The 72,089-nt window shown below is 38.9% G+C and overlaps 1 long non-coding RNA gene across 1 annotated transcript; it reads right to left on the reverse strand.

The window, feature by feature from the left end:
• Nucleotides 1–23,568: 23,568 nt before the first annotated feature.
• LOC122030376 lies at nucleotides 23,569–36,274 on the reverse strand. The gene is made up of 5 exons (XR_006125406.1): nucleotides 35,639–36,274; nucleotides 35,426–35,559; nucleotides 35,232–35,350; nucleotides 34,826–34,889; nucleotides 23,569–23,630 (listed from the first exon to the last, which is right to left on the reverse strand). It is a non-coding gene; the product is annotated as an uncharacterized LOC122030376 (long non-coding RNA).
• Nucleotides 36,275–72,089: the final 35,815 nt, after the last annotated feature.

Below are 72,089 nucleotides of genomic sequence, written 5' to 3' on the forward strand. Positions count from 1 at the left end.
GTATCTAGACTTGAATTCATTAGAATATTCATAGCCTATACAACACATAAAGGATTTAAGTTATATCAAATGGATATTAAATCTATATTTTTAAATAGGTTAATTAAGGAAGAATTCTATGTAGGTCAACCACCTGAGTTTGAAAACTTAAAAAATCCAAATCATGTATTGAGATTTAAAAAGGCATTATATGAATTAAAACAAACACCTAGGACATCATTTGAAATACTCTCTCTAGTTTTCTAAATTCAAAGGATTTTAAAGAAGGTCAAATTGACCCAATACTTTTCATAAAAACCCTTGGAATAGATTTTTTTTATAGCCCAAATCTATGTAGATGAAATAGTATTTGGTTCAACCAATTCTAAATTTTTAAAAGAATTTATAACTCGAATGGAAAAGAAGTTTGAAATGAGCCTAGTAGGTGAATTAAATTTCTTATTAGGACTACAAATAAAATTAAATGTAAATTTTTGGGCAGACTTAGGAACACTTCTTGATCAAATAAAGTGGGTTGCTGGATTGACATCATATAAGGTTAATTCATTTTTGATAGATCTTCGGACAAAAATTTAAGAAACTGATTGCTAACGTTTCAATGATCTCAACAAAATTTAGGAATTGAATTTGGAGATAAATCTAATTAGTGATTTGATTACGCCTAGCAGTATGAATGTGGGGATTTGGTAAGGAATGATCAAATTGTCGGATGATTCTTTAGTTAAGAAGGATAGATTTTGAGTTAGCACATGCAAATTAGTTTAAACAAAATTAAGTAGTATGTCGAAATATAAAAGATTCAGGCATATGTAATTTAGTTCAGTCACTAATATGAAGTGATTAAGCATAATTCAAAAAGGGGGACAAGGTAATTAAGTCGAAACGGACGCATAAGCATAGACTCTGACATATCAGTCTTGTAGCTAGTGATCTGTTATAGCATTCATCAACATGTTGGCCTTGAGACAGGTTGGCGGAGGCGCTGAGGGGCAAGCATATTCATCTTTTGTCACCATGGAATAACGTTCATCAGAGCATCAAGATCTAAGAAATTGGTTGGAGAGACCTTTGGAGGGTAACCGACTGATTGGAATTGCTCCACTATACCTTTGAAGGTATATTCTTTAAATTTGGCTGAACGAGCTTTCAATAGATCGAAGAACTCGACAAACTCTTTTTTTTCTTGGTTTCCCTACTACCTTCTTCACCAGACTTGTAGTTATCTAGTTATACCTTGACACATTTTATCTTGGAGATCAATCGTTCATTTTTCCTCTGCCCTATTACCAGTTCCATCTCTAGATTTGAACGTCTCGCCTCTGAGAACTCTAAGTTAGCTCTTAAAGTGCCTATCATAGCTTGGACTTTAGCTAATTGTTGGCTACGCTTAGTCAGCCAATGATTGGTACTCTTTGTATGTTCTGTTGTTTTCTTCAGTTGCTCGACCAAATCAGTAGAAGTGCCGCGAGTCTTGGACATTTTGTCCTTAGCTACTACTAGTTCGTGTATTAAGCAATCTATAAGGTTTAATTTTTCCTGCATCACTTGAATATGTAAGATGAATTGGAATATTCACTTCCGAAGTGAATGTTGAAGAGCTATTTGCTGGCGGGTCACGTATGATTAGTCTTATGAGGTATGGTAAATTCATGGTAAAGATGATTCATTTATCTTAATGGAATAAACCATCATGGATTCGATGAGTTCTGCTGATGAGAGAGTATCTGCGAATGCCTCCTCAACTACTTGAAGTTGAGATCGTTCCTTAATATGAGGAGGGAGAGAATCAATTTGGGGAGAGACTTGAGGATTCATAGGTTTGTCAGTTGGTAGAAGGGGAACTAGGTGATCCAAGAATGGTATCGATGCAGAAGGCTGGTCTGATTCAATTAAAGGAACATGTTGGACAATGGATGGTAGAGTGGGTGATGCTAGAAGAGTTGGTGATGAATCGGGAGGAGCTAGGTTGTTGCAATGGCCTTACCCCTTTTGCGATGTCAGAGAGGTTAGTCTAACTCTTTTGAAGAAATAGTGAGTGTTGCTGGTTGGGTCATGATAGGAGGAGGGTTTGTAGATTTTGATGGCCATAGTAATAAACCCAGCTAGTTCTAGGGTGATCGGTCCAGTCCCATAAAATTTTCATTAGCCATCAGGGTAAATCAGGAAGCGCTCGTAGTGGGCGGGCAAGAAACCTAGCATCCTTTAGTTGCGTGCTCCTTTTGAAGGAAAATTTTTTACAAATTCATCATAACTGAGGATCAAACTATGAATACCTAGGTGACGATCTAGGAGGTGGTATGATGGAGCCATGGAAGCATTAAAGGACATGTACTATGGTAGATTTTGGATGCCTCTTCAGGGAAGATAGCCACATTGTTGCCTTTGCCAACAATTGCATAAATCTCTGAATTAGATATCACAGAACAAAACGAATTCATACTCAATAAGACACTTGCCCAAATCACAATCAAACTGTGTTTCTTTAGGGCTTAACCTGCAATGGAAGAGCAAATCTTCATCGATCAGTTTGGGGATCTCATAGTGATGATCTTCCAAGAAGTCGATGATAGGATGATAACTTGAATTTTCTTTGAAATGACCTAACTCAGGAAGAGGAGGAAAATCAGTCTACCAGCTTATGGGATAATTAAAAGGGAGGGAGGTTAGATGAAAAAGTAATGGGTTTTTCAAAACTTGTTCAATGTTGGATTTTTTTTTTTCAAAAAAATGTGTTGATAGCCAAACACTAAAGTAAAATACTCTGATTTCACTCTTCTTCAGATAAAAGAAATAGTGAAAGATAGTCAGATTAAGGGGAAGTTGGTGATAGGTAAAAATCATAAATATGCCACAAAGAAGATGATGGGAATTTGGGGTTAATTTGTGATGAGGAATACAGAAATACAAAGATATTTCTTCAAAGAATATAGGAATCAGAAATCGAAGACCTCTAGCTAGTTGGCCATGGTAAAAGGTGGCATATCCCTCTTGGGTTGGTGGCGCTAGGAAGGGTTCAGAATTCGTATATGGTAATTGTGGGGAATGTAAAAGGAAGCGTGAAGAGTAGAGTTTTTGATTTCACCATACTCAGCGAGAGTGGTCTAAAACTAGAAATTGGAATTCATCTTTAGGGTAGTTCCCATCTATTGCAAGAGGAGTTGTTTGTAGAGAATGCAAAATGAAGGCAATAGCAAGTATTGGTGAGAAACTTAGTAGTTTACAAAACATAAGAGGGCATGAGCGACATTGAACACGCAAGGAAGGAAGTGTGAAGATCATGAAAAAATAATTGTGAGATTGTGGGGACGATGATTGTATTTTGTTGATGGTAGAAGAGCGGTTTTATTTGTGGTTACATAATTTATATCTTAGAGTGGGGGAACCATTTGAACTAGGTTAAATAGGGGCAAACTTGGTAGATTCCATACGAAATTGTTTGCAGGATTTGAATGTTGTTGAGATTCATACCAAATAAGCAGTAGCTGAAGCGATTATCACTTTTCCTAGGAGAATTTAGAGGAGTTATAATTGTTGGTGCAATCGACTTTAAGGGTTTTGATATTTGTTTGACAATATGTTTAATGGAGTCTAGTCAGATAAAGGTTGATCGGACGACTAGTAAGGGTGAGTAGTCTACTGAGTGACTGACAAGTTAGTGACTGACAAGTTAGTGATTGCCAAGGTCAAGTAGATTAAGATGGCTAGATAATTGGTAAGGGTGAGTAGTCTACTGAGTGACTAGAAAGTTTAAGCAAGTCAAGAGTGACTAGGTGCTTGGCAAGAGGAAAACGCTAAGGGGAGATAACGCTAAGTAAAGAGAAGTCTAGAGGAGTGAATTCTAAGCAAGGAAAACCCCTATGAGGAGTAACCTTAGGTAATGAGAAGTTTTGAAGGAGTAAACCCTCAGCAAGGGGAAATCCTATGGGGAGGTAACCTTAAGTAATGAGAAGTCTTGGAGGAATCAACCCTAAACAAGGGAAAACCCTAGGGGAATGTAGTCCTAAATAAGCTGATTTTGGTAAACGTAAGTATAGTTTTACCAACACTATTATGCATTACTATTATTGCTATTTAATTGTGGAAAAAGTCTTAGTTGATCATATACTAAGCAGAGGAAATCCAAATAGGTCTGGAGGACTAGATCTTTGGCGGATAAGTTAAGGTAAACTTTTGGAGTGGAGTGGTGAGGTCGTGCCCCAGTCAGGACAAATCTTAGAAAATGATCTGATTGAAAAAACTAATGGAGGTTTCTAAATCGAGATCAAGAGAGTCCTAACTGTCTATATTACTCATGTATACTATTATATGTTATTTAACTCTGTTTTGTAGGACTACTATTATTATTTTGGTTGTGCTAAATCTATTTTGTAGAAAATAGACAATCAGGTTAACCGAGGGCTTCGGTCAATTGAACCATGTGGATTGGTCTATCGATCTAGGTAGATAAGCATGACAAGATTTGTATCACTGTAAAGATGAAAATCATGATTTCGTCGACTGATCAATGCGATTAGTCGACCAAAACCATTTGAGAAAGAAGTTTTGGGTTTGATCGGATCACTTAGGAAAGGAAATTCTCGAGATTTAGTTGATAGATCAAGTTTTTAGTTGAAGCAAACAAGGAAGGGTGTGAAGATCAGTCGATGGATAGAAGTTTTAGTTGATGGAAAGGATCAGTCAACTGAATAAAACCTATAAAAACCCTCGAGGTCTAAAGCTGAGGAACACTTCTCTTTATGCTCCATCTTGTCTCTACTGCTACTGTTCTTGCAAGATCTTCTCCTATGACATTGTGAGGCACACTGACAACCTACACTTCATCTACATTTTCTACCTTGTCAGTATACTTTAGTCTTGCTTGCTTTCATTTAAGTTGATAGTAGTTTGTTACTATCCACTTTCATATTTGTACAAGTTTTCTTCTGGTCTGAAAGTTTTCAGAGAGAAGGATTATAGTTGATTGCCCATCAAAGAGATCAAAGATCATAAGCTTTAGAGTAGTAGTCACTAGACTACGAACCAATTAAAAATATAATTTGTGTTTACTTATCTCTATTTTCACTTCAATTGTGATTTACACGAAACGAAAAGAAAAGTTTTAAACGAACGAGATTCACACCCCTCTCTACTCTTTCGATCCTATAATAATTAGATGGTGACTGATGGTGGATCGTCGTTGGATGTGAATTCCAACCCGTTACGATTCATATATCTCCAATATGACTTCTTTAACTCACTATTCTCATCCTAAGCACACACATTTGATAAGATCTCAGCAATACTTTAATTACTAATTTTTCGATCAGTCGGCGTACACCCTCCTTCGACTGTATACTTGTTAAGGGGATAAGTAGGAATTTCCTATTGGCATGATCTTGACTTGGTCAATATAGATTCCATGTAATATTCTTTTGACTTGGTCAAAGGGAGCTCCACATTAGATAAGGCAGGCCCTATTTGGATTTAGCGAGAGCTCGATAATGGTCATCTAGAGCTCAATATTGATCTTTAGTTGACTCAACCACAATTATCATGAGCTCAACTGTAATTATCATGAGTTCGACAATAATATCATGAGATTGGTAGCATTTAATCATGAGATTGGTAGCATTTACTAGGAGCTCGGTAGTGTTCAACGAGTACTTGATAGCACTTTTCAGGAGATTATTATCGCTTTTTGAAGTACTTAGTAATATTTTAACTACTATGTGTCTAGTCAATTGGTCTATACTCTCATTCGACTAGACTTGAGGGGATACCTGTGAATGAAGAGTTTCCGGCGTGGTGTAATCTTGACCCGGTCAGATGTATATGTCTCATATGGTCTTAATCAAGGAATGCTCCAGGTAGGAGAAGGTGGGTCAAGCCTAGCAGGAACTCGACATGTATTCAGTGATAGCTCGATAGTATTTAATCGAGAGCTTGACAGCATGTACCAAAAGCGCAATAATGTTTAGGAAGAGCTAGGTAGCATTTTAACCAAGAGCTCGGTAGTGTTCCTGAATGCTTTGGTTAGGATCAACAGGGGTGAGTCAGAGTTACTCAAATATGGGTAGTCTGGTTCACTAATGGATGGTATGCTAATTTTGGAATAAGCATTAAAGGCTAGTTGCATGAACAGATAACAATCGTTAGCAGACAACAATTATAGATGTGAGATATCCTGAATTGCCATCTGTGAAAATCATAAAGAATGGAATTTATATAGTCGCCACCAAAAATGGTATTGTCGCTTGCCATAAAGATGCCACGTGAATGCAAAAAGTATCTATTAAAAGAACTTCTATAAGTAAAGTAATCCTGCTAATGAGACTCTGAGAGGAGGTATACCCTCTTCAAAAAATACTATATTTCTTCTTTCTTATTTCAGCTTAATTTTCTCCATTCTCCGTGATTTTCTTGACTTGAACGTCGAAGGAGATGAGTCGAATTTCACTTGGCCCACTTTGTAACCTTTTGTGAAAGACTTTTTCCTTATAGTTGCTGGTGATGAACGTTTGTTTACTTTTAGTTCAAGGAGGAACACTTCAATAGGAGGCTGACCCTAGAGGAGACGCAGGTCAACATTCGACAGTATGTGGCATGATACGGTGCATAGTCGTGGGGTCAGTAAGATGATGTGGTTAGAAGTCAGGATCACAGGAAGTCAGAAGTCAAGTCTACGTGAAGGTCAAAAGTCAAGCTGACGTGGAGGTCAAAACTCTGGCCTACGTGGAGGTTAGAAGTCTAGTCTTCGTGGAAGTCAGAAGTCAAGCTTGCGTGACTGTGGTCATAGTCCCAGCTGATAGGGCAGTCAAAGGATAGGACTCCAAGTTGCACCGGATCCAGCCTTGGTAGCAGTCAAGAACGGGGCTCACAGGTCAGGTACAGCGGAGGGCTGGATCCACAGGCCAACTATGGCTAAGGAGAAGGCCCACAGGCCAGGTAAGAGCGCAGAAGGAAAGACCTCGGGCGAAACGAAGCAGGTCGGGATATAGACCTTGTGTACAGGTTGGAAAGTATAAGCCAGGGATAACAAGACAGAAGTAGGTCGGGATACAGACCTGGCGTACAGGTCGGGAAGTATAAGCCAGGGATAATAAGACAGAAGCAGGTCGGGATACAGACCTGGCATACAGGTCAGAACGTACAGGCCATGAATAACAGTGGACTGAAGCAGGTCAGGATACAGACCAGTCGTGAAGGTCGAAACGTACAAGCCATGGATAATAGCGGATAGAAGCAGGTCGGGATACAGACCTGACATAAAGGTCGGAACGTACAGACCATGGATAATAGTAAATAGAAGTAGGTCGGGATACATACCTGGTGTACAGGTCAGAACGTACAGGCCATGGATAATAGCGGATAGAAGCAGGTTGGGATACAGACCTGACGTATAGGTCGGAACGTACATGCCATGGATAATAGAAGATAGAAGCAGGTCAGGATACAGATCTGGCATACAGGTCGGAACGTACAGGCCATGGATAACAGTAAACAGATGCGGGTCAGGATACAGACCGGTCGTGTAGGTCGGAACGTATAGGCCATGGATAATAGCGGATAGAAGCAGGTCGGGATACAGACCTGGCATATAAGTCAGAACGTATAGGCCATGGATAACAGTAAACAGATGCAGGTCGGGATACAGACGGGTCGTGCAGGTCGGAACATACAGGCCATGGATAACAGCGGACGAAAGCAGGTCAGGATACAGACCGGTCGTGCAGGTCAGAACGTACAAGCCATGGATAGCAGCGGATCGAAGCAGGTCGGAATGCAGACCTGGCGTCCAGGCAATACAGGACAAACAAGCCAGGGAATCGTAACTGTTTGTCAAAGAATAATCAGTGTGTCAGGGAATATGCTAACAGTTGGGGCTCATTACTCCTTTGGTTATGTCGTCAGCCTATGAGGAGGTGCCGCGTGTCATTCATCGCTAGACAAAGTCTGACAGCCGACATTCCCTAACACCCGCCAGACCCCAGAAACATCCGTTGCAGTATAAAAAGGGTTGCTTTGTCCCTTATACAGGTACACTCACTCATCATTTCTCACTAGTCTTTACTTTTCGTCCTTTCTCTATGTTTTATGGGGAAAACGTACCTGACTTGAGCGTCGGAGGGCCTGACCCGGGGACTTTTCCCTAGTTTCAGGTCTCTAACGACTCGTGGGCTCGTCTGAGTGTGCGCAGAGCCGCAGTGTCATCGTCCTGGTCATCTTCCTTCATCAGCCGCCTGTGCGAACCTTTCCGGGGGGGGGGGGTGCCAGGTAGATCCGACGCCTCAGCGACTTTCCATCCTGGAAGTCTGGATGGATCGTGGAGCGGCATTCAGCAAGTAGTCCTACAGTCTCGGATGCTAAGCAATAGTCCAGATGGTCTGGAGGACTGGTCTGGCAAAAGGTAAACTCTCCTGAGAGCAATAGGTGAGGGCACGGTTCCCAAAGAGGGAACAGTAGGCGTCAGTCCGACCTAGAGTTTTAGTGAAACTCTAAGTCAGGACTAGACAATCTGAAGGCTATCAAAGCTTATCTTTACATGTTATCTGCATTTTATTCTAACTCTATTTTGCATGAAACTAACAATTTTACAGGTTTAGATTTTTGCCTTGTTCGGTCGACTTAACATCTGGATCGGTCGACTGAACCCCTAATCTAGATAAAATTTCAGCTAGTGATGAAGTGTAGATCGTGGGATCGGTTGACCAAACAGGGAGGTTCATTCAATCAAATGGTGGATAAACTTCAGACCGAGTCAATCAGACCAGATAAGCTAGTGAGGATAGTGGGATTGGTTGACCAAATGGTAGGATTGGTCGAAAGAACAAAGGTCTTATCAAAGTCGAGTCAAACATCATCCCGAGATCAGTGGATCTAGATCAGGCTTAACTTGGCTATAAAAGGAGATCTCGACCTAGCACTTCGATACAATTATTTTCAGAACAAATTGAGCTCTTGTGCACACTCCAGAAACGTCTAAACATTGCACCGACGATGATCAAGCCAGAAGATCAATTTCTCCAAGTCATCGGTAACTAATTTCATTTCATGTAATACTTGTAAGCTTCATCTTTATAATCAATACTTGTAAAGATTTTCTTATACTATAGTGGTTGCCCAACGAAAGCGATCAACGATCGCGGGCCTTGAAGTAGGAGTCGTCACAGGCTTCGAACCAAGTAAAATCCTTGGTGTCCTTGTTTTGTGTTCTTTACTTTTCACTACATCTTACTTTGTTATTTATGAAAACTGAACGTGAAAGCCACGAGTGTTATTTGTTGGTCCTTTTGGAGGCCGGCAAGAGGGGAAGGGTGAATTGCCCTACAAAAATAAACACAAAACATTTATCGGATATTCAACTAATTAACAAACACTTGTAATAAAAAAGAAGAGACTAAATTAAAAGATCAGACACAAGAGGGTTTACTTGGTTTGCAATCAGAGGATTGCTAATCCAAGGCAAAGATGGTGCACTATCTGATTCTCCTCTGGGCGGAGTAGCCTCTTACAGCGTTGACAGAACAAAAGAATAGAAAGCACAGAAAGAAATGAATTACAAGTGAGTTGATTTGACTGTGTAGATCAGTGCTATATTTATAGCACTAGTCGAGGCGCCCCGAAGGGGTTCCGGGCGCCCGGGGGGGGGATAAAATTTTATCCCCCAATGATCAGATCATGTTTGACGCGATCCTGGTCAAAATCCAGGTCCGGGCGCCCCGGACTGCTCCGGGTGCCCCGAAGCCCAAAGTCAACAGATGTTGACTTTATCATCTCCGGTTCGGCTCGTCTCGGTTCGGGTCTTGTTCGCTCCGGCTTCGCTAGATTGGGTGATCTCGTCCATCCGGAATAGGGATCACCCGAACCCAAGTTCCGGCATTCTCCTCGAGCAGCCTTCCTTCCCAGTTTTTCATCCCTCGAACGCCGCGCACGTTCTTCTCGTCCACCGATGTACTCTTCCATGGTCACCTCGTCCCTCAGACGCACCGAGCCCGTCGACTCTCTCCCGTGCTGTCCTTCTTGCTAGCCTCGTCTTCCGCTCGACTTCCTATGTTCCTAATCTCCTGCACACTTAGACACAAGGGTTAGACAACGCAAGACCTAACTTAACTTGTTTGATCACATCAAAACACCTTGGGGTTCCAACAATCTCCCCCTTTTTGATGTGAGCAACCCAAGTTAAGTTAGGGTAAACATATGCAATAAAAATAGTCAATTTGCAATTAATTTGCAAATAAGTCAAAAGATTTTTTAAAAAATTGTACCTCCCCCTAGACTTAATATACTTCTCCCCCTTTGATCACATAAAAAAATGAGGTTTCTAAACAAGTCTAAGGTAAGTTAAAAAAATATCTTAAGTGTTAACAAAAAAATTCTAAGTTTAAATATTCATAAGGAAAGAATTTTTAAGGCAAAATTGGAAAAATTTCTACATAAAACAAAATTTTGTACAACAGAATAGATACCTTAATTTTTTTTTTAAAAAAAAACTTAAGGCAATTTTTATAAAAAAAGTTTCTAAGGCAATAAAAAAAATTTCTTAGTCAAAACAAATTTCTAAGGCAATTTCCAAAAAAAATTTCTAAGAAAAAGAATTTTCTAAGGCAAATTTTTTTCATTAGAAACATTTTCTAAGTTAAACAAAATTTTCAAAATAAATCTTTAACAACTTTTAAGTATTATTTAATTCTAACTTTAATACTTTTTCCAGAAAGTTAATTAAACATTTGATTTCAGTATTTTGGCTTCCATGTCGTGGCGAGGCACTAGACCTTCTTGGTTATTGGAGCAACAACCACTTCCTTAGACAAAGTCTCATAAAGAAACTATCTGTTTAACTTTCTTGCTGAAAAATGCTAGGTTTAATTTAAAAATTCAAGTTAAACATGTTTTCGGAACCCAATAGAGGTTCCTTCTTACAGGGTTAATCAAATATTTCCTAGGTATGTAGGTTTTTGATATTTTTCTAATTTGACTTTGATGAAACCTATAATACCAATTTCAACCTTTATAATTTCTAAAAGTAGAAATATTTGAACCATTAGACTTTTTTAATCTTTCGATTTCTTCTTTTAGTTTTTCATTTTCAATTTATCAAAATCCTCTATCAGACATGATTTTTCCAAAATTCTTTTTGTTTATAAAATTTTATTTTCTAATTTGGTATTTTTATTTTCTAATTTATACATGGATTTTGCCATTGCCTTAATACCAAAGTAAAGTTGATCAGGGGGTAAGAGGCATACCTCACTTACCATATCAGACTTGAAGCCTGAATCTTCCCCTGCTTCGCTGTTTTCATCTGAGGTCGCTCCCCCTTCATCGATGCTAGGTTCTGATGTGCTTTGCCCTTCGTAGCTTGCCATCAGTGCTAGCCTGACATATTCTTGAATCTCGGACTCAGATGATGAAGTGTCGTCCCAAGTAGCTTTTAGGTTCCTAAGCTTCTTGGGAATTTTGCCTTTGTCCTTCTTTAGTTCTGGGCAATCCTCTTTTAGTTGTCCTTCCTTTTGACACTGGTAGCAACACATCCTTCTTTTTATTCTGCATTTCTTTGAATTTATTAGATCTAAAAAACTTTTTAAAATTCCTTACCATGTATGCTTTCTGATCGTCTTCTGAATCTGACTCGGGTTCATCCTTCTTGGTTGCGTTTAGTGTGATCATCTAGCTTGATTCCTTTGTTCCTGCACACCTGGTTTCATGCAATTCAAGAGTGGAGAATAGTTCTTCTAAAGTACTTACCTCTAGATCTTTCGAAATATAGTAGGCGTCGACGATTGATGTCCATTCTGAAGTTCTGGGAAACGCGTTGAGTGCGTAGCGTATTGTTTCCCGATTTGTTACCGTTTCTCTGAGGTTCTCGAGACCAGTAATTAGTTATTTTACCTTCGCATGGAGACTGGCTACCTTCTCACCTTTTTCCAGACGACTGTTCATCAGCTTGTTCCAGAGGATGTCTCTTCTAGCGAGCTTCGCTTCGGACGTGCCTTCGTGGAGTTCAAGGAACTTCTCCCAGAGTTCTTTAGCAGATGAATAGCTTCCGATGCGGTTGACCTCTTGAGGCGGCAACACGCTCAGCAGGTGATATTCCACACGACTATTCACTACAGACTCATTCTGCTCATTCTTTGTCCAATGGCTCTCTTCCTTTTCTTCTCCATCTTGATTCATCAGAGATACAAAACCATACTTCATAATAAATCGAATTTCAAAATCAGTTCTTAGGAATACCTCCATACGTCGCTTCCAGTCTGCGAAGTCCCCCTCGAATTTTGGTGGAACGATGCTTGGTCCGACCATCTCGTTGCTTCGATTGGCGGTTAGTCCTCTTGAAGCGTCTCGCTCTAATACCACTTGTTGGTCCCTTTGGAGGCCAACAAAAGGGGAGGGGTGAATTGCCCTACAAAAATAAACACAAAACCTTTCTCGGATATTCAACTAATTAACAGACACTTGTAATAAAAAAGAAGAGACTAAATTAAAAGATCAGACACAAGAGAGTTTACTTGGTTTGCAATCAGAGGATTGCTAATCCAAGGCAAAGATGGCGCATTATCTGATTCTCCTCTGGGTGGAGTAGCCTCTTACAGCGTTGACAGAACAAAAGAATAGAAAGCACAGAAAGAAATGAATTACAAGTGAGTTGATTTAACAATGCAAATCAGTGCTATATTTATAGCACTGGTCGGGGTGCCCCGAAGGGGTTCTGGGCGCCCTGGGGGGGATAAAATTTTATCCCCCAATGATCAGATCACGTTTGACCCGATCCTGGTCAAAATCCAGGTCTGGGCGCCCGGAAGGGTTCCGGGCGCCCCGGAGCCCAAAGTCAACAAATGTTGACTTTTTCATCTCCGGTTCAGCTCTTCTCGGTCCGGGTCTTGTTCGCTCCGGCTCCGCTAGCTTGGGTGATCTCGACCATCCAGAATAGGGCTCACCCAAACCCAAGTTCCGGCCTTCTCCTCGAGCAGCCTTCCTTCCCAGTTTCTCGTCCCTTGAACGCCGCGCATGTTCTTCTCGTCCACCGGTGTACTCTTCTGCGGTCACCTCGTCCCTTAGACGCACCGAGCCCATCGGCTCTCTCCTGTGTCGTCCTTCTCCCTAGCCGCGTCTTCCGCTCGACTTCCTGTGTTCTTAAGCTCCTACACACTTAGACACAAGGGTTAGACAACGCAGGACCTAACTTAACTTGTTTGATCACATCAAAACACCTTGGGGTTCCAACACTATTCACCCCCCTCTACCACGCATCAATCCTACAAATGGTATCAGAGTGGGGCCGCTCTGAATCTGTACAACTACTATTCAAGTATTTTTCATCATTTTTTCATTTATTTATTTTAAAATAAATTCTTGTGCCTTTTTCCTATTTTCAAATTTTTGCTATAAGTCCGGATTGGTCTAATAACCTGTACTGACAAGTTTGTCTGTTAGTCAAAATTTACTCGAAATTAGGTCAACACCATTCTTGCCGATTTATTACCTTATTTTCCTATCACACTCCTAATCCAAGACTAAGTCTTGGAACAAGTTTATCATTTTTGTCTTTGCAAGAGTCATTTTCTAATGCCCCACCAAGAAGGCTACAACACGACATGTCCACCACTATTCTCCAGTAAGTATTTCGGCTACTAGAAGAATCGAATGGAGTATCATCTCAAAACATAAGTCAAAATGTGAATCATCATCCAAACCGGCTTCGTGCTTCCACTCGATGGCAATGGAAAATAAGTTTCATGCAAAAACTAATACTCAAGTCTAATGAGGAAGATCGAGGCGAATGCAAAAGTGACGTGTACAGTCTAATGTGGCTTAACTAAAGAGGAGTTAAATCAGGTATGCCCCTTCAACAGTGTAAAATACCAAAAAATGGCGAATAATGATAAGAGAATTTTCTGGAATTTTTAGAAATTTTTCTGGAATTTTTCGGAGCTCATATGACTCAGGTTACGGGGATAAAAACGGGGCCCGGGAAAGCATGTTTAGGCTACCCCATTTAAGTGAGGAAAAGTTATTCTTCGTTTCCTTTTTATTTTCTTTTTCTTTTATTCTTATTTATTTTCTCCGTTTCTTCCTCCCCGCGCGCCGACGCCCATTTGCCCTAACCTCTCTGCGCCGTCTTCTTCTTCCCAACCGGCGCCGTAAACAACCACCGCACGCCACAATTAAGCCCTCTCAAATCCCCTCCGCCACTTCTTCTTCTCCTCCTCTTCATCGTCCGCACGCCCTCACCCTCTACCGTCAGCGATGAGAGCCAATTCCTCTCATCTAGCCGACGCGACGCCGACCCCGATCCGCCGGTGTCCGAGCCCTAGCGCCGACCTCTCCTTCTCCTCTTCTTAAAGCCCCGACCACCAGGTTCGTCGAGCCACCGCCGGTCCGTGCCCTAGCCATCCCCGACACCACTGCCGCGCTTCCTGCTTTCCTCTGCACCACGGCTGAACAGTCGATCACCGGATCGAGCGACTCCAGCCTCTGCTGATCTCACGCCTGAGCGCTACTGCCCTCACCTCTTGTGATGCCACCCGATCATCGATTTGACTGTCTTGTTCTCAAGCTTCCGTCTCACACACAGTAAGCATCCCTAGTTGTTTCCATCAGTAAGCTACTAGGGTAGGATTACTATGTATTATTTTGGTTGGATTCATGATCATTTTTCCGGTTCTGGACTAGGAGGAAAACATCGGATCAGTGGACCTCTTCTTTATTATTGCTGATTGAGGTTTCGGTTGAGGGAAGATTAGGTTGTAAGATGGGTTGTTGCTTGATTTGTGATCCCCAATTATTGATCTCAACTTGATCTGATCAATGGAAAGGAGTTCAGCAGGGAGATTGTGTTCTACAGGGTGTTTCATGGTTCAACAGTTGAGACATCAGATTTGGGTAAGAAATGTTGGGTAGTAGATGTAGCATCAATCTGATTTCAGTTTGCTGGTTGAGATATTGAAGTTAGTTATTTGTTTGATCATTATAGCTCAGCCCATTTCTGTTATGTGATTAATAGGGAATTAAATTTATTATGAGTTAAGGTAATTAACAGAAGAGTTAATTGATGATTAGTTTGTATTAGATTGATAAATGAGTAAGTTGGATCCAATTTGGATTAGTTAATTTGAGTGGATTGTGTAGGACAATCCAAATGGAGGTTCCTAATGAAATTAGGAATTTAGTTTAGTTTGTTACATTTATGTAATTAGCTAAATCTCGATACCATGTATTACAGGACTTATTCGAGACGAGCGTCTTGACGTCGGATTTGACTGGATTGGACCTGCTATTTGAGGCGGGCACGTTGACTTATCTTTGATAATGTCATGTTGTTATGTTTAGTAGGTTATAGCCTTTAGTAATAATTATGTTTGTCCTTGTTTTGATATATCACTACCGGAAACCTGTTATATGCTTGTTAGCTCACCTATTATGCATTTTATGTTAGTACTCACATGATTATATATTTGTTCATAGAGGTAGTGACATACCCTGTCTTATGATATTCAGGACATGGGTTTTAATTTATACCATAGCGGACTTGTATACCCTAGATTTGTGGATTTGACTTATTGTTACTAGGGTACACATTTTTATATATATGGATTGGTTCAGGATATTGCCATGCTTAGTGCCATGCACCATTCGCATGATTGCATGTTGCACGATAGTCTGCTCCATTGTTGTTGAGCATATCGCAGTTTCATCACTGTCGGTGCTCCGTTGTTCCGCTCATGGGTAGCGTGACGCAGCGTGGTAGCACGTCAGTTTGCTCGGTGGTGCTCCGCTGGGACGCTCATGGATAGTGTACTGCAGTGTGGTAGCACGCCGGGATCCCTCCCCATCATTGTGCACCGGGAGATGAGAGCATTGCGCTCCCCCATTTATGATTTGGGGTAGGACGATAGGTGTACTCCGACATCATCCCGACCACTCGGTCACTCATTAGGAGCAGTGACGTCAGAGTGCCCGATTGTCACAACCCTACCCACTCGGTTTCACCATTGTATGTGAGATGGCTGACTGGCGTTAGGGGTGACCATGTCATTTGGATCATATGCATTGATGCATATATATTGATTGTGTTTGTCGCACTTATATGCTACATTTGGATGGATGCATATGTTTGACATGCATACAGGATTTATGATACTCTCGGTCTGATGACCTGACCATTCTGATAGGAGGCCCTGGTGAGTACAGTTCTCTTCAACCCTTTCCTATTGTGCATTTTCAGTTTTTGTCTAGGAGACTATACTCCATAGTTATTTCTATTTGTTATATCTTACTATATATATCAACTGGTATCTGCTGAGTTGTTGAACTCACCCCCGTGGACACTATCTTTTTCAGGTACCTGGTTGTTTATGGAGTTGCTTGGAGTATCCTACCTGCCGGCCCCCACGTCACATTAGAAGACTAGTCTCCATATTTTTGTTTATTTTTATCTTGGTATATAATATGTGCGTATTTGGTTTTGTGTTCCGGTTTTGTTTCTGGAGTGTTGTTTTGTTGTGTGGTGTAAGCCTAGCCGACTAGCAGTCTTGTATTTTAGTTTGTATGTGTGTCTGTTGTATTTTCGTTGTGTTTGATTCTGGTACAGCCGAGTAGGCTGTTAATTTTACATATAACTGAGTGATGGTATTTTTATTGTATCAGCCGAGTAAGCTGCATATAAACTGCGTGGTTGTGTGTATATTCCAGCCGTCTGTGGCTGATGTATATTGTGTTTGTAGTAATGCTTCAGATTGTCATCCGTATAGGGGAGGTGCTGCCGAAATTTCTCAGACAGGGACTTCCCCGGGGCTTGACAATTAAGTGGTATCAGAGCGAGTATACGATACTTGCTATGTGTTTTGGATTTTCGAGATTTATCTCGTATCAATTTATTTGGTATCAGAGCTCGGTTTACGAGTCTTATTTCCGGTGTTTCAGATTTTGTGTTTTAGTTTTCTCGATGTGACTTTTCGGGTTTTGGGACCTGGCAGCGGCAGGACATCTCCAAGCTGTTGGAGGTATGTTGGTATAATGTTATCCTACCTTGTGTTAGTTTATGTATTGTTGACTGTGATAGTTATGATATGTATTGGCATTCTTTATTGGTATCTGTCTGATGTTGTAACCCATATTACTTGTGATGGGTTAGCCACTGATGATGATCGACCCTATTAGAGATCAAGGATTACCGTTTCTGGTGATTTTTCGTATCATACACTAGTAGTTTTAGCTTCTGTTACTACTAGTTGGTTAGCAGATTGAGGCACATACCAGCCTCTGCTATTATTAGCTGGGTAGTGGATAGTATCTATACCTTCATGTTGACCTAGCCAGTAGTATACCATTTTATCTTAGTTAATTTCATTAGTAAATATTGATTTACTCTTGTTAGATCGGTCAGTAGAAGACTGATTTACGTTTGTCGACTTGGGTAGTTGTAGATCGATATATCTTTGTGATGGCGGAGGATTACCGTACATTTGTTAGATTAAGATAGTCGATCACCGATTCATTGTTTTGGTTGGTCCGATCAACAGGGGATCGACTTACTCTATTTTATAAAAATGATGATCTTTGGGTGATTCATGCTTAGTTGGATATTTTGAGTATATTGGGTACATGACTTGTACTGACGGGGAGAAGACTGAATTAGCGGTATACCATTATCGGTTGGGTCAGTCTATAGAGGATCGATGTATCCTATTCCATGTGGACTTTCATTTTTGACTGTATGTAGCTAGTTGGATAACATAGAATGTAGCATGGGGAATGCCAGGTTGTTTGGATTAAATATGCTGATTCTGCATATCTATATGGTGAGTACATATGATTATTATGTGTTATAGGAGTGTTATGATGGATGGTCTAATTGCATGTAGTGGGTGTATACTTTTCCAGTTATGATTGTTGTGGGTTTCTAGTAGATTATACCCAAGTGGTTTAATTGGTTTATTGGAGGTATTTTGTCGATTAAATCTATGTTGTGAAATGTGCACATGTGTTTGAGTGTTTTATTGGAGGTATCTTATCGATTTAATCTGAGTTGTGATATGTGCAGATGTGTTCGGTGTAATATTCGAGGTATCTTATTCATTATATTTGTTCTGTGTGTACACTCGTGTCGATTATGATCTGTTGGAAGTATTACATTGATTATACTCTTGGCATAGGTGTATATATGTCATGTGAGTGTTGTTTGATGTGTATTGTCGATTATACCTATGTTGATATATGCACACGGATTCGGTATGCATTATTGGAGGTATCACGATGATTTATACCTATGTTGTGAGTATGTTTGGTGTGTACTAATTGGAGGATTATGTCGATCATACATATGTTGTATGTGCACGTGTGCCAGGTGTATGGTTGGTAGCATCATGATGATTCTACCTATGTTGAATGTAGAATGTTGAATGTCTACATTATGTTATTGGTTGTATTACCCTGTCAACTAATTCTCCTATTAGTGGGTGACCGATCCACTAGAATGATGATAGAGTTGACTATGGATTTGATTTTCTTACTAGGTTGTTTTACCCTAGGCTACCCACAGTGATCTGTGGTAGAGAGATCTCGTGCAGTCTCTAGCTAGATAGTCAGGTGCCTTGGACACTTATGTATTGTTAGCGGTGGAGCGTTGCTCCCACACATGTTATGGATTGTTGTGGTGGAGCGTTGCTCCCACATATTACGGATTGCTTGTAGCGGAGCATTGCTCCCATATTTATTGCAAATACATATTACAGATTATTTGTGGTGGAGTGTTGCTCCCACATATGGAGGATTTCTTGTGGTAGAGCGTTGCTCCCACATATGTGGTATTTCGTGTGATGGAGCGTTGCTCTCACACTGGAGGATCTATTACTTGGTGTTTATTGTCGAGGATCTTATGGTTGAGAATGTCTGATTTACAGACATTATAAGTTCTTGGTTTTATCATTTAGGCTAATAGTGCCGTAGATGTTATCATGGACTCGATGATTTGGTATTCCTAAGATGTTGGATCAGTTTCCATTGTCTTTGTTGACAATGTTGTGATCTATTTCAGATCCGAGGTGAGTCACGTACATCATCTTCGCATAGTTCTAGAGATGTTTCCACGAAAATGTCTATATGTGAAGATCAATAGTGCGTATTTTGGTTATCTTCTGTGAGATGTTTGAGACACACGGTCACCAGTAGGAGTATACCGTGGTTCCACAAGAGATAGAGGTTGTTATCGTTGGGAGTAGACAAAGTCTATAGAGGAGGCTCGCAACTTTCTTTGTTTGGCTCGATATTTCCGAAGATACGTTGAGGGTTTCTCTCGGATTGCTATGCCACTTACACGCCTGACCAGGAAAGGCGTGAAGTTCACTTGGACTGAGGATTGCGAGACCAGCTTCCAGGAGCTGAAGCGGAGACTAGTGTCCGCTCCGATTTTGGTTTTACCTTCTGAAGAGGACGGATTCGTGCTCTGTACCGATGCATCTCTACAGGGTTTGGGCGCTGTTTTGATGCAGCACGGCAGAGTAGTCTCCTACTTCTCGGCAGTTGAAGGAGCATGAGGAGAACTACCCAGTACATGACTTGTGGCTGGCCGCCATTATTTTGCCTTGAAGATTTGGCAGCATCATCTGTTCGGTATTACATTTGAGATTCTCACTGACCATAAGAGTCTCAAATATCTGTTCACTTAGAAAGAAACTTAATCTCCGATTGAGGAGATGGATGGAATTCCTGAAAGATTATGATTTGTACTATTAGCTATTACCCGGGGAAAGCTAATGTGGTTGCCGATGCACTCACCAGGAAGTCCAGAGGGACTTTGGCTTGCCACCGAGTTTCAGTTACAGACTTGGTTCAGGGTTTCTTCGAGTTAGACCTTGAGGAGCAGGGACAGACAGAGCAGGGTATTCTTGTTACCATGGTAGCACAGTCGTCGATCAGGACGAGAATCCGAGAGACCCAGGCTGATGATCAACATTTGCAGTTCATTGGCAACCAGATAGCTTCCGGGCAGCAGACCGAGTTCATATGAGACGAGGAGGGTATTATATACTTCCGAGGCAGATTATGCTTACCTCAGTCTCATCCGATCTTGCAGGAGCTACTTCAGGAGGCTCATCACTCTCGATTTACGATCCACCCAGGCGGGACCCGCGTGTATCGAGATTTGAGGTGTTCCTACTGGTAGATTCGCGGAATTCATAGTTAGATGTTTTGTCTGTCAGCAAGTGAAGGTTGAGCATCATAGACCTGCCGGATTACTTTAGTAGATTCCTATTCCTGAGTAGAAGTGGGAACATATCACCATGGACTTTGTGGTGGGTTTGCCTAGGACGCGACGAGGGCATGACGCGATTTGGGTAATTGTTGATCGATTAACCAAATCCGCACACTTCTTAGCGATCCAGAAGACTGATTCCATGGATTGATTGGCAGATCTGTATTGCCAGGAGATCATCAGATTACATGGTGTCCCATTGAGTATTATTTCGGATAGAGACCCTCGGTTCACATCTCGTTTCTGGCAGAGTCTGCAGTAGGCCTTGGGCACTCAGCTCCGATTCAGTACAACTTTCCATCCGCAGACAGATGGACAGTCGAAGCGGACCATTCAGACTCAGAGGACTTGCTGAGGTCATGTGTATTGGATTTTGGAAGCAGTTGTGATGACCACTTGTCATTGGTAGAGTTCGCCTACAACAACAGCTTTCTTTTAGCTATCCTGATGGCACCGTTTGAAGCGTTGTATGGTAGGCCTTGTCGGACACCCACCCTCTGGGATGAGGTTGGGGAGGCCCAGCTGTTGAGACCTCATAGAGCTCAGCATGAGGCAGAGTTAGTCCGTACTATCAGACGGAGGATGTCAGAGGCGCAAAGGACCGCCAGAAGAGTTATGATGATCAGAGTGTTGGTTAGTCCTAGGAAAACGTACCGGTTCCACTTTACGAAATTTTTTGTACAAGTGTCGAACCTTTCCTTAAATAACCTATTGTGTTGTTTAGAAATTAAATTAGGAATCGCATACGGAACTTAACATCATTGATTCCAAATTTAACTTATCTATTCTTAATGGTTTAGATTTGAATCGCAAGCGGAACTTAACACTATTGATTCAAATCCACCTATGTTATTAATTTCATTAAATATTAATTTTCAAAATTGGCTTCCAGGATTGCATGGCGAGGCACATGACCTTCTTGGATATGGGAGCAACCATCACCGCCTAGACAAAGCCTTTTAAGGAAAGCTAATATTTAATTTCCTTAAATAACTCAAGGTTTAACAAAAAAGAACAATCGAATCACAAATTCGAAAAATAAAATGAAAGAAACACAACTTCGAAACAAATCCGAAAACTCTAGAATCATATTCCTCTTGTGTTTGGTATTTCCAAAAATAACTATACAAAGAAAACTAGTATGATGCGGAAAACAATTACTAGTTATACCTTTCTTTGTAAGCAAAAATAACCTCTTGATCTTCTGCCGTATTCCTCTTCTAACCTCGGACGTTGTGTGGGCAACGATCTTCCGAGATGAGAACCACCAAGCACCTTCTTCGTCCTTCTAGGTTTCGGCCACCAAGAGCTCCTGTAAAGATGAAGAGGTTCAGCCACCACCAAGCTCCAAAGGATGCTAGAAATATCGTCTCCTTTTCTCTCCTTCTCCAAGCAAGATACGACCACCACAAGGACTCCAAGGATGAGATGAGGTTCGGCCACAAGATGGAGAAGAGAGAAAGAGGAGGAGCCGGCCACACCCAAGGAGAAAAAGAGAGGAGAAAAATAATAGAGTCGTTCACCATGAAGACACCTCTACCCCCTCTTTTATAATCCTTGGTCTTGACAAATAAGGAAATATAATTAAAAACTTCCTTAATTCTTTTGCCATGAAAATAAAAAATTTATTTAATTAAAAACAATTTTCCATTTCATTATTATATGGCCGGCCACTTATTTCTCCAAAACAAGGAGAATTTTAATTAAAACAAAAATTAAAACTTCCTAATTTGTTTCTGAAAATTTATAAAAAATTTCTTTAATAATTTTTACCTTCATGATGGATTATAAAAAGGAAATTTTATAAATTAAAATCTTTCTTTTAAACATGTAGATGATTTCCAAAAAGGAAAGTTATCTCTAAAAATTAAAATCTCCTTTCAATCTACAAATAAGGAAAGATTTCAAATTTTTTCTTAATCTTTTGTAGAAACTAATAAAAGAGAATATTTAATTTTTAAAACTCTATTTTAAATTATGATCATGGTTAAAAAGGAATGTTTTCTCAAAATTAAAATCTCCTTCCAATTTACAAATAAGGAAAGATTTCAAATCTTTTCTTAATCTTTTGTAGAAAGCTATAAAAGGAAAGATTTAAATTTTAAACTCTCTTTTAAAAACATGATATCCACATAAGAAATAATTTTAATAAAGATCCTTTTTAATATTCTAGTGGCCGACCACCTATATTTGGCTCCACCAATAGCTTTGGCCGGCCCTAGCTTGGGCTCCTAGCTAGCTTGGCCGGCCACCTTTAGGTGGGTAGAAGGTGGATATAGGTGGGTATAAATCTCTATATACAAGAGGCTTCGATAGGAATCGAGAGGAGGAATTGATTTTGGTCTCCCGATGAAATTAAGCTTCTCGTGTTCGCCCCAAACCCACAACTTAATTCCATCAATAATAATTCATTCCACTAAAGAACTATTATCAACTATCGCACCAATCCCAAATTACATTTGGGCTCCTTCTTATTATGAGTATGTTAGTCTCCTATGTTTAAGATGTCGAATGTCCACTAATTAAATGAGTTATTCACTTAATTAATATCTTAGTCCAAGAGTAGACCACTCAACCTTATCGTCATGACCACCTGCAGGGTTTAACATGACAATCCTTATGAGCTCCTCTTGGGGACATTATCAACCTAGATCACTAGGACACAGTTTCCTTCTATAATCAACAACACACACTATAAGTGATATCATTTCCTAACTTATTAGGCTTATTGATTTATCGAACTAAATCTCACCCATTGATAAATTAAAGAAATAAATATCAAATATATGTACTTGTTATTATATTAGGATTAAGAGCACACACTTCCATAATAACTGAGGTCTTTGTTCATTTATAATGTCAGTATAAAAAAAATGACCTCTAATGGTCCTACTCAATACACTCTAAGTGTACTAGTGTAATTATATAGTTAAGATAAACTAATATCTAATTACCTTTCTTACTGCTACTACTACCTAAGAGTGATTGTTACTTCACTACTAACTTTACTTAATCGGTATGATTAAAATCACAAGGAAACCCTACAGAAAAATTTCGGCAGAATCTCCCCTGTACCAGTGACCTTAAACTGGTATACAAACACAATATACACAGCCACAGGCGGCTGGAACATGTAATAGACTCTCACGCAGTTTAATAAATCTAAAATAAAAGAGAACAACACCAGAAATCATCACACAAGATTACAATTCTTCTACTATGTCCTAATCACATCAAAATAACAAATACTATCTCAAATACTCCTAACATAGCAAAAGACAATGGAAACTAAAATAAAACTTCTTTCCTAGTCCCAAGACTTCCATAGTCCTGGCATCACACATCCTTCGAACACCTCCTTGTCGCCTTCCTTTCTATATCTTTTCCTTTCCTGTATCTGCAGTAAGATGAAGTGCAATCTATAAGCAAAATTTGCTTAGTAAGCGCTATCTAACTCACAAAAACACGAATGTGCATGTATACGAAAAGAACTAGAAACCATATGCTCTAAAAAGAAATAAAGCATAAACATAACTGCTCATGTCAAACTAATAGCAAAAAAAAGCTAAGGAATCTACTCATGTAATTTAAATAGCTAATCATGCTGCTCATCTAATAGGTAAACATGAAAAACTACTCATCTACTAGATAAACATGGTAGAATAAAGAACTAAACATACTGATTTTTAGAACTATATGAAACTTATTTTATTTGTTCTAAACTTAATCTTTAATACTTTATGTTTATGTAAAACTCATTTTACTTGTTCAAAAACTTATACTTATAATACTTCAAAATAATAATCAACTTCTTCTTGTCTTGGGCCCAGGCGTAGTACCATCTAATGCGCGCTCCCTAGTAGAGACTGCTGTAATCCTACAGGGTAAAGACCTTGGTCTTACCAGGGCCGAGACCTCGGAAACGGTCACCTGGATTTGTTTAACGACAACCTCGGAAGTCGGGTACTAGCCTTTTCTTAAAAGTAAAATACTTATTATCTTAATTACTTCTTCTTTAAATATCTTGGCATTTTAATAGGCACCTTGTGTGCCAAAATCCCTAAAGTCTTGACTTTGGGATCTACTTAAGGCCTTGGCCTTCTTCTTTCTTTTCTTTATCTTCTTATACTTGTTAATACTTCTAAAAGAATACTTCCTTTAAAGAAACTGAAATGTTTAAGCAAATTCTAATTTGAAATGCTTAAACCAAAAATCTGCCTACTACGCTAATAAAATTCTGCATATTAAACTTAATAAAATTTTGTTCTAAGATTGGAGTTCTGCATGCAATACTTATCAAAATCTGTAAGCAATACTTATGAAAATCTGCTTATTAAAATCTGCATATTATACTTATATAAATCTGCATGCTATACTTATAAAAATCTGCTTATAAATATCAGCATACTATACGTATAAAAATCTGCATGCTATACTTATACACTTAATAAAATCTGTAAAAGAAGTGGATGTTCTAAGCTCCGAATAGAGCTGTTCATGTCTGCAGAAATGTACAAGGAGAAGGGTTGTTCTATGCTCCAAGTGAAGCTGCCCGTATCTGCAGAAATGCACAAAGGAAGGGTTGTTCTATTCTTAACCCATCATCTACCACTTAACCCATCATATAAATGGAAAAACACATCAGGTATATCTACAGAAATCATGTAATCCGTGTCATCCTTTCTGATATTTCCTTACAGAGGAAGTCATGTTACATATTTACTACCAAACCATAGTGGTACATCTACAGTGAATATGCCAACAATATCCTAGTTTGTTTTTAATCGAATTATTAATCCCAATAAATTCATCTAATACTTGTTAATCGGATTAATACTCCAATACTTCTTTTAATTAGACTAACTAACTAGTTAATCAATCAAACTTCAGACGACACTAAGTAATTCAATCTATCTTTAATATTTCGTCGTTCGATCTTTTAACTCAGAGGTATTACTTCAATAAATCTGTTACATATTACACAAATGCTAAACAACCTCAAAACCTTGTTAATTAACTAACTTTAATTACTAAATACCAAGCGGCCTAGAATTAATCTCTACTAATTAAACCTTATCATCTCTCATCAACAAGAAACCATAGATCGTAATGGTACAAAAATATCTAAACTTATTGGAACTTAAACCTCTATAAAAAAAACTTGCTTAAATACTTATACTTCTTATAATAAAATGCCTTGGCATTTATTCAAACACTTGGTGTGCTCTTAATCCTTAAATACTGAAATTTGGGATCCCATCATGACCTTGAACTTGCTTTGCTTAGAACTTCTCATAAACCCCTAAACAGATTAAATGGGCTAGTTTACCATCCCTTCTACCTACAAATTCTAAGGTTTCATAGCACAACCATGCTCCTTAGGCTATGCTGCAAAGAATAAAACAACTTAAACATGTTGTGAAAGCAAAGCTAAACATGCTGTGTAGATCAAGCTGTGAAAGTAAAACAAATACAACTACTAGGGCATGCAGAGGGAATCGAGCTAAGCATACTGTGGAGATCAAAGGATTATCACTACTTGTCCCCAAAACTATAAACTATCTTGAAGAACCAACACAGGATAGAAATCAGAAATCAACTTACCTAATTCTGTCCAGAAATTTGAGCCAATCAAAGAATACCAAAACTCTTCAAATTCAACCCAACAACACCATCATGGTTTCAAAGAGAAAACATAAATCGAATCCATTAAAACCCCTTCTTATCTTCCTAAAAAAAAACTCACGGCATCAAGCCCTTTAGACTAAGCTAACCTAAAAAAAACATCATCAAGAATTAGTTATAACCTTGTAACTGGAATCTTAAACAAACCTATATAAAACTGGTTCAAGCTTATACCTTTATAAAGCATAAGAAATCCTTAAACATGCCATATCAGAACTCTACACTAATTCCTTATGGAAACATGCACTGTTCGGAAATCCAAATGAATTCACAAGAAATCTTACTTCAATCCATAAACCTAACTACCCATGCCATGTCCAACAGGAGAAGGACTCAACACCTACAATTTATTATACCATCTCAAAGCTGCAGAATTTAAAACACATAAGCTATTCTCAAGTATTCTCTAACATCCTTATTCTATGCTTACACAATCCAGCAACATTACTAGATATGAAAAATGAAATCCCAAATCTCACAATTCTGCATCAAACTTCACGGCAGCAACTTTCCATACTAACCAAAACTAGAAAGGCTTAAAACGAAGTGACTGTGCACATTGTGATAGCAACAAACAAAGACTATCTAAATATAAGGTGCAGATTATAAGAGCTGGGGAGGTTAACTACATACTTAGTTCATTCAATTCTCTTCTATTCTCTTTATAAAACTCGCCGCAGCATTTTAAAGACAAACCTTCCCAGAACATGCTTTGAAATCAAAAACGAGAGGCTAACAAGATTCCGAAACACAAAAACTAAATCCCTAGAAGCATAAATTCGGCCCAAACTCAATCCGAAATAAAGGAACATGCTGTGGGTGATAAAAAGTGAAATCAAATTCCGAAACCTCAAAGAAAACACTGAATCGACTCGGAACTACTCTTACCGCAGGTGAGTAGCAACTTACCCTTGCGTTTGGGACTTACAACCGGAAGAGGAAGGCTCTAGGGTTCGGAGAAGCTTCAAATTCCGACGGCTTCTTTGCGTTTCCGAGCTCCTCTCGTCGAGGTGGTCACGCACGGGTGAAGTCCGACCGGAAAACAGTGCTCGTCGGCCGCCTGAGACGTGCCCTAGGTCGTCTTCGTTTTCGTTCTCGCTCGGGCAGAAACGGCGCACGCGAGAGGTGAGGAGAAAGGTTCGGAATAATACCTAAGTTCCTTTTTCTTATACTAGGGTTTTTATTATCAACTATAACTTAAATATATTCCGCTCCTTCCTAAATTAACAAAGCCCGCTGGCACAGTTGGTTGGCTGCGTTTTGCTTAAGTCAAGGGTCGCAGGTTCAAATCCTCCGTTGCGCCCTTTTTTTTTCAATTTATTTTACTGTTCCTAACTACTAGTTAAATATATATCGCTCCATATATGATTATCAAAACATTCGTAGACTAGATGGTTGGGCTGAGTTCGTTAAGACTTGGGTTCGGGTCCATGATCTTGGGTTCAAAACCCGGCTTCAACATATATTATTATTATTATTATTTTTACTTCTTCCTCTTGGTAAAAATACCAAACAAACTCCAAAAATTGTGTAAAAATACTGTAAAAATTCCTAAAAATCTCTAGAATTTTTCTATAGCATTTCAAAATATTTTTGAATTATTTTTGGAGCTCAAAATGAGAAAATTTAGGTCGTTACAATTCCCCACACCTTATAAAATGTTCGTCCTCGAACTTAGAATAATTCTAGATCTCTCTGTCTCATACTGTCCTTACGCTCCTAAATAATTTCCTCATGCTTATGGTTTTAAATAGCTTTCACTAATGGTACTCTTTGTTCCTTAGTCTCTTAACTTCTCGGTCCTCTATCATTCATATCGAATCATATCCGTTAGTGGTCCTTGGAAGGCCTGTTATAAAGTCTCTGGAGACCATAGGTGCACTGGTCACACCAAATGGCATGACTACAACTTCGTAGTGTCCATATCGGAGACTGGAAACTGTTATGGACTCTTCATTCTCCTTTCACTTTCAACTGATGGTTACTAGAACGCAGATCTATTTTAGAGAATACTATTGCCCTCTTTATCTAATCAAATAGATTATCTATTCTGGGAAGAGGGTACTAGTCCTTAATTGCTACTTTGCTCAGTGCTCTAAAATCTACGCACATCCGCATAGATCTGTTTTTCTTCCTACTGAAAAACTCTGGAGCTCCCCGGGGTGAATGACTAAGGCGGATAGAACCCTTGTCAAGTAGCTCATAATATTGTTCTTGTAACTCTTTTAACTCTGCTGAAGACATTCGGTATGGAGCTTTTGAAATTAGACTGGTGTCAGGAAACAACTCAATTTCAAACTTTACTTCTCTGTTGGGAGGTAGTCCAAGTAGCCCTTCTGGAAATACCTTTGGATACTCACAAACCACCCGAACATCTTCCTGCTTGGGTCTTTCTTGTTATCTTTGTTCTTCCAGTTCTGATTACTTGACTGAGGTCCTTATTTCTCCACTGTCTTGTCTTCGATCTCGACTGACTTGTGTTGCATTTGTTGTGTCTTAATGTTGTTCAGATAGTGCTCACTAATACCCTGCTGACCAGCTCTTCATCAATCTGTGGTCGGTGAGTTTCATTACTCACATTAAGTGTTATTTCTGGTCTCAGCCTTCGGAGCATCAATTTGACTCGTTCTTTCTCTGTACTTACTAATTCTAGGCAAAGACGAGCTAGTCTGTTGAATCTTTTGACCGCTTCTTCTACTGGTAGGTCACCTGGTCTAAATTCCATAAACCCCTCATAATGTTTATTGGTGATCCGTTGGCGGAAGAACTCTTCGTAAAACTCTGACTGGAAATCAGCCCAGCTCATCTGGTTGACTGTTCTCTTACTTTTAACTCTCTCCCACTACATACGAGCATCTCCAGATAGGCAGAAAGAGGCACACTTGACCTTCTCGACTTCTGGCCAGTCAAGAAGCTCCATGGTGCTCTCCAGTATCTTAAACCAAGCTTGGGCATTCCAGGGCTCAGTAGTGCTTGAGAAACTTTCTGGCTTCAGCTTCAGCCACTGTATCAGGTATGCTTCTTGTCTCCTAGGTGCTATGGCGACTTCCAGGGCAGCTGATGGGACTTCAGTCACCACTGGGGTCTCCACATTGATGGTTGGGGGGAGTTGGAGGAACTGGCTGTTGATTGGTCATCAAGTTGGCAATCACTTGTTGCTGCTCTACTACTTGTCTCTAGAGTTGGGCAACAATTCCAGAGAGATTGGGCTAAGTTGATCTAAACTCTTCGTTCTCCTGATCTTGGTTCTCAGTATGAACGGTACGGGGATGTCCTCTTCCTGACATCTAGTTATACAGAGAAAAAGACTTGGTATCTTCTCTACCCTTTCTAAACATACTTATTTGTATATGAATAAAGCAAACAGCAAAAACTCTTATCTGACTTAATCACTTATAAATAATTACTCTATACTGCAAATAATAATAAAGGAAAGCAATAAAGAAAGAACTTAAATACTTTCTTACTTGAAGACAGCAAGGATGATACTGATGTGTGATGCTGGAGAATGGGGACTGCTTTGATACCAACTGTAACGACCATCCTTCTTACAACTACTACTACCTAAGAGTGACCGTTACTTAACTACTAACTCTACTTAATTGGTATGATTAAAATCACAAGGAAACCCTACCGAAAAATTTCGGCAGAATCTCCACTGTACCGGTGAACTTAAACTGGTATACAAACACAATATACAGAGCCACAGACGGCTGGAACATGTAACAGACTCTCACGCAGTTTAATAAATCCAAAACAAAAGAGAACAACACCAAAAATCATCACACAAGATTACAATTCTTCTACTATGTCCTAATCACATCAAAATAACAAATACTATCTCAAATACTCCTAACATAGCAAAAGACAATGGAAACTAAAATAAAACTTCTTTCCTAGTCCCAAGGCTTCCATAGTCCTGGCATCACACATCCTTCGAACACCTCCTTGTCGCCTTCCTTTCTATATCTTTTCCTTTCCTGTATATGCAGTAAGAGGAAGTGCAATCTATAAGCAAAATTTACTTAGTAAGCGCTATCTAACTCACAAAAACATGAATGTGCATGTATACGAAAAGAACTAGAAACCATATGCTCTAAAAAGAAATAAAGCATAAACATAACTGCTCATGTCAAACTAATAGCAAAAAAAAGCTAAGGAATCTACTCATGTAATTCTAATAGCTAATCATGCTGCTCATCTAATAGGTAAATATGAAAAACTACTCATCTACTAGATAAACATGGTAGAATAAAGAACTAAACTTACTGATTTTTAGAACTATATGAAACTTATTTCATTTGTTCTAAACTTAATCTTTAATACTTTATGTTTATGTAAAACTCATTTTACTTGTTCAAAAACTTATACTTATAATACTTCAAAATAATAATCAACTTCTTCTTGTCTTGGGCCCAGGCGTAGTACCATCTTATGCGCGCTCCCTAGTAGAGACTGCTGTAGTCCTACAGGGTAAAGATCTTGGTCTTACCAGGGCCGAGACCTCGGAAACGGTCACCTGGATTTGTTTAACGACAACCTCGGAAGTCGGGTACTAGCCTTTTCTTAAAAGTAAAATACTTATTATCTTAATTACTTCTTCTTTAAATGTCTTGGTATTTTAATAGGCACCTTGTGTGCCAAAATTCCTAAAGTCTTGACTTTGGGATCTACTTAAGGCCTTGGCCTTCTTCTTTCTTTTCTTTATCTTCTGATACTTGTTAATACTTTTAAAAGAATACTTCCTTTAAAAGAAACTGAAATGTTTAAGCAAATTCTAACTTGAAATGCTTAAACCAAAAATCTGCCTACTATGCTAATAAAATTCTGCATATTAAACTTAATAAAAATCTGTTCTAAGATTGGAGTTCTGCACGCAATACTTATCAAAATCTGCAAGCAATACTTATGAAAATTTGCTTATTAAAATCTGCATATTATACTTATAAAAATCTGCATGCTATACTTATAAAAATCTACTTATAAATATCTGCATACTATACTTATAAAAATCTGCATGCTATACTTATACACTTAATAAAATCTGTAAAAGAAGTGGATGTTCTAAGCTCTGAATGGAGCTGTTCATGTCTGCAAAAATGCACAAGGAGAAGGGCTGTTCTATGCTCCAAGTGAAGCTGCCCGTATATGCAGAAATGCACAAAGGAAGGGTTGTTCTATTCTTAACCCATCATCTACTACTTAACCCATCATATAAATGGCAAAACACATCAGGTATATCTACAGAAATCATGTAATCCGTGTCATCCTTTCTAATATTTCCTTACAGAGGAAGTCATGTTACATATTTACTACCAAACGATAGTGGTACATCTACAGTGAGTATGCCAACAATCTCCTAGTTTGTTTTTAATCGAATTATTAATCCCAATAAATTCATCTAATACTTGTTAATCGGATTAATACTCCAATACTCCTTTTAATTAGACTAACTAACTAGTTAATCAATCAAACTTCAGACGACACTAAGTAATTCAATCTATCTTTAATATTTCATCGTTCGATCTTTTAACTCAGAGGTATTACTTCAATAAATCTGTTACATATTACACAAATGCTAAACAACCTCAAAACCTTGTTAATTAACTAACTTTAATTACTAAATACCAAGCGGCCTGGAATTAATCTCCACTAATTAAACCTTATCATCTCTCATCAACAAGAAACCATAGATCATAATGGTACAAAAATATCTAAACTTATTGGAACTTAAACCTCTATAAAAAAAACTTGCTTAAATACTTATGCTTCTTATAATAAAATGTCTTGGCATTTATTCAAACACTTGGTGTGCTCTTAATCCTCAAATACTGAAATTTGGGATCCCATCATGACCTTGAACTTGCTTTGCTTAGAACTTCTCATAAACCCCTAAACAGATTAAATGGGCCAGTTTACCATCCCTTCTACCTACAAATTCTAAGGTTTCATAGCACAACCATGCTCCTTAGGCTATGCTGCAAAGAATAAAACAACTTAAACATGTTGTGAAAGCAAAGCTAAACATGCTGTGGAGATCAAGCTGTGAAAGTAAAACAAATACAACTACTAGGGCATGCAGAGGGAATCGAGCTAAGCATACTGTGGAGATCAAAGGATTATCACTACTTGTCCCCAAAACTATAAACTATCTTGAAGAACCAACACAAGATAGAAATCAGAAATCAACTTACCTAATTCTGTCCAAAAATTTGAGCCAATCAAAGAATACCAAAACTCTTCAAATTCAACCCAACAACACCATCATGGTTTCAAAGAGAAAACATAAATCGAATCCATTAAAACCCCTTCTTATCTTCCTAAAAACAAACTCACGACATCAAGCCCTTTAGACTAAGCTAACCTAAAAAAAAAACATCATCAAGAATTAGCTATAACCTTGTAACTGGAATCTTAAACAAACCTATGTAAAACTGGTTCAAGCTTATACCTTTATAAAGCATCAGAAATCCTTAAACATGCCATATCAGAACCCTACACTAATTCCTTATGGAAACATGCACTGTTCGGAAATCCAAATGAATTCACAAGAAATCTTACTTCAATCCATAAACCTAATTACCCATGCCATGCCCAATAGGAGAAGGACTCAACACCTACAATTTATTATACCATCCCAAAGCTGCAGAATTTAAAACACATAAGCTATTCTCAATTATTCTCTAACCTCCTTATTCTATGCTTACACAATCCAGCAACATTACTAGATATGAAAAATGAAATCCCAAATCTCACAATTCTGCATCAAACTTCACGGCAGCAACTTTCCATACTAACCAAAACTTGAAAGGCTTAAAACGAAGTGACTGTGCACATTGTGATAGCAACAAACAAAGACTATCTAAATATAAGGTGCAGATTATAAGAGCTGGGGAGGTTAACTACATACTTAGTTCATTCAATTCTCTTCTATTCTCTTTATAAAACTCGCCGCAGCATTTTAAAGACAAACCTTCCCAGAACATGCTTTGAAATCAAAAACGAGAGGCTAACAAGAATCCGAAACACAGAAACTAAATCCCTAGAAGCATAAATTCAGCCCAAACTCAATCCGAAATAAAGGAACATGCTGTGGGTGATAAAAAGTGAAATCAAATTCCGAAACCTCAAAGAAAACACTGAATCGACTCGGAACTACTCTTACCGCAGGTGAGTAGCAACTTACCCTTTGCGTTTGGGACTTACAACCGGAAGAGGAAGGCTCTAGGGTTCGGAGAAGCTTCAAATTCCGACGGCTTCTTTGCGTTTCCGAGCTCCTCTCGTCGATGTTGTCATGCACGGGTGAAGTCCAGCCGGAAAACGGTGCTCGTCGGCTGTCGGAGACGTGCCCTAGGTCGTCTTCGTTTTCATTCTCCCTCGGGCAGAAACGGCGCACGCGAGAGGTGAGGAGAAAGGTTCGGAATAATACCTAAGTTCCTTTTTCTTATACTAGGGTTTTTATTATCAACTATAACTTAAATATATTCCGCTCCTTCCTAAATTAACAAAGCCCGCTGGCACAGTTGGTTGGCTGCGTTTTGCTTAAGTCAAGGGTCGTAGGTTCAAATCCTCCGTTGCGCCCTTTTTATTTCAATTTATTTTACTGTTCTTAACTACTAGTTAAATATATATCGCTCCATATATGATTAACAAAACATTCGTAGACCAGATGGTTGGGCTGAGTTCGTTAAGACTTGGGTTCGGGTCCGTGATCTTGGGTTCAAAACCCGGCTTCGCAACATATATTATTATTATTATTATTATTATTATTATTATTTTACTTCTTCCTTTTGGTAAAAATACCAAATGAACTCCAAAAATTGTGTAAAAATACTCTAAAATTCCTAAAAATCTCTAGAATTTTTCTATAGCATTTCAAAATATTTTTGAATTATTTTTGGAGCTCAAAATGAGGAAATTTGGGTCGTTACAACCATATCTTAGGCTAGTATTAAAAGGTAAAGTGTAGCAAAGTCCTGCTACAGTACTGCTCATAACTACATCGTATCGTGTGAGGTATATACATGTCAACAATAAGTAAGTCAGTGTCTAAACACATATCACAGGTATAAATCTCAACCTATGTAAGCATAACAGCATAAATAAACAACAACAGCATAAGCTAGTAACAGCAACATAGATAAGCAACAACAGCATAAGTAAACAACCAGCAGATATAATAACAACAGCGTATGTACGGATGGTCACCCCGCCACCTCTTTGCACCAATACCCCTATATGGTCAAGAGGCCGGATCGATGACAACTGTACCACCCAAAGGCCGCCACTACTCTCGAGTGACCAGATGGACAGGTGCATAGTAGCTGAATAGCTACGTCTGCGACGGGGGTCCCTGCTGCCCGCGACTCCAGCTATCACTACCCATGATTGTGCGAGTGGGGGCACGACAGGACAAGCGGCACGCTCCAGCTACCACTACCCATGAGTGGCCCAGCGTGCGGCCCTGGCCAACAACCACCTCAACCACAAGGGAGACAGGATCGTCGGCAATGCATGCAATGACATGATGCGAACAATGCAACAGTCATTATATATATATAAACAGAAATAGGTATGCTACATGACGCCAGCATGCTCAGTAAGGTGTGTAAATAAACAGCAAACCAAAGCATGTAAACATGGTATCAGGTGCCCATATATCCAATACCTAATATCTAATGTCTGGTATTTGGTATCTGGTATCTGATATCTAGTAATATAGTATCTACTAAATATCATCGATAGCAACAAGAGACTGTATAGAAACAGACATGAGTAGCTCAAAGATTGAGTGGAAGTATCAAACACAGGAAAAATAAGAGTGGAGTCAAGATAGATATAGCAACTATCTGAACATAAAGCTCATGCACTAGGATCAGAATACTAAAGAGATAAAACAAAGAGTACCCGCCATTATCTGTCGATCGTGTCAAGTAGTCTCGCTTCAAGACGCTCGTCTCGAGTCCACATCCTGTAAATCACATGCTATACAGTTTAGCTAATTACGTATACGACAACTAGCTAAACCTAAAACTCAATAATTCAAGATCTACCAAAATCCACATATCACATAGATAAATCCAACCCATCACTACTAATCATGATATCAATCTTATGATTATATTACAAATCATGTACTCCTCTAAATCAACCATAAACCTTCATCTCAATAACAACTCATCCACATGATAATCACACACAAACTAAAATCCACTCAAGCAATAAATCACAACTAACTAGAACTAGGACACTCTAACCATTTCACAACTAAAATCAAATATGGTTAATACACGAAATTACCTTCTCAACTTACCAAATCTGATTCTCCGCATGATGAAGATATTTAATCGCCACAGCAATAGAAGTAAGACTCTCACCTTGGATCCGATAAGAGCATGGTATCACAACAATGATCGAAGCTAGATATAAGTGCTGCCCTCCAAATCAAAGAACCCTAAATCATCACTGATCATAAATCAACAAAGCTTAGGTTAAGGGCTTCATTACCCATTTGCTCGCTATTCTTCTCCCGGGTTGTTCACTGATCCCACAACTACTCATGAAGGATGGTGGTCGATGACGGCGTTGACAACGCGAACAGAGACAGCACGAGGAATTAGGCATTTCATCAAACATAGGATCTGCACCACCCACATGACCAATTAAGCAATACATCCATACCACAGCAATGTTGACAAGAATGTCCAAGTCACAACCAACCTTAGCAACACATCCATGTTTGATAGCGAGCTTGCTGGGACAAGGATCGTGGTACCACTCCAGTGAAGGAATCCGCATGATAGGGGAAGAGTTCTATGGCTCCGCAGCAGAGATCCCTCCGGTGGTGACCTCCCTTACTCAGCTGGGTCCTCAAGCGAGGAGAAGGACAACCCTGTCTTCATTTGCGTCGAATCTCCCTTCCGGTGGCAGTGGCACCCGATGATACGGCGGCGGCGCACAAAACTGACGCGATCGGACGCCCTCAAGCCGAGATCCGGCATGATCGCACGGCGGCACAGTGACGGCTAGGGCTCCGCCGGAAAGGTGGGATCGAGTGCTTGGCTCCCGACGAGGGTTGGGTGTCCGCGGCTAAGTCTGTGAAGGCGATGGCCAGATCTGCGCCGGTGACGAAGAGGTGGACTCGACTACATGCTAGGGCATAGCGTCGGGTGGCGTTGGTGGTCGGCGACGAAGAGCTGATGGGAGAGGGAGGCTCTGCCGGTGCGGGGTGAGCGAGGTCGGCGATCGACCGACGCCGTTGCGGGCTTCGAATGGTGGCACGAGGAAGCGAAGGGGAGAAAGGAAATCGGCGAGATGGGTAAGAAGAAAGGGCGGCGTGGCTTGGGTCGGGTGAGAAACGGAAGAAAAGGAGAACAAAAAGAAAATAAATAAAAAAAATATAAACTTAGGTATTTAATTAAATCCTAAGTTTAATTCCTCAATCAACTCCCACTAAAGGGTATTTCAAACAGGCTTTCTTTAAACCCAATAATTGATCCCCTTAAAATACGTCATACGAGCTCCGATTAAATCCCAGAAAATTGCTAAAAATTCCTGAAAAATCTAATAAGATTATTTTTCCAATAACCTTATTATTTAATTATTATTTAGGCACCGTATTTTACACTCTCCCCCACTAATAAAAATTTGGTCCCCAAATTTACTGCTCAACTCAGGGATCCACATCTAAGTGTAACAATCCAACAACATACTCATATACAGCTCCATCCAAATATCCTTAACAAACCTCTAACTGCAAGGTATGACTTTGTGGGTTATGAGCTCATCCTGCTTCCGCTACTCTCACACTGTTGTCTAGCCAACTATGAGTAAATCAATCATCTCCAAAATCCACAACACCTAGTATCAGCCAATCCTCTAACATCCACATTAAGCTCTCAGTCTGTTCATCTATCTAAAGATGTAAGCGGTTCTAAAATAGAATTTTATACTCATGGTCTGCTGTAAAATCTGCCACTATCGTGATGTGAATCGTGAATCTCCATTCAATTCAATACTCAGAGATATACCCTGAGGTTCAGTAATCTCTCTATCATATAATCCTGCTACTCGATCTAAAGAATCCATCCTACAAATCAATAGCTAGAGAGCAAATTCATCAACCAATCACTGATTTCCCAATGCTTCGTATCCTCTTTGTGTCTTGGTAATCCCACAATAAAGTCCATTATAACTTGCGCTCAACTCCATTCCAGTATCCGAATCTACTGAAATAATCTTACTAACCTCCGATGTTCAGCCTCCACTTGCTGACATACTAGACATCAAACTACAAAGTCCACGATGTCTTTTTCATGTCATTCAACCAATAGAAACGCTCTAAGTCTCTATACATCGGGTGTCACCCGGATGTATCACAAATCCATATCGAGGTGTTTGTAACACCCACTAAGCTTTTAAGATAAAATAAGAGAATGATGAATTTGCCTTAGAAAAATATTAGTAGAATGTTGAACCAAAAAGAAATAAAAAGAAATAAAAAATAGGGAGTTGTCAAGGATTGAACCTTGAACCTCTCATGATGTAAATGATAGGATTAATGGGTAATAACCAGTTGGGATAGGAATAATATATTGATAGCAAAGGAGGGAAACTCATGATAAGGATGAGAGTAAAAGCTAGCCAAAAGAAAACAAGAAAAGAACAAGAGAAAGGCAACTTGCCTTCCTTCTTTTCTCTCCCTCTTCCTCTTCTTTGCCGTGACTTAAAGAGGGGAATTAAGGGGATTCATTCCCCCTTGTTTCATCATGAATGATGAGAACAAATAAATAAATAAAATAAATATAAAAATGAAAAAAGGGCTAAGGGAGAAGGAAAGCAAAAAAACCAATTTTGCTACCTCTTCCCCCTTAACATAAAAGGGAGCATGTGAAGAGAAGATTTGATTTTTCTCTCATTTCTCTCATTCTCCCCTCTCCATCACCGAGTACCTCAGCCCCCTCTCCTCCATTTTCGACCCCCAAAACAAAGTTCCTCCTAGGATACAAAGGAGGGCTACCAAAGGAAATCAAAGGAGGAGAACAAGAAGAAGAGACCCTTTCTTCCATCACCACACTTTAGAACCACAAGCGAAAAGGATGTAAATATCCCCTCACCTGTGGTACAAGTAGTTTTGATGTGTTTTTGGATTTTATGAGGATTTTAAAACCTAGAACAAAGTTGTGAAAAATTCGGCCAAAGGAAGGACTTGTGATCCTAGGAATGTTTAAAATAAGCCTTGATTCATGATAATTTTTCTATGCTTTGTAAGAAGGTTTTCTCTCATATTTATATATATATGTGATGTTGGATTAGAGATGTATCTAACCCTAGAGTTTCGGCCAAAAAGGTTTTATAAGGGCTAGGGAATTTATTTGTTTACCTAACTTGCACAAAACCCTCTAAATAAATGGTTAAGGATCCATTATTGTTTTCATACTTGAAGGTTACTTGGAACCAAAAGTATCCCACTCACAAGTTTCGGCCAAGGAAGGGTTTAGGGTTAGGAACACTTTGAATTTAAACTCACCATGTTTATATGATAGAATATAGAGTTTCTTAAAGAAGTTGCATGCTTGTATGTTGATAGAAACTCATGAACACCACTCTTAATATTTCAGCCATGGTAAGGTGGATGGCTTAGAATATCTTAAACAGATTTTTAACATGCTCAAAACCTCCATGACAATAAGATATGAAAGTTGTTTAATGCTCCCATGCTTAATTAGAGTATAGGAAAATTGGTTGCATGATATATGATAATTATGACCACAAGGGTCCTAGCTTGTTGTGAACCAAATTTATATGTATAGTTCTTTGATATTTTTGCCATAAAACTTGTTTAGGTTTTCCATACTTTAGGCCACCTAAAACCTAGTTTAAACACTTGGAAGGTTTCGGCCAAACATATGCTATGAGATAAAGAAAGGAAAAACCTAGGAAACCTAAGACACAATTTAAATGTATGCTTATAGTGCTTGACTTTTATACATGTTATGAAATGTGTTATGACTTTCTATGCTTTTATGCCATTTGAACAAATTCTATGCTTGATGAGGTTCGGCCATGTAGGGTTTAAAGACCTATAAACCCTAAAAATTTAGACCTCATGTGTTAAAGATGTTTCTTAAGAAATTGAGATAACATGTTGTTGTGTTCACATGCTTATATATTGAACTATGATTCAAATGGACACCTTAAGGTCTCGGCCAAGAAGGGATACATGCCCTAGAAACCCTAGAACTTACATTGAACATGCTCATGTTACTCTCCATGAAATATGAAATGTAGAAAGCTAAAAATTCACATGCTATATGTTGTTAGTGACCTAAATTGATGCTAAGGGAAGTTTTGGTCATGACCACTTGTATGATGCCATTGATGAATTTATACATGATGTTAGAGTAAGTTCACATGCTTGTATGCTTGCTTGAAAACCTAAATGAGTACTTGTAAGTTTCGGCCATGACATAATTTTAAGGGCTTAAAGGATTTAGGAACTAACTCAATTGTGCTTACCATATTCCTTGAAACAAATGCTATAAATATGGTTAAGGTTTCCATGCTTTATGTCCTTTAGAACCTTGTTTCACACTTGTTAAGATTCGGCCAAATGAGGTTTAAGGACTTGGAGAACTTAGAGTCCAAGTAAATCTTGGTTATGATACTTCCTATGAAAATGATATGTGAATGAATTAGGTTCTACATGCTTGGATGTGTTTAAAACCTAAATGGGCACCTAAGAGGGTTTCGGCCATGATAAGAACCCAAAGGATTAGGAAGCTTAGTACCCAAATTAATCATGTTACATTGTTCCTTATGATTGGATGAGCACATGATATACTTTTATGCTTAGACATGTATGCTTGTGAACTATACAAGATGAGAAATTCTACGATATGTTATGGGTTCAAAATATGCATGTTTTATGTTATGATATGTGGGTAAATTTTACATGCTTTGATGATATGATATGAGCTGAAAGTGATGCATGCTTATGTTATGATATGTGGTTAAATTATGCATGCTTTGATGCTATGTTTAGTGCTTAAAATATGCAAGCTTTCATGATATGCTATGTGGTTAAATTATGCATGCTTGATTATATGCTTTATGCTTAAGATATGCATGTTTTTATGATCTATGCCTAAGTGATGCATATTGTTATGATATGATGTATGCCTAAGTGATGCATACTTTTATGGTATGATGTATGCCTAAGTGATGCATGCTTATGTTATGATAGGTGGATAAATTATGCATGCTTTGATGTTATGTTTAGTGCTTAAAATATGCAAGCTTTCATGATATGCTATGTGGTTAAATTATGCATGCTTGATGATATGCTTTATGCTTAAGATATGCATGTTTTTATGATCTATGCCTAAGTGATGCACATTGTTATGATATGATGTATGCCTAAGTGATGCATACTTTTATGGTATGATGTATACCTAAGTGATGCATACCTTTATGACATGATGTATGCCTAAGTGATGCATACTTTTATGATATGATGTGTGCCTAAGTGATGCATGCTTTTATGATGTATGATATGTATAAGTATGACATGTACTTTACTTTATAAGGCTTGTACCAAGGGTGGACTCCATAAGCGCCCCGGGGTCGATGGAATAAGACTCGGGCCTCGTTAGGGATGAGCTCCTAAGTGCCCCTAGGTCGATGGAGTAAGACTCGGGCCTAGTATGTTTGCCTTGTAGGGTTCAAGACTTGCTACCTTGGACCTACATAGGTTGCGCGCAATATGTAAGTGGTACATAGCTGGGACCCCTTTAAGTTGAGATTATGTTCAAGTATATATATATGTAAGAAGAAATGGTTTTAAAGATCATGAGACATACACATGTTTTTCGGATACATGTTTTTCAAAATCATATGCATATACCTTATGATGATTTATATGCCATGGTTAGATATGATTACGTTATGTTCCATGATATGCTTATGTGTATGATATGCCATGACTCCTTATGATGATATGTCATGATTAGATACGATTATGTTATGCTTCATGCTATGCTTTACGCTATGATATGCCATGACTAGTTATGATTTCTTCATGTTGCATGATATGCTTAAAAGAGTATGTTACATTATGTCATGACTAGTTGAAGTGATGCCATGTTGAGACATTCTTTGATTATATTATGATTTTCGGTTTTAGTGAGTAGGAAAGGAACTTACTGAGCCACGAGTGCTCACAGCTTACTGTCCTTGTACCACAGATAAAGGAAAAAGCTGGATGAGCTAGAGGAGCAGCAGGAGAGGCAAGGAGATGTGTGTGGAGGTGGCTAGGCAACCAAATAAGAACCTGCTTTAAAACTTTTAAAGAACTACGCTTTGGTATCATGAATTGTAGTACCGTATGTGGGACTTGATGTTATGTTTCTACTAAAGTTGTTATCATGTTATTGAGGCACTGATAGTGTAGTTCGGATTTGATAAAAAGGAAAACAAAAGAAAAGTTTTTATTAAACTAAGAAAATTATTTTAAGTCTTCCGCTGTTATTTGTACATAGAGTATCGTAGCCTCGTCCCTTAGGGTTAGCAGGGAGGGCGGGCGTTACAGTGTTTTCCTAAAAAACTCCTCCCGGATAAGAAGTGACTCAGGATCACACCTAACCTCCCACAGATATAAAGTATCTCGTAAGTGTTAAGCAACTAGCTCCACACTTTTCCACGTCAGTGGGGGTCATCTATCCAAATGTACCCTCAAGGTCATCCTACCAGGTACATACAATCTATGGTTAAAGTCTCCATAGAATAGGGTACATCGATCCTCTACAAACTAGTCAAGCCAGCAATGGTATGCAGCTAACTCAGTCAATTCTCCGTCAGTACAAGTCATGAACTCAAATGTAACTTTTAGGTTATCTAACCAGCACACATAACCTGAGGATCAGAATCTCTATAAAATAGAGTGAGTCGGTCTCTTACTACCAAACTAACAAAATTAACTCAGTACTCTACCATCTACACCAACAAGAACGGATCAATCTTCTACTGATCAAGTCAACCAAGGTAGATCGGTCCTCTACTAACCGCAACAAGAGTAAACTGGTCCTCTACGAACCGAACCAACTAGGATAAATCAATCCTCTACTACCCAAGTCAATAAGGGTAAATCGGTTCTCTATGAACCAAAGCAATACGAGGAAATTGGTTCTCCACGAACCGAAACAATATGATATTTAGCAGATACTAACCACTACTAGACTAGTGATAATAGAAATTAATAACACTAGTGGTATGGTAAAAGAAGTCCTATGAGACTATATTCCTTGATCTCCAGTAGGGTCAACCGTGATCAGTGATTGACCCAACACATTTGATGTATGCTACCAACAACTGGACAGGTACTAACAAAAGCATACTAATACATAACATAACTAACATAACAACTATGCATGCACTAACAGAAATGTAAGATAACAATATGCAAACATACCTCCTATAGCTTGGAGAATCCTGTCGCTGCCTGGTCCCAAATCCCGAAAAGTCACATCGAGAAACCAAATCACGAAAAACCAAAATACAGGAAATAGGCCTGATAAAACCTGTAGCTCTGATACCAAAAAAATTGTCACGCCCCCAGAGGAGTCCTTACCGAAAAATTTCGCCAGCATCTCCCCTATATGGGTGACAATCTGAGGCATACATACATACAATATACATCAGCCACATACGGCTGGAATATATCTACACAACCACGCAGTTATATAATCAGTCCACTCAGCTGGAACAGAAATAAACACAACCACGCAGTTATATAAATATATTAATCAGCCCATACGGCTGTACTAAAATCAACACAGCGGAAACCACAAACAACGATCACAAAACACAAATCAACTAACTGCGAGCCGGCTCGGCTTGACACAATAATATCAAACCAAATACAGGATACATAACACAAGAACAAGAAACAAAACTAAATACAAATAGCGTAAGAATACCAAAATCATAAGAATGTCCTCGAATGTGACGTGGAACTGGCGGACAGGATCTCTAGGCGACTCCATAAATCCTTTACCTGCTACCTGGTGAAATTACTAATATACGGGGTGGTGAGTATAAAGACTCAGCGGGTAATAGACAGATAGTGCATGAGTATAGTAAAGAACTAGAGATGCAAAGGTATACAGTCTCATATGGAAATAGCAGATACTACAGTGATATCATAATAAGTGTCCATACCTGAAACCATATCCTAGGCTAGTAGTAAAAGGTAAAGTGTAGCAAAGTCCTGCTACAGTACTGCTCATAACTACATGGTATCGTGTGAGGTATATACATGTCAACAGTAAGTAAGTCAGTGTCTAAACACATATCACAGGTATAAATCTCAACCTATGAAAGCATAACAACATAAATAAACAACAACAGCATAAGCTAGTAACATCAACATAGATAAGCAACAACAACATAAGTAAACAACCAGCAGATATAATAACAACAGCGTATGTACGGATGGTCACCCCGCCACCTCTCTGCACCACGACCCCTGTATGGTCGAGAGGCCCGATCGATGACAACTGCACCACCCAAAGGCCACTACTACTCTCAAGTGACCGGATGGACAGGTGCATAGTAGCTGAATAGCTACGTCTGCGATGGGGGTCCCTACTGCCCGCGACTCCAGCTATCACTACCCATGAGTGTGTGAGTGGGGGCACGACAGGACAAGCGGCACGCTCCAGCTACCACTACCCATGAGTGGCCGAGCGTGCGGCCCTGGCCAACAACCGCCTCAACTACAAGGGAGACAAGATCGTCGGCAATGCATGCAATGACATGATGCGAACAATGCAACAGTCATTATATATATATAAACAGAAACAGGTATGCTACATGAAGCCAGCATGCTCAGTAAGGTGTGTAAATAAACAGCAAACCAAAGCATATAAACATGGTATCAGGTGCCCATAGATCCAATACCTAATATCTAATGTTTGGTATCTGGTATCTGGTATCTGGTATCTGATATCTAGTAATATAGTATCTACTAAATATCATTGATAGCAACAAGAGACTGTATAGAAACAGACATGAGTAGCTCAAAGATTGAGTGGAAGTATCAAACGCAGGAAAAATAAGAGTGGAGTCAAGATAGATACAGCAACTATCTGAACATAAAGCTCATGCACTAAGATCAGAATACTAAAGAGATAAAACAAAAAGTACCCGCCTTTATCTGTCGATCGTGTCAAGTAGTCTCGCTTCAAGACGCTCGTCTCGAGTCCACATCCTGTAAATCACATGCTATACAGTTTAGCTAATCACGTATACAACAACTAGCTAAACCTAAAACTCAATAATTCAAGATCTCCCAAAATCCACATATCACACAGATTAATCCAACTCATCACTACTAATCATGATATCAATCTTATGATTATATTACAAATCATGTACTCCTCTAAATCAACCATAAACCTTCATCTCAATAACAACTCATCCACATGATAATCACACACAAACTAAAATCCACTCAAGAAATAAATCACAACTAACTAGAACTAGGACACTCTAACCATTTCACAACTAAAATCAAATATGGTTAATACACGAAATTACCTTCTCAACTTACCAAATCCGATTCTCAGCTTGACGAAGATATTCAATCGCCACAGCAATAGAAGTAAGACTCTCACCTTGGATCCGATAAGAGCATGGTATCACAACAATGATCGAAGCTAGATATAACTGCTGCCCTCCAAATCAAAGAACCCTAAATCATCACTGATCATAAATCAACAAAGCTTAGGTTAAGGGCTTCGTTAACCATTTGCTCGCTATTCTTCTCCCGAGTTGTTCACTGATCCCACAACTACTCATGAAGGATGGTGGTCGATGACGGCGTTGACAACGCGAACAGAGACAACACGAGGAATTAGGCATTTCATCAAACATAGGATCTGCACCACCCACATGACCAATTAAGCAATACATCCATACCACAGCAATGTTGACAAGAACGTCCAAGTCACAACCAACCTTAGCAATGCATCCATGTTTGATAGCGAGCTTGCTGGGACAAGGATCGTGGTACCACTCCAGTGAAGGAATCCGCGTGATAGGGGAAGAGTTCTATGGCTCCGCAGCAGAGATCCCTCCAGTGGTGACCTCCCTTACTCGGCTTGGTCCTCAAGCGAGGGGAAGGACAGCCCTGTCTTCCTTTGCGTCGAATCTCCCTTCTGGTGGCAGTGGCACCCGATGTTAAGGCGGCGGCGCACAAATCTGACGCGATCGCACGCCCTCAAGCCGAGATTTGGCATGATCGCACGGCGGCACAGTGACGGCTAGGGCTCCGCCGGAAAGGTGGGATCGAGTGCTTGGCTCCCGACGAGGGTTGGGTGTCCGCGGCTAAGTCTGTGAAGGCGATGGCCAGATCTGCGCCGGTGACGAAGAGGTGGACTCGACTACATGCTAGGGCACAGCATCGGGTGGCGCTGGTGGTCGACGACGAAGAGTTGATGGGAGAGGGAGGCTCTGCCTGTGCGGGGTGAGCGAGGCCGGCGATCGCCCGACGCCGTTGTGGGCTTCGGATGGTGGCGCGAGGAAGTTAATATAATTCTCAGCTTCTGGCTGACACAACCACGCAATAATAAGATGACTCGAAATCAACCCTACTCAACTACACTCGTAAAGCTCAAATCCGAAGAACTCACCTCTTCTGCCGTCCCGGCAGGCATGTAGTAGAATAAATCCAAATCATACCAAAAATCCATCAAACGATAAGAATCCATACAATATCCATAAGTAAAACAATATAAGACTAAAAACAAAGTCTGATAAAGAAACTAAGATAAAATAACAACTCAAGACCAGCAAAGGACTAGCACTACATGCAGATGGGGACTAGCGACTGGAACTGCTCCGGACAGCCTCAACCTGAAAATATAACAACAATGGAGGCGGGGTGAGTCCAACACTCAGTAGGTACAACTGATATGCAAAATAAAGTAAATAACAGACAACACTAATCAAGCATACAGTCTCCTGAATACAAGAAGGATAAATGTATCTGGAACAAAAACAGGAGAAAACTGTACTAACCAGGATCAAGGTATAAAGGTAAGTGGGTCATCAGACCGAGAGTGTCATATTCCTATATGCATGTCAATCATATGCATCCAAATAAATGCAGCAAGTAAATACAGCAAACACAAACAATAAATGCATCATGCATATGATGCCAATGACATGGTCACCCCTGACGCCAGTCAGCCATCTCACACAATGGTGAGTCCGAGTGGGTAGGGCTGTGACAACCGTGCACTCTGACATCACTGCTCCTGATGAGTGACCGAGTGAACGGGATGCTGTCGGAGTACACACATACTCCTACCCCAAATCATAAATGGGGGAGCGCAATGCTCTCATCTCCCGGTACACGATGACGGGAAGGCATCTCTGCCGGCTACCACGCTGCGTCACACTACCCATGAGCGGACCAACGGAGCCAAACAAAGTCCAACTGCCTGCTGGCTACTACGCGGATGAATATAACAGCGGAGCCAAACAGAGCAGAATCGTCTGCCGGCTACTACGCTAAGTCACCAGACCAGCGGAGCCTAACAACAGAACTGCCACACACCTGTATGATGTACCACTAACCCATGAGTGGTGATGTGTACAGACGCATGTAACTGGTGATGCGCTCGACAATAATGGAGCAGACAAACGCACAGCATGCAATCATGCAAGATGATGCATGACACTAAACATGGTAATATCACAGATAGCATAGCATGCTCCATACATAAATATAAAATGTGTACTGCAAGATAATGAATCAAATGGAAAGTACACAAACAAATAGGGTATCAAATAAACCCTAGGTCCTGAACATAATGTATAAAATGGTTGTGTCACTACCTCTAGAGCATGTACGATCAGATAAATAATAACATGCAGTGCATAATAAGTAAACAAGCAAATATATATCAGATCATGTAGTGACCAACCAGAATAAATGGAAAACACAATCATTTCTATTTGTTAAACACTTTATTATGCATATCAAAAGACATAAGTCAAAGTACCCGCCTCCACTAGGATAGTCCAATCTGGTCCAAATTACGACGTCGAGATGCTCGTCTCGCGTCAAAGTCCTGTAATACCAATAGACATACTTTTACTTAACTAAATTCTTATAATTAGTTAAACAAACTCTCCAACCCTAAATTAGAGCGAAAACCCTAATCATTCCACTATTCAATTTCAATTAAAACCTACACATGAATCCAAGTTAACAATTATTGCTAACTCGATTAGAAATCCTCTACAACGAAGATCAATTCCTACACTATACCTCAACCACAGTCGCTGTGGCTCAATAGCAAGGATCGTTGCTGCTGAAGTTTTAAAGCTTTACTGCTAAAATCCACCGCACAGATTCTGTCCAGAACAGGATCAAGAACGAAACAACTCTTAGTTGGGAACGATTTACACTGTTCGGATCAAGAACAGAAGATGCAAAATCGACATTCCAAACTTACATCAACCGGAACCTAGGACACAGAGGAAGGCTCGGCCGAACCTAAACTAGGCACGGCACAGTAAGGGGAGAAGTGGTGCTCTGCCGGGGTGCTCTGCCGTGGGGAGGAAGGGAGGCTCGGTCGCCGGCACAGAGAATCGGCCGAGAGGAGTCTCGGTAGCGGCACAGAGGAAGTCGGAGAGGTGGCTCGTCGCCGGCGGCAGAGGGGGTCAGCGTCGCGGCAGAAGGCCGACACTAGGGCACAGGAAGTCGGCTCGCGGTGTGCAACGGGGAGGACACGGGGGGAAGAAACCGCCAGCGTCGGTGGTTAGGGCTTTTCGGCGTCGGGTTCGGGAGTGAGGGAGAAGAGAGGCACGGGTGAGGGGCTCGGGCACGCAGGGCTTTCGGCGAGGTAAGAAAAAGAAACAAATAAGGAAAATAAAGAAAAAGGAAATGTAATTATAAACATTTCCTCGCTTAAATGGGGTAGCCAAAACAGGCATTTCCGGCCCCCATTTTTTTTTATCCCCGTTAACTTGTCCGTATGAACTCAGAAAAATTCCCGAAAAATGTCCAAAAATTCTGGAAAAAATCCCTTATTAATATTCGCCTATTTTTCGGTATTTTACAACGACGAAGAGCTGATGGGAGAGGGAGGCTTTGCCGGTGCGGGGTGAGTGAGGCCGCCGATCGGCCGCCGCCGTTGCAGGCTTAGGACACGCGAGGAAGCGAAGGGGAGAAAGGAAATCGGCAAGATGGGGAAGAAGTAAGGGCGGCGTGGCTTGGGTCGGGTGAGAAACGGAAGAAAAGGAGAACAAAAAGAAAATAAATAAATAAAATATAAAGTTTGGTATTTAATTAAACCCTAAGTTTAATTTCTCAATCAACTCCCACTAAAGGGTATAACAGGCTTTCTCTAAACCCAATAATTGATCCCCTTAAAATACGTCATACGAGCTCCGATTAAATCCAAGAAAATTCCTAAAAATTCCTGAAAAATCTAATAAGATTATTTTTCCAATAACCTTATTATTTAATTATTATTTGGGCACCATATTTTACACTGGTGCTCCAAAAGTACCACGCCTCGCAAGAATCCGATCCTCGACAAAAATAGAATTTTACATATATCGATACTATATTCCTCGAGGGAATGTACATATAATCTAGATCGAAAATAAAATTCTAAAAACCTAGGGCTAATACAGCTCCTGCTGTATTAGTTACATACAATCATGCACACACAAAATAATGCCCTTGACATGTCCAAGGGTCCAATCACACACAACATCTATAAGCCATAATAGTTGGAGCCTGCAACCACAAAGTTAGCACATCCTACTATTATCTTTCCTAAATTATGTATGACATGTGCATAACCTAATTTGAAAACCAAACACACAGAGGCAAACCCTAGCTCTGATACCAATTGTTGGTTAATCCGAGGAAAACGTACTGGTTCCATTGTACAAAATTTTTTGTACAAGTGTCGAACCTTTCCTTAAATAACCTATTGTGTTCTTTAGAAGTTAAATTAGGAATCACAGATGGAACTTAACATCATTGATTCCAAATTTAACTTATCTGTTCTTAATGGTTTAGATTTGAATCGCAAGCGGAACTTAACACTATTGATTCAAATCCACCTATGTTATTAATTTCATTAAATATTAATTTTCAAAATTGACTTCCAGGACTGCATGACGAGGCACATGACCTTCTTGGATATAGGAGCAACCACCACCACCTAGACAAAGCCTTTTAAGGGAAGCTAATATTTAATTTCCTTAAATAACTCTAGGTTTAACCAAAAAGATCAATCGAATCACAAATTCAAAAAATAAAAGAAAAGAAACACAACTTCGAAACAAATCTGAAAACTCTAGAATCATATGCCTCTTGTGTTTGGTATTTCCAAAAATAACTATACAAAGAAAACTAGTATGATGCGGAAAACAATTACTAGTTATACCTTTCTTTGTAAGCAAAATTAACCTCTTGATCTTCTACCGTATTCCACTTCTAACCTCGGACATTGTGTGGGCAACGATCTTCCGAGATGAGAACCACCAAGCACCATCTTCTTCCTTCTAGGTTTCGGCCACCAAGAGCTCCTCCAAAGATGAAGAGGTTCGGCCACCACCAAGCTCCAAGGGATGCTAGAAATATCGCCTCCTTTTCTCTCCTTCTCCAAGCAAGATACGACCACCACAAGGACTCCAAGGATGAGATGAGGTTCGGCCACAAGATGGAGAAGAGAGAAAGAGGAGGAGCCGGCCACACCCAAGGAGAAAAAGAGAGGAGAAAAATAATAGAGTCGTTCACCATGAAGGTACCTCTACCCCCTCTTTTATAATCCTTGGTCTTGGCAAATAAGGAAATTTAATTAAAAACTTCCTTAATTCTTTTGCCAAGAAAATGGAAAATTTTATTTAATTAAAAACAATTTTTCTTTTCATTATTATATGGCCGGCCACTTATTTCCCCAAAACAAGGAGAGTTTTAATTAAAACAAAAATTAAAACTTCCTAATTTGTTTCCGGAAATTTATAAAAAGTTTCTCCAATAATTTTTCCCTTCATGGTGATTATAAAAAGGAAATTTTATAAATTAAAATCTTTCTTTTAAACATGTGGATGATTTCCAAAAAGGAAAGTTATCTTTAAAAATTAAAATCTCCTTTCAATCTACAAATAAGGAAAGATATCAAATCTTTTCTTAATCTTTTGTAGAAACTAATAAAAGAGAATATTTAATTTTTAAAACTCTCTTTTAAATTATGATCATGGTTAAAAAGGAAAGTTTTCTCAAAATTAAAATCTCCTTTCAATCTACAAATAAGGAAAGATTTTAAATCTTTTCTTAATCTTTTGTAGAAAGCTATAAAAGGAAAGATTTAAATTTTAAACTCTCTTTTAAAAACATGATATCCACATAAGAAATAATTTTAATAAAGATCCTTTTTAATATTCTAGTGGCCGACCACCTAAGCTTGGGACCCAAGCTTTGGCCGACCACTTATAATTGGCTCCACCAATAGCTTTGGCCGGCCCTAGCTTGGGCTCCAAGCTAGCTTGGCCGGCCACCTTTAGGTGGGTAGAAAGGTGGGTATAAATCTCTATATACAAGAGGCTACGATAGGGATTGAGAGGAGGAATTGGTTTTGGTGTCCCGATGAAATTACGCTTCCCGTGTTCACCCCGAACACACAACTTAATTCCATCAATAATAATTCATTCCACTAAAGAACTATTATTGAACTACCGCACCAATCCCAAATTACATTTTGTGCTCCTTCTTATTATGAGTGTGTTAGTCTCCCTATGTTTAAAATGTCGAATGTCCACTAATTAACGAAGTTATCGACAACTCACTTAATTATCTAGTCCAGACCACCAACCTGTCGTCGCCGATTAAGTTCACGACATCCTTACGAGCTCGGGACATTATCACCTAGATCACCAGACATGTTTTCATAATCAGATATCATTTCATCGCTTATTCATTTATCGAGCCAATCATCTATCGATAAATTAAAGAATAAATATCAATATACGCGTTATTATTACGACAGCACACACCCATAATAATCGATCTGTTCATTTACAAAGTCGGTGATAACCACCACCACACCCAACGGCACTCATCTCGCCGATAATTTATATGACGATAACACGATCACACACACACCATATTATTCACAATATAATTATCAACATTTATCATAAACGCATATTCAAAACGTGATTTTCTTTAGATAATGGTTATACTGTTTTTTTAGATACACCCAGCAATATCACAGAGTGCATACTAAACGCCAGTTTTCGCATAAACGTTTATCTAAAAATAAGAATCACTTTGATCAAATGTCTACATTTATGATAAATGTAGTTGTTCAATTAATTTATATTGTAGATAACATGGTGTGTAGTGTCACACACAGAGAATCATGTTATCAGCACCTTATAAATTATAAACAATAGCCCACGACCAAGATGGAGAGGAGCAAACCATTAGAAGGTCGTAGTATAATTAGGTATTAGTTTATCTTAATTATATAATTACACTAGTACACCTAGAGTGTATTGAGTAGGACCATTAGAGGTCGTTTCTTTTTATACTTACTTTATAAAGGAACAAAGACCTTAGTTGTTATGGAAGTATGTGCTCTTAATCCTAATATAATAACAAGCACATATATTTGATATTTATTTCTTTAATTTATCAATAGGTGAGATTTAGTTCGATAAATCAATAAGCCTGATAAGTTGGGAAAAGATATCACTTATAGTGTGTGTTGTTGATTATAAAAGGAAACTGTGTCCTAGTGATCAAGGTTGATAATGTCCCTAAGAAGAGCTCATAAGGATTGTCATGTTAAACCCTGCAGGTGGATTTAGTCCGACATGATGATAAGGTTGAGTGGTACTACTCTTGGGCTAAGATATTAATTAAGTGAGTTGTCAGTAATGTAATGACCACCCTTCTTACTATATTATACTACTCTCTAAGGATGACCGTTACATAACTACTAACTCTACTTAACCGGTAAGATCGAAACCACGAGGAGTCTCTACCAAAAAATTTCGACAGACTCTCCCCTGTACCGGTGACCATAAACTGAAATACATACATAGTATACATTAGCCACAGGTGGCACCCCACCCTCCTCACTACTGGTCTGTGAGGGAAGGACGCTACTGGACTACTAACTTATCTTAACTAACATTGCACACATGTTGATTGTAATTCCTAAAACTCTTGGAGAACTTAAAACTTACAATTAACTAGCAGCGGAAGACTAAATGACTCATCTAATACATTCTACTCAACTCTTTGTTAATAAATTCTTATGCTAAATCCCAAGGCTTCTATAGTCCAGGCATCACACATCACCGAACACCTCCTTGTCGCCTTCCTTTGCTAAATCTTTTCTTTTCCTGCAACTGTAGTAAGAGGAAATGTAAACTATAAGCGAATGCTTAATAAGCGCTGTCTAACTCACAAAAACTTGAATATGCATGTAAATATACTGAAATCCAAGAACTGAAAGCTCTAAAGAAAATGCTACACATGCTCATCTAATAGCAAAAGAACAATGCATACTGGAATGTTAAACATGTAAAGCTAATCAGAATAACATGCTAACATAAGGAAAACTAAAACTTGCTGAGTTTTAAACACTTTCTGAATCTTATTTCGCTTGCTTAAAAACTTATTCTTTTATTTCACTTGTTCAAAACTTATACTTTAATACTTCAAAATAACAATCAACTTTATTCTTGGGCCCAGGCGTAGTACCATCTTATGCGCATTTCCTAATTGGTTGGGGTAGCGAGCCACTAATCCTAAAAGAGCAGACCTCGGTCTATCAGGGCCAAGACCTCAGAATTGGACACCTGGATTTGTTTAACGACAACCTCGGAAGTCGGGTACTAGCCTCTTAAATAAAGTAAAATACTTGTTATCTTTTATTACTTCTAATATATAATGCCTCGACATTTTTTTTAAGCACCTTGTGTATCAAAATCTCTAAAGTCTTGACTTTGGGATCTACTTAAGGCCTTGGCCTTTCTCTTTCTTTTCTTTATCTTTCTTACACTTGTTAACACTTCTAATAAAAGAATACTTCTTTAAAAACTGAAATGTTTAAACAAATTCTAACTTTGAATTGCATAAACAAAAATCTGTATACTATGCTAATCAAAATTCTGCATACTATACTAATCAAGATTCTGCATTCTATGCTACACTATTTCTACATACTATGCAAACATAAATTCTGCACTATAATACTTAACCAAATTGTACTATAATCTTTTTCTTTCAGAACTACACTATAAGTTCCACCAAATATTTGCACTACAAGTTCCACCAAAAATCTGCACTATAAATTCCACTAAAAATCTGTACTACAAGTTCCACCAAAAATCTGCACTATAAACTTTAAAGAAATTTGTACCATAAGCTCTTAAGAAATTTGCACTATAAGCTCTAAAGAAATATGATCTAAAGAAATCTACATTTTAAGCTCTAAGAAATCTGCACTACAAGCTTAATAAAAATCTGCACTATAAACTTACATAAAAATCTACACTATAAGCTTAATTGAAATCTGCACTATATGCTTAATTAAAGTCTGCACTATAAGCTTAAATAAAAATCTACACTATAAGCTTAATTAAAAATCTGCACTATAAGCTTAATTAAAATCTGCACTATAGGCTTAATTAAAATCTACACTATAAGACTATATAAAAATCTGCAGTATAAGCATAATTAAAATCTGCACTATAGGCTTAATTAAAAATCTGCACTACAAGCTTAATTAAAATCTGTACTATAAGTCTATATAAAAATCTGCACTATAAGTTTAATTAAAAATCTGTACTACAGACTTAATTAAAAAATCTGCACTATAAGCTTAATTAAAAATTTGTACTATAGGCTTAATTAAAAATCTGCACTATAAGCTTAATTAAAATCTGCACTATAAGCGTATATAAAAATCTGCATTATAAGCTTAATTAAAAATCTGCACTATAGACTAATTAAAAATCTGCACTATAAGCGTTTCTCATGCTTCGAATTCAAGAAGAACAAAGGTCCGAAACTACTCCTACTGCAGGTGAGAAGCACTTACCTGCTCGGGCTTACAACCGAAAGAAAACTTCTAGAGTTCATGGAATTGCAAGCTCACCCTCCTTCGTGCTCACGGCTTCCCTTGACGAGAGGATCACAACCATGTGAAGATCTCCTGAAATCTCCCTCGGCCACGAGACGAACCCTTTTTCCGGCAGAATCGCGACGTCGGGAGAGAAAAGGAGAGGAGAGGTTTTGGTTTTGGAAAATGATCCCTAAGTTCTCCCTTTTTATAACTTAATATTTCTGTTAACTATCTTAAATAAATTCACTATCTTTTCTAAACAGACAAATCCAACATCAACTTATCCCTTTTATAATCCAATATTCTGTTAACTATCTTAAATAAATTCACTACCTTTTCTAAACAGACAAATCCAACATCAACTTATCTCTTTTATAATCCAATATTTTGTTAACTATCTTAAATAAATTCGCTATCTTTTCTAAACAGACAAATCCGACATCAACTTATCCCTTTTATAATCCAATATTCTGTTAACTATCTTAAATAAATTTTACTACCTTTTCTAAACAGAACCGCCTGCTTGACCACTTGGTCAGCCGGATTTGCTTAAAACTTGGTTCGGCCGGAGGTTGCAGGTTCGAATCATGGCTAATTTTCTTTATTTTTTGCAACTTGTTTCTTTTATAAAAATACCAAACGAACTCCAAAAATTACAATATTTTTAAAGCATTTCTAAATATTTTAAGTACTATTAGGACTCGTGGGTTGTTACAATTCCCCATACCTTATAAAAAGTTCGTCCTCGAACTTATAACAATTTTGGATATTTCTACCTCATGTTGTTCCTCACACAAGAACTTTTATCTAGCTTAAGCACATATAAACAAATACTTCTAAAGATTTCTCTTTACTGCAAAAAGGGAAAGCATACTAAAAAGAATTTAAGTACTTTCTTACTTGAAGACGGCAAGGCTAGTGCTGATGTGTGATGCTGGAGAATAGGAACTGCTCTGATACCAACTGTAATGACCACCCTTCTTACTATATTATACTACTCTCTAAGGATGACCGTTACATAACTACTAACTCTACTTAACCGGTAAGATCGAAACCACGAGGAGTCTCTACCGAAAAATTTCGACAGAGTCTCCTCTGTACCGGTGACCATAAACTGAAATACATACATAGTATATATCAGCCACAGGCGGCACCCCACCCTCCTCACTACTGGTTTGTGAGGGCGGGGCGCTACTGGACTACTAACTTATCTTAACTAACATTGCACACATGTTGATAGTAATTCCTAAAACTCTTGGAGAACTCAAAACTTACAATTAACTAGCAACGGAAGACTAAATGACTCATCTAATACATTCTACTCAACTCTTTGTTAATAAATTCTTATGCTAAATCCCAAGGCTTCTATAGTCCAGGCATCACACATCACCGAACACCTCCTTGTCGCCTTCCTTTGCTAAATCTTTTCTTTTCCTGCATCTGTAGTAAGAGGAAATGTAAACTATAAGCGAATGCTTAATAAGCGCTGTCTAACTCACAAAAACTTGAATATGCATGTAAATATACTGAAATCCAAGAACTGAAAGCTCTAAAGAAAATGCTACACATGCTCATCTAATAGCAAAAGAACAATGCATACTGGAATGTTAAACATGTAAAGCTAATCAGAATAACATGCTAGCATAAGGAAAACTAAAACTTGCTGAGTTTTAAACACTTTCTGAATCTTATTTCGCTTGCTTAAAAACTTATTCTTTTATTTCACTTGTTTAAAACTTATACTTTAATACTTCAAAATAATAATCAACTTTCTTCTTGGGCCCAGGCATAGTACCATCTTATGCGTGTTCCCTAATAGGTTGGGGTAGCGAGTCACCAATCCTAAAAGAGCAGACCTCGGTCTACCAGGGCCAAGACCTCGGAATTGGACACCTGGATTTGTTTAACGACAACCTCGGAAGTCGAGTACTAGCCTCTTAAATAAAGTAAAATACTTGTTATCTTTTATTACTTCTAATATATAATGTCTCGTCATTTTCTTTAAGCACCTTGTGTGCCAAAATCCCTAAAGTCTTGACTTTGGGATCTACTTAAGTTCTTGGCCTTTCTCTTTCTTTTCTTTATCTTTCTTACACTTGTTAATACTTCTAATAAAAGAATGCTTCTTTAAAAACTGAAATGTTTAAACAAATTCTAACTTTGAAATGCATAAACAAAAATCTGTATACTATGCTAATCAAAATTCTATATACCATACTAATCAAGATTCTGCATTCTATGCTACACTATTTCTGCATACTATGCAAACATAAATTTTGCACTATAATACTTAACCAAACTGCACTATAATCTTTTTATTTAAAAACTGCACTATAAGTTCCACAAAAAATCTGCACTACAAGTTCCACCGAAAATCTGCACTATAAATTCCACCAAAAATCTGCACTACAAGTTCTACCAAAAATCTGCACTATAAACTTTAAAGAAATCTGTACCATAAGCTCTTAAGAAATCTGCACTACAGGCTGTAAAAAAATCTACACTACAAGTTCCACCGAAAATCCGCACTATAAATTCCACCAAAAATCTGCACTACAAGTTCCACCAAAAATCTACACTATAAACTTTACAGAAATCTGTACCATAAGCTCTTAAGAAATCTGCACTATAAGCTCTAAAGAAATCTGCTCTAAAGAAATCTGCATTTTAAGCTCTAAGAAATCTGCACTACAAGCTTAATAAAAATATACACTATAAGCTTACATAAAAATCTACACTATAAGCTTAATTGAAATCTGCACTATAGGTTTAATTAAAATCTGCACTATAAGCTTAAATAAAAATCTGCACTATAAGCTTAATTAAAAATATGCACTTTAAGCTTAATTAAAATCTGCACTATAGGCTTAATAAAAATCTACACTATAAGCCTATATAAAAATCTGCACTATAAGCTTAATTAAAATCTGCACTATAGGCTTAATTAAAAATCTGCACTACAAGCTTAATTAAAATCTGCACTATAAGCCTATATAAAAATCTGCACTATAAACTTAATTAAAAATCTACACTATAAGCTTAATTAAAATTTGCACTATAAGTGTCACGCCCCAGAGGGGTCCCTGCCAGAAGGAATTTCGGCAACATCTCCCCTGTACAGGTGACAATCTGAAGCATTACTACATACAAAAAATACATCAGCCACACTCGGCTGGAATATATGCATAAATAGAAACAACATATAAGCAGTTTAATATACTCAGCCTACCCGGCTGGACAAAATGAAATAACACATAACCACCATCTATAACAATCAGCCTAAACGGCTGGAACAAAATAGAAACACACACAGCGGAAGACAGAACGATAAATACTCAGCCTACACGGCTAGATGTAAACGCAGCGGAAATCACAAAAGAAAACAAATGTATGACCGACAAAGTCACTAACTAAATTACCTACAACCACCAGACTAGACTCTAAAAACACATCGACTTGTTCAAAACCAAAATACGCAAAACTAATATACATCCAAACAGTGACAAGACCCAAAAGAAACTATCCTCGAGTGTGACGTGGGACCGGCAGCCGAGACTCTCCAAGCATCCATGACTCATCTATCTATTACTTGGTGAAAGAAAACCAATTTGTGAGGTGGTGAGTATTGGAACTCAGCGGGTAAGGAAAGAGATAGTGCATGAACATAACATATAACTAGAAAGTGAGCCAAGAGTATACAGTCTCATAAAAGAAATAGCAGATACTACAATAGAACCAAAATAAGCACTCATACCTGAAACCATATCCTAGGCTAGGTATAGTAGGGCAGAACTAGTACTAATCTGCTACAGTACTACTCATAACTACAGAGACAACAAGCAAGGTATATACAAGCAATAACAGCGTATGTAAACAACAGCAGTAAATAAGCAATAACAGCATATATAAACAACAGCAGCCCAAGCAAATATAATAACAGCGTATGCACGGATGGTCACTCCCGCCCACCTCTCTGCACCATGACCCCTGTATGGTCGAGAGGTCGGGTCAGTGACAGACTGTACACCACTCCAGCTACCACTCACACGAATAGCCGAGGGGACAGTTGCATAGTAGCTAACTAGCTACATCTGCGACGGGGTCCCTGCGGCTCGTACTCCAGCTACCACTCGCACGAATGGCCGAGTGCGGCACGACAGGACAAGCAGCATCGACTCCAGCTGCCACCCTCTCGAGTGGCCGAGGATGCGGCATGCATGCAATGACATGACGCGAACAATGCAACAGTCATCATATATATATAGGCAGAAACAGGTATGCTACATGGAGCCAGCATGCTCAATATAGTACACAAATAAACAACAGTTAAAGCATACCAATATGTTATTCAATATCTGCTACTGATCATGGACAACAACAAGAGACTGTATGGATATAAAAACGAGTAACTCAAAGGTTTTGAGTGGAAGTATCAAGCATAGGAAAATTTTCGAGTGGAGTCAAGGTAAAGTAATTCTTATCCAAAATAGCTCATGCACTAAGTTTGTAGAACTAGAGAATCAAAGTAAGAAGTACCCGCCTTTATACGTAAATTTGTGTCAACCGTCTTCAATCAACGTCCTACAAATCACGTGATGTACAATTTAGCTAATTTCATAAACGACACTAGCTAAACCGAAACCTAACTTAATTAGGGAAAAACCCTAATTCAACTATGAACCTCGATTCACCCAAATACAATGAATAAATCCTTAATTCACAGCAAGTTGCAGAAAAACAATAATATCACCAGCAACACCCATCTCTACCTAATACGTTACTACCTCAAGGAAACATGAATCAAATACAGTATAACCCATTAAATCTGCTCCAAATTTTGAAACCAAATCCCCAGAAATCCCAAAACATACAACTCATTCAACAATTAACATCCCAAAGAAATAAGGATTTTTAATCAGTATCTAATCCCACTGTATGAAAGCTAACCTCAACAATATTTGCTAACATTTCAATCAAAATGGTTTTCCTCACCTGTCTTGCAACCTTAACTAACATATCATCCATTACATATGTCATATCGTAGCTATCCCTTGATGCCAATCTCCTTTGTAACATTATACCACTAGCTAACATATAACCAAATCACAAATCTGCAACTTAACTTCTAAAAAAAAACACCACAACAAATCTCGATCAGACACTAAATTCCTCAATAATTCACCATATAACAAGTAATAGAAGCAAGGATCAAGATAATACAACAAACGAAATTCTTCCCAATCCTACATAATCTTTAGAGCATAATAAAGGCAAATGCATCCCCTAACCAGCTTAAAAGAAATCCAGTTCGATAACGCATTAAACACCAGAAACAGAAAACAGAATTGAAGATATTTGTCACTGGGAATTCACACAACTTAACCTGTTCAGCATAACAAATCATGGAGACAGCAAATACCTCGAGAAAACCCAATAGAACCAAACATTTTCGAGACATTCTTGAATCCGCCGAGAAAATCCAAAGAAAACTATCGATGATTCGAAGATAAGCAATACCATCACGAACATCTTTGAAAGAAAAAGAAACTCAATCACATCTTAACAAATCCAGCCATCCTCATAAGAAAACCATAGAAACCCCTCTCACCTAATCCCTATTTACCCAACCTCATAACCTAGTAACGAAATGTACTTGCCGGATCAATGAGGGCGCAGCGCAAAGAGAGGAGGTCGGCGGCTGTGTGGTGGTGCTCGAGCGAGGGAAGGAAGGAGAGGCCGCCGGTGAAGATGGTGCCTGCGCGTGGGGAGGAGACCAACGGCTGTGGCATTTGTGGGAGGAAGAGAGGCCAGCACCCGTAGCTCGAGAGAGCAGAGGATCGGCGGTGTCGCAAGGGGCTCGGGAGAATAGGCTTGGCGGTGGTTCGGCGCGAAGAGATGTCGGGTAGGCAATCTAGGGCTGGGGGGGTTTTATAAAATAAACTTAGGTTTAGTATGATTAAACCCTAAGTTTATTCCTTAATCAACTTCTACTTCCGGGTATTCCTAACCGGCATTTATCGGGCCCATTAGTGCATCCCCATCCAAATGTATCATACAAGTTCTAATTAAATCCCAGAAAATTTCTAAAAATTTCATTAAGGTTTTTCGTCTATTAACCTTATTATTTAATTATTATTTGTTGTCGTATTTTACATTCTCCCCCACTAATAAAAATTTGGTCCCCAAATTTACGACCTAACCACGTTAAACCACAAACGACATGTTTTATAGCCATCCACTCTAAGCTTAGGATGAGGTCAAACCCCACCTTTTTCTCGCACCTGTAGATCCATCACAAGTGTCTGACCATCCAAGTCCAAAGAGCATTCTTGACTTCTTGACTAATAATAAATACCCCTTTAGATGGTACCGATACTGTTAACTCATGCGATCCAAAGATAACCCCCGATCTTATCCAAAGATACCCGAGAGATGAACGAATGAACCAGTATCTATCAATAAATCTACACTAAATGTTTACAGTGGCTAATACCTCAGAAATTCAATCCCTCGGCCCGCTGTGCCTCCTCCCGTGTGGCAGCAAACCCCCGTCCCACCTCTGCACTTGATGGTGGCATCCTTAAAGTAGACTGATGTGGAATCGGAGGAGCGTCACCCTGCTGCTGCTGCGGGTACTGAGGCTGAGTCTGTGGCTGGAATGCCGAATAAGGCTGAGATGGAAGTGCAAGGTCTTGCTGTACCGGATATGACTGCTAAGGGGACGTCGTAGTAGAGTACTGCGTGGTCGTTGGCATCACTGGATACTCTTGACTCTGGATATGGTAAACTTTTCCCTGGGACCCCGGCAGTTGCGACTGATATGAAGCGTTCGAAGTCCTCTGAGGTCCTTTCTGCTGTCGGGGCTGGGTGGGTCGCCCTCCCTGAGTGGTATCTTTAGTCGTCTCTAATTGAGCCTTCAGAGTGCAATTTCGACTCTCATGCCCTGGAAGCTTACAATAAAAACATATAGCGTGATCCAACGGGCAATCATTCCTGGTATGACTTTTGGAGCCACACTGAAAGCACGTGATCCCTCCAAAGTTATTCTTCTGGTCTCGCTGAGAGGAACGAGAACCCCCATCCGAGGTTCGCCTTGTCTTCTGAGGTGGAGAGGACCCTCCTGAAGTAACCTGTGAGCTTTGACCTCTTTTCGCTTTCTTCTGTGTCACTTGTTTATTATTACTTTTTTCCATATTCACCTGTTGCTGAGTCATCTCAATGAATAACGCCCGATCTAAGACCTCTCGATAAGAACTACCTGGAAATCCTGACATCTTGAGTCGTATGTATGCCGCAAGTCCTTGAGTAAACTGATGCATCCGATCATAATCCTGAGCCACCAGATGAGGACAAAACTCAGCCAGTATACTGAATTCTGCATTATACTCCATCACAAAACGGTCACCTTGCTTGAGGTTCAGAAACTCCTGACGACGGGCTAGACAAAATGTAACCGGGAAATACTGTCTCTCAAATGCCTCCCGGTACATCTGCCACGTGATACGTTGTTCTCCAAAGATCGACTTCTGCATGTCCCACCAAGTGACGGCTTGATCCCGAAGATGATAAGCGGCCAACTCCACCTTCTCTTCATCTGTACACTTCATGTACCAAAATGTGCCCTCCAAGTTCTTCAACCAGCTACGAGCCGCCCAAGGGTCAGCACCCCCATGGAACAGAGTAGTTCGATCTTTCACAGACTTGGCCAACAAGGGTATTCGGGCTCTATCCATCACCCAACCAGTAGTGTCTGGAGCAGGTATAGAAGGTGGTACTCCCGGCGCCCGTAACTCATGCTCCCTAGTAGAGGTTGGAGGATTCCGATCACTGCTACCTGAATCAACCTCATTCGTGTTTCCTGTAAACTCCGTCTCTTGGCCAGCAGGTTCGGGGCCCATCGATACCGTGGGTTGTTTTCGTGGTTGACCCTGTCCACGGTGATGCATAGCAGTCGACCCTTTTCGTGCCATTCTTGTTAATAATAAGTAGGTAAGGAAAATGATTTAGCAGTAGACCACTTACATCCTATAACACGGAGATATCTTGCTGCTGCCTGGTCCCACAACTCGAAGGTCACATCGCAGGATCAAATTACAAAGGGAAAACAAAATAATCGGAACACCGAAAATCATGAATCGAAACAAGATCGAAATTCCAAAACACAAAACACAACATTTGACTCGAACCATGCTCTGATACCACTAATATTGTCACGCCCCCAGAGGGGTCCATGCCAGAAGGAATTTCAGCAGCATCTCCCCTGTACGGGTGACAATCTGAAATATTACTACATACAAAAAATACATCAGCCACACTCGGCTGGAATATATGCACAAATAGAAACAACATAACACGCAGTTTAATATACTCAGCCTACCCGGCTGGACAAAATGAAATAACACATAACCACCATCTATAACCATCAGCCTAAATGGCTGGAACAAAATAGAAACACACACAGCGGAGGACAGAACGATAAATACTCAGCCTACACGGCTGGATGTAAACGCAGCGGAAATCACAAAAGAAAACAAATGTATGACCGACAAAGTCACTAACTAAATTACCGACAACCACCAAACTAGACTCTAAAAACACATCGACTTGTTCAAAACCAAAATACGCAAAACTAATATACATCCAAATAGTGACAAGACCCAAAAGAAACTATCCTCGAGTGTGACGTGGGACCGGCAACCGAGACTCTCCAAGTGTAACGCCCCAAATTTCCTCAATTAGAGTCCTAAAAGTAATTTAAAAATATTTAAAAATGCTATAGAAATATTCTAGGGATTTTTAGAAATTTTTAGAGTATTTTTATGTAATTTTTGGAGGTCGTTTGGTATTTTTACTAAACGAAGAAAGTTTCGACAAAAAATGTCCAAGCCGAGAATTGAACCCACGACCTTTGACTCGGTCAAAACCTAGCTGACCAGTTGTGCAAACGGATTTTTCTGTTTAGAAAAGGTAGCGAATTTATTTAAGATAGTTAACAGAATATTGGATTATAAAAGGGATAAGTTGATCTTGGATTTGTCTATTTAGAAAAGGTAGCGAATTTATTTAAGATAGTTAACAGAATATTATAAAAGGGATAAGTTTATGTTGAATTTATCTGTTTAAAAAAAGTAGCGAATTTATTTAAGATAGTTAACAGAATATTGGATTATAAAAGGGATAAGTTGATGTTGGATTTATCTGTTTAGAAAAGGTAGCGAATTTATTTAAGGAGTTAACAGAAATATTAAGTTATAAAAAGGGATAAGTTGATGCTTTGTTTTCCCGTGACTTAAACCATTCTCTCCTTCTCTTCTGCGTACGATGGCGGAGCTCGGGCAGAAAATGAAAGGAAGTTAGGGCATCATCTCCGGCGGCCGGCCAAGGTCCTAGAAGCCCTTTTTGTTCGGTTGTGAGTCCAAGAAGCAAGGTAAGTGCTTCTCACCTAAGTCTATAGTGTGGAGTTTGAATTAAGCGCTTATAGTGCAGATTTTTAATTAAACCTATAGTGCAGATTTTAATTAAGCATATAGTGCAGATTTTTATGTAGGCTTATAGTGCAGATTTTAATTAAGACTATAGTGCAGATTTTAATTAAGCCTATAGTGCAAATTTTTAATTAGGCTTATAGTGCAGATTTTAATTAAGCCTATAGTGCAGATTTTTAATTAAGCTTGTAGTGCAGATTTCTTAGAGCTTAAAATGCAGATTTCTTTAGAGCAGATTTCTTTAGAGCTTATGGCGCAGATTTTTTAAAGTTTATAATGCAGATTTTTGGTGGAACTTATAATGCAGTTTTTAAAGAAAAAGATTATAGTGCAGTTTGGTTAAGTATTATAGTGCAGAATTTATGTTTACATAATATGTAGAAATAGTGTAGCATAGAATGCAAAATCTTGATTAGAATAGTATGCAGAATTTTGACTAGCATAGTATGCAAATTTTTGTTTATGCATTTCAAAGTTAGAATTTGTTTAAATATTTCAGTTTTTAAAGAAGTAATCTTTTATTAGAAGTATTAACAAGTATAAGAAAGATAAAGAAAAAAAAAAGAAAGAAAAAGGCCAAGGCCTTAAGTAGATCCCAAAGTCAAGACTTTAGGGATTTTGGCACACAAGGTGCTCGTTAAAATGCCGAGGCATTATATATTAGAAGTATTAAAAGATAACAAGTATTTTATTTTTATCAGTGGCACTGTACTGGAGACTCAGTATTTTACTTTTATAAGTGGCACTATGCTGGACTCTCAGTTGTCCTTGGGCTGGGCTCCCATAGTCGTCCCTAGGTTTAGATAACCTAGTAAACCCTACTAGATTCGGGACTAGCTATCTCGGGTCTAGTTAGGGATGCGCGCATAGCAAGTACAGTTGTCGGGCCCAAGAAGAAAGTTGATTATTATTTTGAAGTATTAAAGTATAAGTTTTCAAATAAAAGAAATAAGCTTCACATAAGTTTAAAATTCAGCAAGTTTAGCTTTCTTATATACTGACATGTTGTTTAGATTTGCTTACATGTTTAGTATTTCAGTATGCTATGTTTTGTTTGCTATTAGATGAGCATTTAGTTTCTAGATTTCTTTTAGCTTACATGCATACTCGAGTTTTGTGAATTAGATAGCGCTTACTAAGTAATTTTGCTTATAGATGTATTTCCTCTTACCGCAGATAAAGGAAAGGAAAAGCTATAGTAAAGGAAGGTGACAAGGAGGTGTGGATGGATGTGTGATGCCTGGACTATAGAAGTCTTGGGATTTAGCATAAGAATTTATTAACAAAGAGTTGAGTAGAATGTATTAGATGAGTCATTTAGTCTTCCGCTGCTAGTTAATTGTAAGTTTTGAGTTCTCCGAGAGTTTTAGGACTTACTATCAACATGTGAACAAGAATAGTTAAGTAAAGTTAGTAGTCCAGTAGCGCTCCGCCCTCTAAGTCCAGTAGTGAGGAGGGTGGGGTGTTACAGTTGGTATCAGAGCAGTTCCTATTCTCCAGCATCACACATCGGCACCATCTTTGTCGTCTTCAAGTAAGAAAATATTTAAGTTTTCCTTATATGCTTTCTTTATTATTTGCAGTATGGAGTAATTGCTTAAATGTGCTTTAGTAAGATAGAAGTTTTGTCTCTCTTATATTCATATACATAAGTATGTTTAGAAAGGATAGAGAAGATATCAAGCCTTCCAAGGACCCCTAATGGGTACGATGCGATATGAATAATAGAGGACCGAGAAGTTAAGAGACTAAGGAACAAAGAGTACCATTAGTGAAAGTCATTTAGAACCAGAAGCACAAGGAAGTTACTTAGGAGCGTGAGGACAGTATGAGACAGAGATATACAAAATTATTTTAAGTTCGAGGATGAAGTTTTTATAAGGTAGGGAGAATTGTAACACCCCAAATTTCCTCAATTAGAGTCCTAAAAGTAATTTAAAAATATTTAAAAATGCTATAGAAATATTCTAGGGATTTTTAGAGTATTTTTATGTAATTTTTGGAGGTCGTTTGGTATTTTTACTAAACGAAGAAAGTTTCGACAAAAAATGTCCAAGCCAAGAATTGAACCCACGACCTTTAACTCGATCAAAACCTAGCTGACCAGTTGTGCAAACAGATTTTTCTGTTTAGAAAAGGTAGCGAATTTATTTAAGATAGTTAACAGAATATTGGATTATAAAAGGGATAAGTTGATCTTGGATTTGTCTATTTAGAAAAGGTAGCGAATTTATTTAAGATAGTTAACAGAATATTATAAAAGGGATAAGTTTATGTTGAATTTATCTGTTTAAAAAAAGTAGCGAATTTATTTAAGATAGTTAACAGAATATTGGATTATAAAAGGGATAAGTTGATGTTGGATTTATCTGTTTAGAAAAGGTAGCGAATTTATTTAAGGAGTTAACAGAAATATTAAGTTATAAAAAGGGATAAGTTGATGCTCTGTTTTCCCGTGACTTAAACCATTCTCTCCTTCTCTTCTACGTACGATGGCGGAGCTCGGGCAGAAAACGAAAGGGAGTTAGGGCATCATCTCCGGCGGCCGGCCAAGGTCCTAGAAGCCCTTTTTGTTCGGTTGTGAGTCCAAGAAGCAAGGTAAGTGCTTCTCACCTGCAGTAGGAGTAGTTTCGGACCTTTGTTCTTCTTGAATTCGAAGCATGAGAAGCGCTTATAGTGCAGATTTTTAATTAAGCCTATAGTGCAAATTTTAATTAAGCATATAGTGCAGATTTTTATGTAGGCTTATAGTGCAGATTTTAATTAAGACTATAGTGCAGATTTTAATTAAGCCTATAGTGCAAATTTTTAATTAGGCTTATAGTGCATATTTTAATTAAGCCTATAGTGTAGATTTTTAATTAAGCTTGTAGTGCAGATTTCTTAAGAGCTTATGGTGCAGATTTCTTTAAAATTTATAGTGCAGATTTTTGATGGAACTTATAATGCAGTTTTTAAAGAAAAAGATTATAGTGCAGTTTGGTTAAGTATTATAGTGTAGAATTTATGTTTGCATAGTATGCAGAAATAGTGTAGCATAGAATGCAGAATCTTGATTAGAATAGTATGCAAAATTTTGATTAGCATAGTATGCAGATTTTTGTTTATGGATTTCAAAGTTAGAATTTGTTTAAACATTTCAGTTTTTAAAGAAGTAATCTTTTATTAGAAGTATTAACAAGTATAAGAAAGATGAAGAAAAGAAAGAAAAAGGCCAAGGCCTTAAGTAGATCCCAAAGTCAAGACTTTAGGGATTTTGACACACAAGGTGCTCGTTAAAATGCCGAGGCATTATATATTAGAAGTATTAAAAGATAACAAGTATTTTACTTTTATCAGTGGTACTGTACTGGACTCTCAGTTGTCCTTGGGTTGGGCTCCCATAGTCGTCCCTAGGTTTAGATAACCTAGTATACAGGACTCTCAGTTGTCCTTGGGCTGGGCTCCCATAGTCGTCCCTAGGTTTAGATAACCTAGTAAACCCTACTAGATTCGGGACTAGCTATCTCGGGTCTAGTTAGGGATGCGCGCATAGCAAGTACAGTTGTCGGGCCCAAGAAGAAAGTTGATTATTATTTTGAAGTATTAAAGTATAAGTTTTCAAACAAAAGAAATAAGCTTCACATAAGTTTAAAAATCAGCAAGTTTAGCTTTCTTATATACTGACATGTTGTTTAGATTTGCTTACATGTTTAGTATTTCAGTATGCTATGTTTCGTTTGCTATTAGATGAGCATTTAGTTTCTAAATTTCTTTTAGCTTACATGCGTACTCGAGTTTTGTGAGTTAGATAGAGCTTACTAAGCAATTTTACTTATAGATGCATTTCCTCTTACTGCAGATAAAGGAAAGGAAAAGCTATAGTAAAGGAAGGTGACAAGGAGGTGAGGATGGATGTGTGATGCCTTGTCAAATACGATACCCAAACAGTAATTAAATAATAATATTTTTTGAGAAATAATCTTAATGGAATTTTTAGGAATTTTTGGGAATTTTTTTTGGATTTAATCGGAACCCATATGACGAGTTTAAGAGGGGTGGAACAGTTAAGTTAGTTAAAGCCTGTTTGGAATACCCGGAAGTGGGAGTTAATAAATTTTATTTAAACCCGATACCTAGGTTTTTGGCCGAATCCTGTGTTTTCCCCGAATCCATCGCCGACTCGCTGAATCCCTCTCTTCCCCAAGCCCTCTCCCCCTCGTGAGATCCCAAACTTGCTACCGGCGGGCTTTCCCTCCCTCTCACGAGCGCCCCCGGACGTCGTCGGCCTCTTCCCCTCAGTCGACGACATCCTTGCAACCCTGAAGCCGCAGCGCCGCCTCCTCCTCCTCTCATCGCGGATGCCAAACACTCGCCGGAAGTCGAAGCCTCCACCATCTCCCTCTTCCGTGCCCTAGTGTCGCCTCCTCTGCCCTAGTTTGGTCTGCACCGCCGGCCTACCTTTCCTCCAGTAGATCACCGCCGAGAAGTGAAGATTCGGCCTGGGGCTCCCGTTCACCTATGAAATTTCCCTTCTCCGCTTGATCCTAGTCGTGTGAACCTTCCTTTCCATCGCTAGTTTAGGTTTCCAGCGGCCGGATTTAAGGTATGCAAGGTATTATGTCTGCCATTAACATTTTTCCGTTGGGTAGGTTCGATTATGGGATTTTTTCTATGGTATTCTGCTTGCTACTTGTGAAGTTAGAGCTAAGGTAACATAGGTGATGCTGGTTTCTTTTGTTTTATGGGGAGGAGCCTCTGCTGCATGTAACATTCATATTTAGTTATATAGTTCTTGAACTAGAAAATTGTCATGTCACCTTTCTATCTGGTAGTGCCATGGTAGAGTTTGTAGACTACTACAAAGTTTGGTGAATTTAAGATGCTTCGCATACTTAATGAGAATTCGACTTACATTTATCAGCTAACATTGCTTGGGTTAGAAGCGGTCCAGGAAGGCATGTCATATTTGAGGGTTGTTCTAGGGCGGGTTATGAATGAGATTAATTCTCAGATGTAATGGATTCAATAATTAGAAAGATTAGAGGAAGTAGACATCTATTTGGGTTTGGGATTTAGTTTAGCTAATAAATGTCATATGCAATCAGTTAAACTGTACATTATGTGATTTACAGGACTGTAATTCGAGACGAGCACTTCAACGTGGAGATTGTTTAGCTCGGTCAACATTTAAGGCGGGTACTTCTTGCTTTGTTTTCTTTTAGTACTTTGACCTTAATGCATGAATTATTTTGGATAAGGACTGTTTACCTTGACTCCACTCTTATTTTCCTGTGCTTAATACTTCCACGTGATCTTTGAGATATTCGTTTCCTTATCTATACAGTCTCTTGTTAATGTCCATGACCAATAACAGATAATAGATATCATGTTTGTAGGTTTTGACTGTTGCTTATTTATGTACGATATTGAGTATGCTGGCTTCATGTAGCATACCCGTTTCTGCTTATATATATATGATGACTGTTGCGTTGATTGCATCATGTCATTGCATGCATGCCGCATCCTCGGTCACTCGTGAGAGTGGTAGCTGGAGTTGATGTCGCTTGTCCTGTCGTGTCGCTCTCGGCCACTTGCAGTTGGTGGTAGCTGGAGTTGCGAGCAGCAGGGACCCCCTTCGCTGTGTAGCTAGTTAGCTACTCAACACCTGTCCATCCGGTCACTCGCGGGAGTGGCGGCCTTTGGGTGGTACAGTTGTCATTGATCCGGCCTCTCGACCATACAGGGGTCATGGTGCAGAGAGGTGGGCGGGGTGACCATCCGTGCATATGCTGTTATTATGCCTGCTTTGGCTGCTGCTGTTTACGTATGTTATTATTGCTTACTTATGCTGATGTGGTATATTTATGCTGTCGTTGCTTCTTGCTGTTGCTCACTTATGCTGATATGCTGTCTTATGTTGAGATATGCTCTCGTTGTAGGCGAATAGACCTTGGTGTATTTATTGGAAATGTCTATATGTCTGACACATTACCTCTATAGTTACGAGCAATATTGTAGCCGATTAGTACCATTCTTGAGCTTTTATATCTAGCCTAGGATATGGTTCTAGGTATGAGCATTGATTATGGTTTCATTTTGTATATGCTACTTCCCTTATGAGACTGTATTCCTTTTGGGTATTCTTTATTGGTTGATATGTTCATGCACTATCTTTTCTATACCCGCTGAGTTCCAACACTCACCACCCCATAAAATGATTTTCTTTCGCCTGGTAACAGATAGATGAGTCATGGATGCTTGGAGAGATGCCGACTGCCAATCCTGGGTCCCGCGTCATATTCAAAAATTGATTTTGGTTCTGTTTCTCTTTACTTGCATTTCGTATTCGTTGGATTTGGTGTTGTGAGAACTAGGTTTTGATACTTGTTGTGTGGACTTGGTATTTGTGATGTTTTGATAACTTTGCAATTTGTGGGTTTTCTCTTCGTTTTCTTTCCGCTGTGCTTATTTTATTTTTTTGTCCAGCCGAGTAGGCTGAGTATATTAAAGTGTGTTCTGTTTATATTTTGTATATACATATTCCAGCCGAGTGTGGCTGAGGTATATTGTGGATGTAGAAAGTTTCAGATTGTCCGCCATACAGGGGAGGTGCTGTCGAAATTTCTTCGGACAGGGACTCCTCTGGGGCGTGACAATTTAGTGGTATCAGAGTTAGGTATACGATACTTGTTTTTCTTTTTGGATTCTTTGAGTTAATCTGATACCAATTTAGTGGTATCAGAGCAGTTTCGATCTTGTTTCGATTTATGATTATTTTCGAGTTAATTTGATACCAATTTAGTGGTATCATAGCTGTTTTTCTATGCCTGTTTTTTTGTGTTAAATCCAGTTAATCTAATACCAATTAGTGGTATAAGAACGAAGTTTTATGATGCCTACTTTCAGGATTTCGGTTGTTTTGTTTTCCTTTGTAAATTGATCCTTTGATGTGACTTTCGCGTTTTGGGACCAGGCAGCGGCAGGACATCTCCAAGCTTTAGGAGGTATGTTTATTTACTGTTATCATACCTATTTGTTAATACTTGGCTAGTTGGTTGCCAGGCGTACTTCATACATCGTTATTAGAACTTGGTTGCGGTGAATTGAATGTGGCAAGGATCTGTGTAGAACCTGACAATCTTAGTTTATCGGCCTCTTAGTGGTTATAGTCTATATGAACTATCTATTTTGGTCGTGGGCTAGGTATTTAGCACTGTTTCTTTGTTTGTTTCTTTTGTGACACTGTTTAGTAGATTTGTTATTATACATTAATCTACGGAGAATCTTGTGGTTGAGTTTGATCATGGAAGCTTTATGTTTGCAATTGAATCAACTTTTGGAACGAGTGATGTTGAAGTCAATGGAAATTGGTTAGTCCGAATTGTTGATTGGTGTATATTTATGGTGGAATTTTAGAAGAGAACTTTGATATTTGCTTCATTTGACATTGAAAACTTTGTGGATACAGGTTTTGACTAAATTATGATTGGATGAGATTCTCAGTTAGAAGTTAGAGATCCGTCACCTCTGTTTTTGGGTGGAATATGAAATCATTGTCCTTTCACATAACCAAACATTTATGATATAGGTGATCATTGATTTGAATTTATTGTGCTATTTAAAGGCGTAGGATGATGTGCTTTATATATGAGTTGTTTAGTTTCCATTATTTCTAGGACTCATTTGGCTTCTGAGGCAGTAAAGCTGTGGCTCTCAAGGGTATTAATTAGCCTTCTGTAGAGTATTTTGATGGATTCTGGATGAGTTGGAAGATATATTCAAAAAAAAAAATATATGAACTATGGTCACCATACTACCCAAGGCATAGTGAAACGAATTGCAGTATGATTGGTCAAGAAGTGACTTGTTCTGTGACGATATAGACCTCATGATTTCTGGGTATAACGTTAGGCATTTAAACTATAGAAGTACATTTCCTGGTGAAAATAGTTGATATCTCTATTCCTTCTTTTCCAACAGTTAGAAAATGCCAGACAATTAGGCATACTTATGTCTCATCTAGGGATTTGATCAACGCTTATTCCTTTGGTCATGGTTGCTTAAGCAGTGCACCTCACAAATAGAGAATTTGGTGGGACAAGCAAATCCTTATTTTGTTTTAGCTCAGTTTGATGAACAGGTCCGCGCTAATGAAATAGCTATCAAGGATAGAAACAGTGGGTAACTTGATGGTGGCCAAAACTTCTATTGTTGAAATTTGGGTGACTATAGATTCCAAGAGGTTCTTATGTCAGGCCATCATTAGTTATAGTGCCGCATGTTACCCTCATGTGGAGGGACAGACGGGGCATATCATTAAGATACTAGAAGTATTTCTTACAGCAAATGGGATGAACTTTGACAGTAGTTAGAAAGATCATCTACGTTTGGTGGGTTTACCTATAGTAACGGACCTCAATATCAGAGTGGTGCAGCGGGAGCGTGGTGAGCTCATAACCCACAGAGTCATCTCTTACGGTTGGAGGGTTGTTCATGATATTTGGTTGGAGTAGTATATGAGTATGTTGCTTGGTT

The sequence above is a fragment of the Zingiber officinale genome, chromosome 10B (genome assembly GCF_018446385.1).
Source record: "Zingiber officinale cultivar Zhangliang chromosome 10B, Zo_v1.1, whole genome shotgun sequence".
In the NCBI taxonomy this organism is placed as follows: Eukaryota; Viridiplantae; Streptophyta; class Magnoliopsida; order Zingiberales; family Zingiberaceae; genus Zingiber; species Zingiber officinale.